This window comes from Rhinichthys klamathensis, unplaced genomic scaffold (assembly GCF_029890125.1).
Source record: "Rhinichthys klamathensis goyatoka isolate OS25496 unplaced genomic scaffold, OSU_Roscu_1.1 h1tg000030l_1, whole genome shotgun sequence".
NCBI classification, from domain to species: Eukaryota; Metazoa; Chordata; class Actinopteri; order Cypriniformes; family Leuciscidae; genus Rhinichthys; species Rhinichthys klamathensis.
The window spans coordinates 1,848,309-1,920,397 of NW_026606580.1; the positions used below are offsets into that span (position 1 = coordinate 1,848,309).

A 72,089-nucleotide genomic window follows, 5' to 3' on the forward strand; every position below is an offset into this window, starting at 1 on the left:
AAGGAAAAGGCCAAATTATGAGAGACGGAAATGATTCATTAATTTATTTGGGTCTTCAGGCTATGCAGTCTGTTAGTTACCTCACCTCCCGATCTAAGCCGTTCGTTCATCCTGTGACATCCTCATAAACTTAACTTTGCAGTCTGTAGTACCGGATACGTACACGTTTCGAGTCTATCGACTTCGGGTTCAAGTCATTCGTTCATCACGTGGCAGCCCCATTGAGCTATGCAGTCTGTAGTACCGGATACGTACACGTTTCGAGTCTATCGACTTCGGGTTCAAGTCATTCGTTCATCACGTGGCAGCCCCATTGAGCTATGCAGTCAATACTGGATGCAGAATTGATTAGTTCATATTTTGAGTCTTCGAGGACTTGAGAGGTGAACTAATCATTTATCTTTCCAGTACTGACAGCATAGCCTCAATGGGACTGATGGGAAGAACGAAGGACCCAAAGACTCGAGTGATTTAACTAATCATTTCTGTTTCCAGTACAGAACCTATAGGATGTTGTGTGTGCGCAGTCAACACAAAATTAAAGAATCACTCTCTGAGACAACTCAGTAGTCACGAGTCATTAAAGATTGTTCAAAATGTCTATCACACAAACAAGCCCCCCCGTTGGACCCCATTGAAGTCACTATATGGAGAAACACCTGGAGTGTGTTCCTCAAAAACCTTCATTTCTTTTACACTGAAGAAAGAAAGACATGAACATCTTAGATGGTGTGATGATGGCGAGTAAATTATCAGGAAATTTTAATTCTGAAGTGAACTAATCATTTAAGTAGTTATTGGTTCAGAGTTTTAATGTCTGAACCAGTGTAACTATTAATTTGACTATTGTCACAATTTTGTTGTTTTTTATTTTATTAATGATCTTTGCTTTGAAGTGTGCAAAACACGTTTCTTTATTTTTTGTTTACCCCTACAGTGTGTTTGTTTTGTTTTATATGGGTGCCACAGTTTTCAATATTTTTAATGTCATTTTATTCTTGTTTAAGCTAAATATCTCTTTATATATCTGCAGAAGCGGTTTCAATCAAGACTGTTACAGTCATCCTCAGTCGCATCCATATCTGGTGCACCCTCTTCATCAGCACCCTGTGCTGTGTCCACCTCTATAATGGCCTCATCAACCTCATGCCCTCCTGCCCTGTCCTCATCAACATCAACACCTCCCACGTCACCTTCATCATCCTCGCCTGTGCAGCCTTCATCATCCTCGCCTGTGCAGCCTTCATCATCCTCGCCTGTGCAGCCTTCATCATCCTCGCCTGTGCAGCCTTCATCATCCTCGCCTGTGCAGCCTTCATCATCCTCGCCTGGGCAGCCTTCATCAGCCTCGCCTGGGCAGCCTTCATCATCCTCGCCTGTGCAGCCTTCATCAGCCTCGCCTGGGCAGCCTTCATCAGCCTTGCCTGGGCAGCCTTCATCATCCTCGCCTGGGCAGCCTTCATCAGCCTCGCCTGGGCAGCCTTCATCAGCCTCGCCTGGGCAGCCTTCATCATCCTCGCCTGGGCAGCCTTCATCAGCCTCGCCTGGGCAGCCTTCATCAGCCTCGCCTGGGCAGCCTTCATCAGCCTCGCCTGGGCAGCCTTCATCATCCTCGCCTGTGCAGCCTTCATCAGCCTCGCCTGGGCAGCCTTCATCAGCCTGGCCTGGGCAGCCTTCATCATCCTCGCCTGGGCAGCCTTCATCAGCCTCGCCTGTGCAGCCTTCATCAGCCTCGCCTGGGCAGCCTTCATCATCCTCGCCTGTGAAGCCTTCATCAGCCTCGTCTGTGCAGCCTTCATCAGCCTCGCCTGGGCAGCCTTCATCATCCTCGCCTAGGCAGCCTTCATCAGCCTCGCCTGTGCAGCCTTCATCAGCCTCACCTGGGCAGCCTTCATCAGCCTCGCCTGGGCAGCCTTCATCAGCCTCGCCTGGGCAGCCTTCATCATCCTCGCCTGTGCAGCCTTCATCAGCCTCGCCTGGGCAGCCTTCATCAGCCTCGCCTGGGCAGCCTTCATCAGCCTCGCCTGGGCAGCCTTCATCATCCTCGCCTGTGCAGCCTTCATCAGCCTCGCCTGGGCAGCCTTCATCATCCTCGCCTGGGCAGCCTTCATCAGCCTCGTCTGTGCAGCCTTCATCAGCCTCGCCTGGGCAGCCTTCATCAGCCTCGCCTGTGCAGCCTTCATCAGCCTCGCCTGTGCAGCCTTCATCAGCCTCGCCTGGGCAGCCTTCATCATCCTCGCCTGTGCAGCCTTCATCAGCCTCGTCTGTGCAGCCTTCATCAGCCTCGCCTGGGCAGCCTTCATCAGCCTCGCCTGGGCAGCCTTCATCAGCCTCGCCTGGGCAGCCTTCATCAGCCTGGCCTGGGCAGCCTTCATCAGCCTCGCCTGTGCAGCCTTCATCAGCCTCGCCTGTGCAGCCTTCATCAGCCTCGCCTGGGCAGCCTTCATCATCCTCGCCTGGGCAGCCTTCATCAGCCTCGCCTGGGCAGCCTTCATCAGCCTCGTCTGTGCAGCCTTCATCATCCTCGCCTGGGCAGCCTTCATCATCCTCGCCTGGGCAGCCTTCATCATCCTCGCCTGGGCAGCCTTCATCATCCTCGCCTGGGCAGCCTTCATCATCCTCGCCTGTGCAGCCTTCATCAGCCTCGCCTGGGCAGCCTTCATCATCCTCGCCTGGGCAGCCTTCATCAGCCTGGCCTGGGCAGCCTTCATCAGCCTGGCCTGGGCAGCCTTCATCATCCTCGCCTGTGCAGCCTTCATCATCCTCACCTGGGCAGCCTTCATCAGCCTCGCCTGGGCAGCCTTCATCAGCCTCGCCTGGGCAGCCTTCATCAGCCTGGCCTGTGCAGCCTTCATCAGCCTCGCCTGTGCAGCCTTCATCAGCCTCGCCTGTGCAGCCTTCATCAGCCTCGCCTGTGCAGCCTTCATCATCCTCGCCTGTGAAGCCCTCATCGCCTTATGCGCAGCATTCATCATCCTCATCCTCGCCTGCTCCACCCTTATCTTCACCTTGTGCTGTGTCAACACCAGTGGTTCACTCATCACAGGTGTCTGAGACACTCTCATGGGAGGTGGGTAGATTCATTTGCTGAATTATTGGGATGGTCGGGGTGTATTGCACTGGTAGAACTAACAATAGATTATATGAAATTATATATCATTTATATTGGTTTGTATTCATCCTCTTCCAGATATCCTCTTTAAGGCCATCAAGAAAAAGACAGGTATGTGACTTGCCATGTGATACTTTATATGCAATTTTTTTTTGCATAATTATGAATTGGCTTGCATAATAGTATCCGCAATATGATGAAACGTAATGTTACAGCAACCACTGCCTTGAGTAAGTGTTAAATTCTCTCATTCAGTATTCCGGAAGTTCCGTCTGTGACACAGACTACAGCGATGTCACAGACTACAGCGATGTTGACTACATACCAAAAATCAGCTCCGATGAATCGGATGGTAGTTCTTCTGGACATGACATGGTCAAAAGTGCTTTGATACATCCAACATCTCCCAACGAGGCAGGTAGTTCATCTGATCAATTTATGACCGCACCATCACCAAAAAAGATGAAATGCCAATCTAAAGAGACAAACACTTTGTCTGGTGAAAAGACTTTTATTCAGTCAATGCCATCACCAAAGCAGGAACGCAAGGCGTACAACAAGAAGCAGTATTGCCTTTATTGCTCTAAGCCATATTCAAAAATGGCAAGACACCTTGAATTTGTCCATCGCAACGAAGTGGGGGTTGTAAAGGCAATAGCATTTCCAAAACATTCCAAAGAAAGACAAGTCCAGTTAAACCTCCTTAGAAAAAGGGGCAACTTTGCCCACAACACAGATGTGGTGAGACAAGGACATGGGGAGATGATTGCCTGCTACCGTCCAAAAAATAGACAAAGAGCCAAAGAATTTATTCACTGCATTTACTGCCAAGGGCTTTACAACAAGCATAGCCTTTGGAAGCATATCAAAAACTGTCCCCTTAAACCTAAAGAGGATGATGCCCAGGGCAGGAAAAGAGTTCGATCTCTGTGTGCTTTAAACACACCAGTTGGCTTAGAAGTGAGCAAAGGTTTCAAGAAAATACTGTCCTTTATGAACTATGATGAAGTTTCGCGTGTAGTTCATACTGACAGATGCATCATGCAGCTGGGGGAGCACATGTTCAACAGGATGGGGTCTGATGTGACCAAACATGACTACATCAGACAGAAGATGAGAGAAGTAGGCAGACTTCTTCTTGAAGCAAGGAAGATTACCCCACTGAGAACAATGGTAGACTTCTTCATACCAGCAAACTTCAAACATGTCATAGCAGCTGTTAAAGTTTTATGTGGCTACAATGAAGAGAAAAACTCCTACCGCATTCCTTCTTTAGCTCTCAAACTTGGGCATTCTTTAAACAAGGTCTGTAGCATTGTTGAGAGCAATGCCATGATGTATGGAGATCATGATCGTGCTGAATGCGCCCGAGACTTCAGGAAAATACACCAGGCAAGGTGGAATGAGTACATTTCTGCTGGTGCTATAACTACATTGAAAGAAGCCAAGTGGAACACACCACAGATCATTCCTTTCACTCAGGATGTCAAAGTCCTGCACACACATCTTGAAAAGAAACACGATGGGCTCCTAAGTAAGCTCAGAACTTGCCCTTCTGCTGACAGCTACTCTGCTCTAGCCAAGGTCACACTGTCCCAGGTCATCCTGTTCAACCGAAGGAGAGAAGGTGAGGTATCCCGGATGCTTTTGTCAGCTTTTAAAAGTAGGGATTCTTCTGAGCTACACAAAGACATTGCCATCTGTCTGTCTGAGTTTGAGAGGAAGCTGTGTCTGCACTTCACAAGAGTTGAGATCCGGGGTAAACGAGGCAGAAAGGTTCCTGTGCTCCTCAAGCCTTCCATGGTTTCTGCCATGGAGCTGCTCGTTGAAACGCGGGAGCTTTGTGGTGTTCCAGCAGAGAATCCCTTTATGTTTGCCAGATGTGGAGCAATGTCAGCCTACAGAGGTGGAGAGTGCATCAACAAAGCTGCTTGCGAATGTGGCATAAAGAACCCTGAAGCACTGTCATCAACTAGGCTCAGGAAACACATAGCAACCATGTCTAAAATTCTTAACCTTGATGAGAATGAAGCAGACCAACTGGCTGATTTCCTTGGTCACGATATCAGAATCCACAGACAGTATTACCGGTTACCAGAGGGAACACTGCAGCTGGCAAAAATGAGTAAAGTCCTAATGGCCATGGAGAAAGGAACACTGTCTGACTACAAAGGAAAGAAACTTGATGACATTGAAATTGACCCAAATGGTATGAGTATATTTAGTCTGTGTGTATCTGTGCTGTACTTATTTGCAAAACACATCATGTCACAGATACTAAGTATAAGCAATATAGTGTTAATTTTATTGTCATTTAATTATTTAGAGCAACTTGAGGCCCAAGGTGATTCCATGTCAAGTGATGAGGAGGACTACAGTGACCTATCTCAGACAACAGCACCAGCAGAGACTGATCGACCTGTTCAACCTGTTCAATCTGATCAACCTGTTCAACCTGTTCAATCTGATCAATCTGTTTCACAGGTGGATCAATGTAAGAAAAATCTCTAAACTGCACAAACAACAATAATCAAATAAACATGAATTAGCTCCAAGCAGCAATATCCAGCCAAATTCAAATAATCAACACATGAGGACACAATCTTGATTTGGTCTTTACTCACCGATTTAGTTGTAATGAGAATTTACTTTTTAACTATTTCATAGGTTCTTCACACGCTCCAAAAAAGAAATGGGAGGACAGTGAGGTAAAAGCAGTAGAGAGACACATGATGAAGTTCATCAAGACATGCAAAGTTCCTGGTAAGCAAGACTGTGAAAGATGCATTCACGCAGAGCCAGAAGCTTTGAAGCAGCGAACATGGACTGGTGTGAAAAATTATGTGCGGAACAGGATCACGACTCTTAAAAGAAAGGGTGGTTTGTAGGGAGCCATCAACACTTCAACACTTTGCATATTATGCTCTTTTTGTAAGAAATTGAGCTTAATTAAAAGAAATGAGGATAAAGGTGTAGAAATATTCTGAGGATGGAATGAAACAGAATATAAAGTGAAAAGTTAGAGTATAAGAAAGCTAATGAAGAAGTAGAGGATAGTAATATAGTCTAATTTCATTTATTCAGTTTTCTTTGTTCAGTTGCAATGAAGTTGGATGGAATGTCATGTTAAACTTTTTGATATTTCTGTTATAGAGGGAGGAGAGAATGTAAAGATGATAAAGTGAAGAGTGATTAGCTGTGTTGGACATGGGCTGTGGCTGGATGTAACCGATCGGTGAGAGTTGCCGTGTGGAGGCGGGAGGAGCTGAAAACTGAGACGTGAGTTTGACACTTTCTGCTTCCCGTAGTGACGCTTGCGCTGTGTTTGCATACTTTACCACAGCTGAAGTGGAATAAATGCATTATTTGCCAAATACACCGATATTTCAGAGACATTTTGATTCAATACATGTACTGCTTAATACAGCGTCTGTTTGTACAAGAATATAGTTCAACATAAGCCTAAATCCCAATGAAGTGGGGTCTACATTGTATCAGTTTTATTTTGATAACCATGACAATATAACATCGCGACTACATGAAAAGAGCTTTCACTGTTATAAAAAACAGATTTGTGCGGTGGATTCGGCAAATCGTGGATCAGTTGTGTCGTCATCAGAGCTCGTGAGTCGCTCTGGAGAAAGTGCTCTGGCTGAGTCCTGCTCTCGAATCGCTCTCGCCGTACTCTGAGACCATACGTCACAGTCACGGGGCGTCGCTGTCTGAAGCCGTACACAAGCTCTAACCGTCATGCACTGCTCAAGTCAGCCGTCTGTGCAGCGCTGTCCAACAAGTTCAACAAGCATAAAGCTCTCCTCCCTCTTTACATCATCTTTATATTCTCCTCCCTCTTTACATCCCCTTTACATTCTCCTCCCTCTTTACATCTGTAAAGTAAAGGGGATGTAAAGAGAAGGAGTGAATGTAAAGAGGAGAGAATGTAAAGAGGATGTAAAGAGGGAGGAGAGAATGTAAAGAGGATGTAAAGAGGGAGGAGAGAATGTAAAGAGGATGTAAAGAGGGAGGAGAGAATGTAAAGGGGATGTAAAGAGGGAGGAGAGAATGTAAAGGGGGTGTAAAGAGGGAGGAGAGAATGTAAAGAGGAGAGAATGTAAAGAGGATGTAAAGAGGGAGGAGAGAATGTAAAGAGGGAGGAGAGAATGTAAAGGGGATGTAAAGAGGAGGAGTGAATGTAAAGAGAGAATGTAAAGAGGATGTAAAGAGGGAGGAGAGAATGTAAAGAGGATGTAAAGAGGGAGGAGAGAATGTAAAGAGGATGTAAAGAGGGAGGAGAGAATGTAAAGGGGGTGTAAAGAGGAGGAGTGAATGTAAAGAGGAGAGAATGTAAAGAGGATGTAAAGAGGGAGGAGAGAATGTAAAGAGGATGTAAAGAGGGAGGAGAGAATGTAAAGAGGATGTAAAGAGGGAGGAGAGAATGTAAAGGGGATGTAAAGAGGGAGGAGAGAATGTAAAGGGGGTGTAAAGAGGGAGGAGAGAATGTAAAGAGGGAGGAGAGAATGTAAAGGGAATGTAAAGAGGGAGGAGATAATGTAAAGGATGTAAAGAGGGAGGAGAGAATGTAAAGGGAATGTAAAGAGGGAGGAGATAATGTAAAGGATGTAAAGAGGGAGGAGAGAATGTAAAGGGAATGTAAAGAGGGAGGAGATAATGTAAAGGATGTAAAGAGGGAGGAGAGAATGTAAAGGGAATGTAAAGAGGGAGGAGAGAATGTAATGGATGTAAAGAGGGAGGAGAGAATGTAAAGAGGAAGGAGAGAATGTAAAGAGGGAGGAGATAATGTAAAGGATGTAAAGAGGGAGGAGAGAATGTAAAGAGGGAGGAGAGAATGTAAAGAGGGAGGAGATAATGTAAAGGATGTAAAGAGGGAGGAGAGACTGTAAAGAGGGAGGAGAGAATGTAAAGAGCATGTAAAGAGGGAGGAGAGAATGTAAAGGGGATGTAAAGAGGGAGGAGAGAATGTAAAGAGGGAGGAGAGAAGAGAATGTAAAGAGGGAGGAGAGAATGTAAAGGGGATGTAAAGAGGGAGGAGAGAATGTAAAGAGGGAGGAGAGAATGTAAAGGGGATGTAAAGAGGGAGGAGAGAATGTAAAGAGGGAGGAGAGAATGTAAAGGATGTAAAGAGGGAGGAGAGAATGTAAAGGATGTAAAGAGGGAGGAGAGAATGTAAAGGATGTAAAGAGGGAGGAGAGAATGTAAAGGGGATGTAAAGAGGGAGGAGAGAATGTAAAGAGGGAGAAGAGAATGTAAAGAGGGAGGAGAGAATGTAAAGAGGGAGGAGATAATGTAAAGGGGATGTAAAGAGGGAGGAGAGAATGTAAAGGGGATGTAAAGAGGGAGGAGAGAATGTAAAGAGGGAGGAGAGATTGTAAAGAGGGAGGAGAGAATGTAAAGGATGTAAAGAGGGAGGAGAGAATGTAAAGAGGGAGGAGAGAATGTAAAGAGGATGTAAAGAGGGAGGAGAGAATGTAAAGAGGATGTAAAGAGGGAGGAGAGGATGTGAAGAGGGAGGAGAGAATGTAAAGAGGGAGAAGAGAATGTAAAGAGGGAGGAGAGAATGTAAAGGGGATGTAAAGAGGGAGGAGAGAATGTAAAGAGGGAGAAGAGGATGTAAAGAGGGATGAGAATGTAAAGGGGATGTAAAGAGGGAGGAGAGAATGTAAAGAGGGAGGAGAGAATGTAAAGAGGGAGGAGAGAATGTAAAGAGGGAGAAGAGAATGTAAAGCGGGAGGAGAGAATGTAAAGAGGGAGGAGATAATATAAAGAGGATGTAAAGAGGGAGGAGAGAATGTAAAGAGGGAGGAGGGAACGTAAAGAGGGAGGAGAGAATGTAAAGAGGATGTAAAGAGGGAGGAGAGAATGTAAAGAGGATGTAAAGAGGGAGGAGAGAATGTAAAGAGGGAGGAGAGAATGTAAAGAGGGAGAAGAGAATGTAAAGAGGGAGGAGAGAATGTAAAGGGGATGTAAAGAGGGAGGAGAGAATGTAAAGAGGGAGGAGAGAATGTAAAGAGGGAGGAGAGAATGTAAAGAGGGAGGAGAGAATGTAAAGAGGGGGGAGAGAATGTAAAGAGGGAGAAGAGAATGTAAAGAGGGAGGAGAGAATGTAAAGAGGGAGGAGATAATGTAAAGAGGATGTAAAGAGGGAGGAGAGAATGAATGTAAAGAGGGAGGAGAGAATGTAAAGAGGGAGGAGAGAATGTAAAGGGGGATGAGAATGTAAAGGGGATGTAAAGAGGGAGGAGAGAATGTAAAGAGGGAGGAGAGAATGTAAAGAGGGAGGAGAGAATGTAAAGAGGGAGGAGAGAATGTAAAGAGGGAGGAGAGAATGTAAAGAGGGAGAAGAGAATGTAAAGAGGGAGGAGAGAATGTAAAGAGGGAGGAGATAATATAAAGAGAATGTAAAGAGGGAGGAGAGAATGTAAAGAGGGAGGAGAGAATATAAAGAGAATGTAAAGAGGGAGGAGAGGATGTAAAGAGGGAGGAGAGAATGTAAAGGGGATGTAAAGAGGGAGGAGAGAATGTAAAGAGGGAGAAGAGGATGTAAAGAGGGATGAGAATGTAAAGGGGATGTAAAGAGGGAGGAGAGAATGTAAAGAGGGAGGAGAGAATGTAAAGAGGGAGGAGAGAATGTAAAGAGGGAGGAGAGAATGTAAAGAGGGAGAAGAGAATGTAAAGAGGGAGGAGAGAATATAAAGAGGATGTAAAGAGGGAGGAGAGAATGTAAAGAGGGAGGAGAGAATGTAAAGAGGATGTAAAGAGGGAGGAGAGAATGAATGTAAAGAGGGAGGAGAGAATGTAAAGAGGGAGGAGAGAATGTAAAGAGGGAGGAGAGAATGTAAAGAGGGAGGAGAGAATGTAAAGAGGGAGGAGAGAATGTAAAGAGGGAGAAGAGAATGTAAAGAGGGAGGAGAGAATGTAAAGAGGGAGGAGATAATATAAAGAGGATGTAAAGAGGGAGGAGAGAATTTAAAGAGGGAGGAGAGAATGTAAAGAGGATGTAAAGAGGGAGGAGAGAATGTAAAGAGGGGGGAAAGAATGTAAAGAGGGAGGAGAGAATGTAAAGGGGATGTGAAGAGGGAGGAGAGAATGTAAAGGGGATGTAAAGAGGGAGGAGAGAATGTAAAGGGGATGTGAAGAGGGAGGAGAGAATGTAAAGGGGATGTAAAGAGGGAGGAGAGAATGTAAAAGATGTAAAGAGGGAGGAGAATGTAAAGGGGATGTAAAGAGGGAGGAGAATATAAAGATGATGTAAAGAGGGAGGAGAGCTTTATGCTTGTTGAACTTGTTGGACAGCGCTGCACAGACGGCTGACTTGAGCAGTGCATGACGGTTAGAGCTTGTGTACGGCTTCAGACAGCGACGCCCCGTGACTGTGACGTATGGTCTCAGAGTACGGCGAGAGCGATTCGAGAGCAGGACTCAGCCAGAGCAGTTTCTCCAGAGCGACTCACGAGCTCTGATGACGACACAACTGATCCACGATTTGCCGAATCCACCGCACAAATCTGTTTTTTATAACAGTGAAAGCTCTTTTCATGTAGTCGCGATGTTATATTGTCATGGTTATCAAAATAAAACTGATACAATGTAGACCCCACTTCATTGGGATTTAGGCTTATGTTGAACTATATTCTTGTACAAACAGACGCTGTATTAAGCAGTACATGTATTGAATCAAAATGTCTCTGAAATATCGGTGTATTTGGCAAATAATGCATTTATTCCACTTCAGCTGTGGTAAAGTATGCAAACACAGCGCAAGCGTCACTACGGGAAGCAGAAAGAGTCAAACTCACGTCTCAGTTTTCAGCTCCTCCCGCCTCCACACGGCAACTCTCACCGATCGGTTACATCCAGCCACAGCCCATGTCCAACACAGCTAATGTAAAGGATGAAAGAGGGAGGAGTGAAGGTAAAGAGGGAGAAAATGGGGAGGAGTGAAGGTAAAGAGGATGGAAAAGAGGGAGGAGTGAAGGTAAACAGGTTGAAAAGAGGGAGGAGTGAAGGTAAACAGGTTGAAAAGAGGGAGGAGTAAAGGTAAAGAGGATGGAAAAGAGGGAGGATTGAAGGTAAAGAGGGAGAAAATGGGGGAGGAGTGAAGGTAAAGAGGATGGAAAAGAGGGAGGAGTGAAGGTAAAGAGGGAGAAAAGAGGGAGGAGTGAAGGTAAAGAGGATGGAAAAGAGGGAGGAGTGAAGGTAAAGAGGGAGAAAATGGGGGAGGAGTGAAGGTAAAGAGGATGGAAAAGAGGGAGGAGTGAAGGTAAAGAGGGAGAAAAGAGGGAGGAGTGAAGGTAAAGAGGATGGAAAAGAGGGAGGAGTGAAGGTAAAGAGGGAGAAAATGGGGGAGGAGTGAAGGTAAAGAGGATGGAAAAGAGGGAGGAGTGAAGGTAAAGAGGGAGAAAATGGGGAGGAGTGAAGGTAAAGAGGATGGAAAAGAGGGAGGAGTGAAGGTAAAGAGGTTGAAAAGAGGGAGGAGTGAAGGTAAAGAGGGAGGAGTGAAGGTAAAGGAGGAGGTAGAGATTTTGATGGGTGGATGGAGGAAATATCGAGGATGGTTGTGCACTGAGAATCATTCCCACCTCCAAGTTAATTGATTTTTCATTGTTCTTTTTTTTTTTTTTTATGTTTTTGAATTTCTGTCATTAACTGCAATGTGTACTTTCAACACAATGTGTTCAAGACTGTTAATATTAAAGAGTCATTTAATTGGAGTGTGTGTCACTCGAGTCCCCAAAGAGTCATTTAATCGGAGTGTGTGTGTCTCTCAAGTCCCCAAAGAGTCATTTACTTGGAGTGTGTGTCTCTCAAGTCCCGAAAGAGTCATTTAATCGGAGTGTGTGTGTCTCTCAAGTCCCCAAAGAGTCATTTAATCGGAGTGTGTGTGTCTCTCAAGTCCCCAAAGAGTCATTTAATCGGAGTGTGTGTGTGTGTGTGTGTGTCTCTCAAGTCCCCAAAGAGTCATTTAATCGGAGTGTGTGTGTCTCTCAAGTCCCCAAAGAATCATTTAATCAGAGTGTGTGTGTGTGTCTCTCAAGTCCCCAAAGAGTCATTTAATCGGAGTGTGTGTGTGTGTCTCTCAAGTCCCCAAAGAGTCATTTAATCGGAGTGTGTGTGTCTCTCAAGTCCCCAAAGAGTCATTTAATCGGAGTGTGTGTGTGTCTCTCAAGTCCCCAAAGAGTCATTTAATCGGAGTGTGTGTGTCTCTCAAGTCCCCAAAGAGTCATTTAATCGGAGTGTGTGTGTGTCTCTCAAGTCCCCAAAGAATCATTTAATCGGAGTGTGTGTGTCTCTCAAGTCCCCAAAGAGTCATTTAATCGGAGTGTGTGTGTCTCTCAAGTCCCCAAAGAGTCATTTAATCGGAGTGTGTGTGTCTCTCAAGTCCCCAAAGAGTCATTTAATCGGAGTGTGTGTGTGTCTATCAAGTCCCCAAAGAGTCATTTAATTGAAGTGTGTGTTTTTTTTGTTTGTTTTTTGGACAATTACTACACTTTACAGAAGAACATGACTAATGTGTTAAAGCCCCAGTGAGTTAGCCTGGCTCCGCCCTCCTACGCACTTCCGCTCAATTTTATTTTCCTTCAGTACTACGTCTGGGATTGTGCTGTAGACTTTGGTTTCCAGAAATAATTTTTTTACCGGTCCAATCAGCGAACAGAGGGAGTGGCTGAGAACGATGACGTTGATGTAGCGCGTCAGTTTGAGTTGGAGTTCAGTAATGGCAGCGGAGAAAGACGTGAGAAAATCTATTCGGTCCGTTGTTGCAAAACTGCCGAATATCCAGAAGTTAAAGCCGGAGCAAGATCAATGTTTGCTAAGTGTTGTTGGTGGCCATGATGTTGTGGCCCTCCTCCCCAAGGGGTTCGGGAAAAGTTTAATTTTCCAGCTCACTCCGCTAGTGGTGAATGAGTTAGCTAAGGCGAACGATAGGATGCAAAGCCGATAGTTGTTGTCGTCTCCTCTTGTTGCACTAATGGAGGACCAAGTGAGGGAGGCAGAAAGGTTAGGAGTTGGTGCTGGGCAGCTCGGCGTGCACGATGATCACTGTACAGCATTTGCGGCAGATCCGAAACGACCGCAGCGGCGTATTGTTAATGATTACACCCAGCTTCGACAGTTGACTGAATACATCACTGTCCTTAGTGTCAAATAAACATTTAGAATTTAGAATTGTTCCTTGAACTCTTAAATTCGATGAACAAAACATGCAGCTCTCGTTGACAGACATCTTATTCTAAACATAATCCTCTGATCATTCGGACTTGTTTTTTTATTGCTTAAAACAATACACAAGTAATAACAGAAAACATAATACAAAAACAAACAAAAAATAATAATAAAAACAAAACAAAAATAAAACAGTAGGAGGATAATATAAAATAAACATGAACAAGTTAAGAGAATTACATGACACTGAAAAAGGAAAATAATTACAAACAGTTAATGTTTTTAAGGCTTTTTTTGTTCTCAGACAACTTAATTGAAAAGAGGTATTTTTAAAATTCTTTCACAAATATAAGAAAGAGAGGTTTAGCATTTAGATATTTAGATTTATGAATATGGAATTCGGACTTGTTGTTTCCAGCCGGTTACGGCGCATGACATACGTCACGACCACACGTTAGCGATTGGCTATGGCAGATCCTGAGTGACGCTGGGCAGATCCAATAGTTTTGAACTTTAACAGAGAACCCGCCTACAAGGAAGTAAACGTTTCTCAATGGAGCGAGGCCAGACTCTCTGTACAAATGAAATGTACGAGAGTCTGGTAGAACCAGGCTACCAGTGAGTAGCCAAAGACTCAAGATGTTTTTGTGATAATGATTATTTTGCAGTCGATGCTAAATTAACTAGAGGGATGCAGGCCGTGGTCTTAGAAAAACTATTTAGGCTATATATATATATATTAGTTTGCGTGCCGTGTGCTCGGCTGCTTGCTGTGTTGTGATCGTAATTATACGATCACGCGAGAGAGAAAGTAGATGTGTGCAGTTTCAGCCGTCCTCCTCTGATTGTGATGTGATCGAAATAACAAACAAAACAATTTTGTAAAATGATATATGAATCATTTTTATTTTATCATATATCATTTTACAAAACTTTTTTGTGCATGTGCTCCCGCACACACAATTTCAGTCACAACACGCAGTCAGAGGATGCGCTGAAACATCAGCTCGCGATGCTGTTCCCTTCATTCATAACTCGGACTGAGAAGGATAGGCTATATTTGTGTAAATAGTTGTGCAACTGCGCAAACTTTATGAAGTTTAATGTTTGGGTTCCAGGGGAATTTATGACTGTTTCACCTTTTCAACCTCATCAAAGTTTCGTAATTAGTAAGTTCTGTGCTTTTTCTCTTTTTTTTCTTGTGTGCTGACTGATGAGGGGCCGATGTGCCTTGGTGAAACGGTGTTTGTACATGTAGCTTATTTTTTTAATTATCGTGGCAAGCAATCATAAAATACAGCATATTGCACAAAAAAAAAGCAATTTACTGAGAAACGGACCTCGGGTTTGGGTCGGGCTCAGGCTTAAAATATAACCGTAATGTTCGGGTCAGGTTAAATGATTTCGGGTACGGGCCGGGTTTGGGCTTAAGTTTAAAGCCTGTGCTGACCTCTACTTCAGGCACATAACTTGTAAAATTTCAGCAATTATTAAATGACTTCTGTAGAGCTGTTTTACAGTTGAAATAGAATTGAGCTGAATAATGACACTATTGTCTTCAGTTCCATCTTTGGTTCTCTCTGATAGTCAATCAATCAAATACAGTCAAATGAATAATATTTCTGAATGTTAATTGTCATTCCCCAACTGAGCAGTGAAGGACACTTCATCTCAAGCTACAAATCAGACAAAAATGTTGGCTACCCATTTTCTGTGATCTTGACGAAATAAAAATAAAAATAAAAAACTGTTTACTCACTAAATATATACCATCTCAACAAAGTCCTGATATTATACCTTTACCAGAATCTGTGTATCACCATGGTCCTCAAAGTATGACTTAACCAGAGTCTGTGTATCACCATGGTCCTCAAAGTATGACTTGATCAGAGTTTGTGTTTAATGTCCCCAAAATGGACATAAAAAATACTGTCCCTAAAGTGAAGGCAAAATGTCAGGTCTTTAAGGAAGACTTTTATTAATAAAATCAAGTGATAAGTGTGATGACAGCTTCTCCAGAAGTGCAGTCATGTCTTTCTTTTGTCTCTAGACCCTTCAGAAAGGGGTGTCCCTAAAGGTAGGGTTCCCAGTCATACGTCCTCACATTGTGGTTAAGTAGGTATGTGTGTGTGTGTGTGTGTGTGTGTGTGTGTGTGTGTGTGAATTCAACACTAACACTACTGCCATGGATATACTTCCACTCTCTACTCAAGACTTCTACAAACATTGGCATATATGGGACTGCATGCCGTGGTACCTGGAAAAATACTCAAAGATCCAGTAACGGTTACTATCCCTGTACACCTTAATGCTCTTCTATAAGCATTGTGTCACATGATGTACTTACAGCGTATATTTGTGAAAATCATAGTTTTTTAGTGAATGGAATTTTGGATTGGGAAAATGTCTGTTATGGGCGAATGCCAACATAATGGATGCAGCATTTTTCACATAATGGAAATGCATCTCCAAAGTACGTCTGTTCTAATATTGGAGATATTGGTCTGGCAAACAAACAGAATGGAAGCCATTAAATTAAATATATGGGTTGTCTACTAAGGTTAATGGCATTTGACCAAAATGTCCTAATTTGTCTTATGATTACTAATTCAATAATATGTAACCATTTTTATGCATTTAGTTTTATGCACACTAAATAAAATAAAATAAATGACTTAAACTTAACCAAAACACTAACTGATGACTGATGGTAAAAGTGAAGTTGAAAACTGACATGAGGAATAACAGCCATCTGGGGAAATTATAATGCAATATTGCAGCTGAATTAAACTAAATTTCAAAAAAGGAATTTATTTATTTACAAAAAGTGCACATTTTTATAAATACAAATGCAAAGTTTTGAACATTACAGTTAAAATCCCAGCGGTCCTCTTTGATTGAGCAAAGGAAAGTCAGATATAATGAAAGACACAAGGCCCCGTTTACACTCATGTCAAGCTTGCATTCCCCATGTTATCTCTAGTTTGTGTAACTGGAACGCCAGAACATTCCATAGTACCACAGGGATTATTGCTACTTGCTCGAGTCAATGGGTGATAAGCAAAAACAACAAGCCACTGTCACGCTGCTAGCAAAAAAAAAAAGAAAAAAAAGTGTGGACTCTCACAGATGCAACAATGCAGCATTTTGATCAGTTCAGTTACCATCCTCATATTCCATGGCCTGAACTTACCGAACAATCAACATTACATCTGTCATCTGTATTTGCTATGTATCTGTATGGGTAGATAAACTCCTCGGGTACACAAAATGTTTTCCACATCATGTCAACTATTAAAATAGCATGTAAACTCTAGGTAAATATATGTAAACCAGAAGAGGTACTGTATGATGCCTTACGAACACCATAAAGAGCATCAGACAACACAATTGACCTCTGATAAGACTGAAGTATGAGCCACAAATCATGTAGTCGTTTAAACCCGACAAAGCAGTGAAAGAAAACCACCTATACCACACAAAAAGGGTTTAAATAATTCTCAGTTGTCCATGGATTCCCAGATTATCTGAACTATCTCATATCAGGAATAGCACTCAACACTCTTTCTGCATCTCTCTGCCCTCCCTCTTTTTATTGACTTCCTATTTGATGACTGATGAGAGAGGGGGAGGGAGGGGAATCTCTTGTAGAGGAATTCTGCACATTCCTGGAGGCCAGCTAATGGGCATATACTCATTTTCACACAGGGAGAACTGAGAGTGACCATTTAACAAGTTTGTATCGCTCATTCCTATAGCAACAACCGGAGAAAAAGAATATTCTGCAACTTCCCAATGAGCCAAGAAAAAAAGCCTTGAAACTGTTTTTGTTAGTTTATGTGAATAGCCACTTCTGAAAACATACAGTACAGAGAGTGGATACGTTTATCTCTTTACTACCACCAGCTCGATTGCCTTATAAACAATAGTTCAAAGTCAAACTGCAGTGATTATGTTATAAAAGTTTGTTAACCCATGGGTTTAACCATGACTACAAAAAAAGGATAAAGAGATTATTCCAGTTTAAAGTGATAGTCATATTCATAGGCTATATATAACTATAGCGCACTGTATAGGCTATTTTCTTCATCCACGTTGGTAGCCATGAGAACCAAACACAGCTCTCGTGAGTGTGTATGACTAAGAGCCTGGTGGTTTTCCTGCGCTCTAACGTACAGTGTGTGCTGTGCCGTGGAGCTGTTACAGGGGCGCGCCCTGACGTAGCAACGCAGAAAAGGGCGTAGTACTTCCATAATGAGACTCTTTAAAGCTGCTGTTCCATAAAGGATATTAATCTAGTCGCGGGGATCTGGACTTTGGAAATACGCAGTACTTTTGAAACGAGTGGCGCGACTGCATTTCGGCGTTTTCATCCATTTTTGTGGACTTATTGTATCTTTGCTCGCAGTAAGTTGGATTTATATTGCAGTGCAAAAGTACGATGACTGTTTATGAGTGTAAAAGACCGGAGCGGATCAGAAGAAGACAGTTGCCTAATTCTTGCCTTCGAGATAGATTAAGTCACTTTGGCGCTCTGGCTCATCCATAAGCTGATATCTAACTTTGTAGAGGGACACTGTGGTTGCTTTATTATTTACAGCCACTAAAACAATCCGTTTTGCTCTTGTCAAATTCGTTGTAACACTCTTTTGTGGCAAAATTGATGGTAAACTTCAATTTTCAAGCTCAGAATTGAGCGTTCTGAGTAACTACTATTGTCGGTCGATCAGCTACATTCTAGTTCATAAATAGCCTGTATAAAGTTTGGTTACTTTATTTTAAGTTGACGTAGTTACATACGTTACATCCATGTAGTAATATGAATTAACTACATGTATTTACTATAGAGTTGCGGTTAGTGTTTGGTTTAGTTACTTGTAATTATGCATAATTTACTTTTCTATAATAAGAACATGTAGTAACGTGTGACTACGTCACCTTAAGTTGACGTAGGCTAGTTACATTCTTACATGCGTGATATTAATTAACTACATGCATTTACAATAGAGTTGCGGTTAGGGTTTGGTTTAGGGTTAGTCACTTGTAATTATGCATAATTTACTATTTCTATAGTAAGAACATGTAGTACTGGTAACTACGTCACCTTAAAATAAAGTGTTACCGAAAGTTTGAATAAATTAGACAATAAAAATACAAGGTTACATTAACCTTGTATTTTTATTACAAGACGTGGTCATGTAACAATCAGCTTTTGATGCACTGGTTAAAACCAACTGGTTTTGATAAAAAAGTTCTGAATATTATATTATATTATCAACTCAAACTCCAATGACACATACAATAATATAACTTATTAATATTTTATTAATACATTTTTTACATATTTATTTATTTATAATACCAACCTAAATTCACTAACAAAAATAATTTTGGAGGACTATAATATTATAACTTTTAACTGGTCATTGATGCACTTTATCAATAAAATGTTCCGGTGTTTGTACAGAACCATAAGGAAACATCATGCTGCTCCTCTTACTGGGAATCGTCATCTTGCATGTGGCAGCACTGGTTCTGCTCTTCGTGTCCACTATAGTTAGTGTAAGTATCTATTCTGCAGTTTCTTTTATTTGATTAATAAAGATCTATCTATTTATCTATCTATCTATCTATCTGATATTAAAATGACAAATTATGTGATAGCTATTAATTATGCAACTCATTTGATGTAGCCTAATTATTAAAGTCGAAGTCTGCCAATCACAGAATAAAAGCAGCTGTAAGAGAATATTGTGGATGTTTAATCCCTGCTAATGCGTATTCTTGCATCCTCTAACAGGCATGGGTTGTTAACCCCGAAAGCAGTTCAGACCTCTGGACAAACTGCACAACAATCAATAATGTGTACAAATGTGACCCTGCTGACACTGGAGGTAGGATCCTGCTAAATTTTAATATTTAAGAATGAATGTATGATGAAACCAAACATTTAAGGTGCAATAATATTAATACTCTGTCAAGGGTTAAAGAGACACTGTTGGTATGTTACACATAGCAGGTTATTCACAGAGGGCTTGATCCTGGCATTACTGTCAAAGCCCCTTTGCCTGTTTATCACTCTTTATGGTGGGTGTGCCCACTCTGCCTCAAACCTCGGTACTGCCATCTAGGGGTGAGAATGCAAGCATGCAGTTTCAACCCACAACAGACCCCTCTTAAACATCAGCTCAGGCAGACTGTATAAATAGTCTGGTTGCCAGTGCTGAGCTCGGGCCCCTTGTTTGGGAGTGGAGAGTGCTGGGTTGCAAGGTTTGAGAGATTTTGGGGTGGGGCAGAGGTAGAGCATTTGAAGCAGCTTAGATTTAGACTGATCCGTGTGATGGCGTAGCATCAGAGAGCCGTAGGCCGAACATAGTGTGATTTGAGTCACTCACGCCCACGAATCAAAATGCAAGTGACGGGGTGTTTAACAATAAAGGAATGAAGGCAATTTGAAAGAGAGAGAGTATAAACCAAGTTTTCAGTTAAAAATACAAACTAAAGTTGCCATTTTTGAGTTAATCTTGCCATAAAACGTATATAAATCATAAAAAAGTACTGTAAATTCCCAATCAATTCACTGTTACACTGTTGGCTGTTCTCGGAGGGTGAGATGATGTCATAGTTTTCGAGCGAGAAACGCCTCTCTGTGCACTTTGGAAATGAGGCGGGACCAGAATGCTTTGCTGTGTTATTTCATAGCTCTCAGTCAGTTGGCGTAGCACCTATAATGTGCTGTGTTTGTTTAGGGTGTGGTGCGGGGTGGGCACATACTGAAGGGCTTTTCTGTCCTGCTCTCCTGCATGCGCTCGCTCACGTGCCGTTGCTACGGTGCTGGAAAAAATTCAGTTTTTATTTCAAAGTTTGCACTTTGTAGTTACTTCTTATCTCTAGGCTGTAAATAGGGTCTTAGGGGTTTTATTGGTGCATGACTAGCAATGTCTTTTAATTAGATGACATTTAACTTGCACACAAACAACAGCATTTAAAATGTGAACATTTATGTACTGTATGCTTTGAATTGATCAAGAGTGACAAAGACTTTAACATTGTTACAAAAGGATGTTTCTATTTCAAATAAATGCTGTTCTTTTGAACTTTCCATTTATCAAAGAATTCTGAAAACATGTATCACAGTTTCAACAAAAAATGTTAAGCAGCTAACTGTTTTCAACATTGATAATAATAAAAAAAATTTCTTGAGCAGCAAATCAGCATATTAGAATGATTTCTGAAGGATCATGTGACACTGAACGATGCTGAAAATTCAGCTACGTCATCACAGGAAATGCAACAAATGCTAAAATATATTAAAATAGAATACAGATATTTTAAATTATATTAATATTTCACAGTATTACTGTTTTTGCTGTATTTTTGATCAAATAAATGCAGTATTGCTGAGCTTAAGAGACTTATTTTAAAAACATTTTTTTTAATCTTACTGACCTTTTGAACAGTTGTGTATGTCAGTCACTGTAATATTTATATTCATAAATGTTTTAACACATTTAATAAGGTACATGCCAACATTAGGTAACAGAATAGTTAGCATGGAAAATATTTATACAGGATTTATTAATCTAAAAATGTTAAAATATAAATATGGTAAAAACATTTTTAATATTAAAAGTTGTATATTGCATTAGGGGGAAAAAATGAGCTAACATAAACAAAAAACCTGTTGATTTCTAATACATTAACCCAAACCTACTTTTCTTTGCTCAAATTCTTCACATCTCTAGTAATTAAGACAAAAACAATTGCCCCTCTTTATGTACTGTATAAGATGTTGGTGGTGAATCAAAATGGAAAATGTTCTTCTTAATATTACATAGGAACATACAGTGCTTCAGTACTAAAACTGTAATGCAAAACAATCCCTGCAGGGTCAGGGACAAATCAATGGGGTTAAATTGAACCTGAGGACAAAACAAGCCATCAAACCAAGCGCGAAACCATCCTAATATTACCTGAATGGATGTATTTTACACCGGGAGTGATGCGGAACAGCTGGCATGGCGAAGCTACTCAACACTGGCAGCTAAAGCATGCGTGAAATCCTATTCATCATCCTGATATAGAGAACTGTTTCATGGACCAAACCGGGGTTAAGGCAGTCTAGTATTAGCGCACATACTCGCACCCCTGTGTTATGTTTCCCCGGTGCATATTTATCATCTGTTAAGCCACATTCTTCACACCCAGGACCATACGTACCCCTCTAAATGCAAACACAAGGCCTCCGCTTTCCAAAAACGATACCTTCTGTCCTGAAATACACATCCCTGCATGACTGCTGACAGAAATACATAGGGTGTTGTCAAGCACAAAATGAGTACAGCCGCACCTTTTTTCAGGAAACTGCAAATGTTTACTTCATGTGAGGATAGATAAACTGAGGATAAACTTAGTAACAGTGAGTAAATGGACTGTATGAGGGGATGTGTTTCTATGTTGAGAGATAATTGAGAGATTTATTGTATCATTTGTATTGTGTGGGTGCAGAACCTTGTATTATTTATGGATGCAAACTAGAATAGTCTCCTCGTATGGCCTCTGATGTTCTAAAAACAAATGCCATTTCCACAATTGTTTCCATTCTGAGATATTTACAAGTTAAAAAACGTTTTACGATTGAGCAGTTAATGAGATCATTTTGAAGCATTCATATGGCCAAGTCTTCCCAACAAAAGTGAAAAGATGATGATCTTGTTTATGATTTTGAGTAGTCCAGATTTTCCAGGACTTGATCAAATTATTCTATATTCTTTTCCTGGATGTAATCAATGTGATATTGTAAATTGTGTGTCTGAGGGACTCGGTATACGTTTACACCATAGGGTTTACTCTAGTGCTCAATTCCGATTTATTGCTCAGATTCGTTTTTTTGTATAGCTGTTCACATTGTTGTTTTAACTGTGGCCAATAACAGATTCCAGTGTGAACAGATCATGGTCCTGAACTGTCCCGCATGCGCAAAAGAACGATAAAAAGACGTCACACAGCACGCTGTCATATGGATGTAAACACGGAGGACATTAAAGTAAGCGGTTACGCGATTATTTATAGTGTGATCTGCCGCCAAAGCCAGCGAATTTATACGTAGGTAATATAAAAAACAAAGACGAGGATGTGAAAAAAGAGAGCAGATTTTTTAACATTTATGATCCTTCGTGCTTTGCTTGTATGTGCTGTCACTGCAATACTTATGAGCTCTGACACATCACTGTCCTTCACTGACTACCTTTCTTGATAACTTCGGATAAGTCAAATCTTTGAAGTGACTCCCCAGTTGTGACGAATGTTGCTATGTGTTCCGATACGACTGTTCAGACTGAGGTCGCATTGCAAAACATCTGACCTGTATCGGATTTAGGACCTCATATGGAAGTGGCCCAAAAAAGAATTGAAAAGATCAGATTCCATGTGGTTTGTGCCATTCACACTGTCATGACAAAAACAGATCTGAGTCACATATGAGCAAAATCAGATCAGATTAGGGTCTTAAAATTAGTATTATTTTCCTGCAGTCTGCATTAGGCTCTAGTAGAGGATCTGTTGTTCTCGAGGCTATAGTATTATTGGCTCTGATTTTGTTTTAATGTGTAGTAGGCTGATCTGCTTTAGGGGCTTGACAGTTCTAGTGGCTATAAGGGGAGCGGTAGACACAGCTGAACATGAGAGAGAGAGAGAGAGAGAGAGAGAGAGAGAGAGAGAGAGAGAGAGAGAGAGAGAGAGAGAGAGAGAGAGAGAGAGAGAGAGAGAGGAGAGAGAGAGAGAGAGAGAGAGAGAGAGAGAGAGAGAGAGAGAGAGAGAGAGAGAGAGAGAGAGAGAGGAGAGAGAGAGAGAGAGAGAGAGAGAGAGAGAGAGAGAAACATGATGCTACAGGAATGACCCTTGGATAAGAAATAGACATGTTGGACAACCCATGCATTCCACTTATTACTGCTTGGGCTCAGAAGAGGTAGAGACTGAGATAGAAAAAGATCAACTACGCATCTCCTACATTATCAGAGTAATGCCATAGAAGAACCATTTTTGGTTCCTCAAACACCCTTTTAGTGATTTTTTTATAAAAACAACCATGTTTTTATTGTCAAGAGCATTTTAATAATTCAAAATATCTTCATGTTCAGCAGAAGTCATGCAGGTTTGAAATTAAACTGACGTAAATACTGCGTAAATACTGACAGATTTTGCATGTTAGATGAACTATCCCTTTAAAACTCGATTTGAGGATAACAATTCTAAAACAGAAACAATTGTTTGTACATAATGGGACATTCCAAAGCCAGAAATACACGCTAATCATTAAACTAAAACATCTGCCACAGCATTCTTCATCAAAGTCTCAAACTCACACAAACCGGTCTCAAAGCTTGCTAAGAACTTAATGTCCAAAGCTTTTGTCTTGCAAATCAGTCCTTTTAAAAGTTTGAGGTCAGTAAGGTTTTATTTTTAAAGAAAGAAAGAAATGTTTCCGGCTATTCTGCAAATACTAATGCAAACATTTACCTTCTGCTGTCCACACATATAAAAGGGTGGAATGGCTCTAATGCAGGATAAAAATGACATTCAGGAGGCTTTTAAAGCCATCAAATGTAGGTAATATAGAGTTAATGGAGCTCCTTGTGAGCTGCCGTGTTTTGGCCCAGCATGGGACGTCAAGAAAGGATCGATATTAGGTCCTGGTAACCTGCTAAGAGCTTTTAGGAACAGAAACCTCATTATGTTTTTGCACAATGCATTAAGGGTTCCTGGATTCGCCAATGCTCTTGAAACAACCATCAAAACCTAAATGTATCATATTGGCAACAAGAAGAATTCATTATGAACTGATATTTGGTGTTGTTTTATTGCCGACTCACCTCTGTCGTTATCAATAATACATATCTCCAGTTGCACGCCAATGTAAAAGTGCAACTCTGCTGTGATCGATCGAGAATAGCAGATGAGAAAAGAGATAACGACCCGCTTAATGCCCATTCGTGTTCATTTTAAATGACCATCTCCTTCTCAAGAGCGAATGTTTTTTATTTCTGCAAAGCTCAATCTGGCCTAAGTGGATTAATCAGGAATAAGTAAACGCACTAATGTTTTGAAATGCTTTCTGTTTTTCAGTTTGGATCCAGGCAGTCCAAGCCCTCATGATCCTGTCAATCATCTTCAGCTTCCTGTCTCTCTTCCTGTTCTTCTGCCAGCTCTTTACACTTCAGAAGGGTGGACGCTTCTTCCTCACCGGAGCATTCCAGATCTTTGCTAGTGAGTATCGAGACGTCATGTGAACAATGCAATGGATCGACTTGGTTGTTTGCAGATGCTAATGAGGTTGACATAGCATGCTGACACACTCATGCAGTGTTAATGGACCCAAGGTGCTCGCAGTAGAAACAAAGGAGAATTCATATTTGTATAGGCTTTCGAGCTAGTTGGCTCAGGTGATCTGAGATCAATTAGCATTTATTAATAATAAAAGATCATCTATATGACATCGATTGATCTCCTCTGTTCCTATGGAGGTGTATCTGCTTTCATTCGGCTAGATGAAAAGACCTTTGGCCTTAGTCTCGTTACTCTAATGAGTCCTGTCAACTCTCATTAAGCCACAGACGGCACAGGAAACCCTTTAATGCGCTCAGCCGCGGTTACAGGCAAACTTCCTGCAGATAATTTAGTTATGATTTCTTGAGATTAAATAATGCAGCACGTGGAGTTAAAAATAGGCAAGGCCACCAAAACAAAGCGTTTCTCTTCATTTATGGTAAATAATACGCATAAAAGAAAAGATACGGGAAGATGCATTTTACGGTCATTTACTGCAGCTAATGTAAAATGATAGCTCTCCTTAGGAATGGCTCTTTGAGATGTAATGAAGATGGAATATTATTAGAAATCTCTACTGTTCCTGGATACTGAATAGCTCTGTAGGCGCGAGATGAATGCTTGATCTTTCAGTACGTACTGAAACCGAGGGCTTTTAAAGTTCATATCTGCGACTCTCATCAGAGAGGATGGACACTAATTGAAAGCTAAATGTCAGAGGGGAGCCGAGGGTGTAAACAGCACAAAGCCAGACAGTTACAGGTGCCCACTGAGTTGGCACAGGACACACAGCCTCTGCCACAAGATGAAATGTCAAGACTGGCACTCTGAAGGTGGTCTGTGCCCGACATAAAAGAACGTGCTGAAAGTGCCTTGTCATGTGTTCTCCCTCTCCTGCAGACTTCATAGTCAAGACTAGGCCAACATTAGTTGGAGGACTGTTACTTAGTAAATATTTTGGGAGTTTCTTTTGTTGTTAATTGTTAGTATACAAAGACGTCATTCTCAATTACAACCACTGCCGTACACAGAGGCCGAAATACAGAGGTCCAAAAAATGCATTCACAATATGCACATGATCATTGCATAATGTGCTTAAAAACGGCTTTGGATATTATTAATGTCAGTAGTTTAACATTTCTATAGTAAAGAAGTCAAATGTTAAATGTTAAGCTACTTGCAACTCTTTTTTTTTTTTTTTGACCAGTTAAAATGAAGAGTCGTGTTTTCCGTTAATTAAAAAGTAACGGTATTTCCCAGCTTCGTTGATTTGATTGGCCATCTCAGTCATTTTCACATTGATCAGCTCAGATGAGAAAGTTGCTTATCTTGGCGTTGTACATAATCTTTGCAGCACCAAAATACAGATATTATTAGGCAATTATTTCACTACTTTTATTATACACCTTGGAAAACATACAGAGGTACTGAGGGACCTCAGTGGTGACCATGATTACAATACACATTATTGGATATTCATAAAAGGCTTAAAAACATCATTTTTCTAATGTAAAAAAAATAAATAAATGAAAAAAGCTTTAAAAATTTGAAAGGTTTGGAGTTAGCATGTTTTTTTTTAAAGAAATACTTACATTTTCGAAAGATGCATTAAATTGATCAAATGTGACAGTAAAAACAATAAGCAGCACCACTGTTTTCAACATTGATAATAATCAGGAAATGTTTCTTGAGCTGCAAATCAGCATATTATAATGATTTCTGAAGGATCACGTGACACTGAAGACTACAGTAATGATGCTGAAAATTCACTTTTAAATCACAGGAATAAATTGCTTTTTAAAATGTATAAAAAATAGTTATTTTATTTTGTAATAATATTTCACAATATTTTTGATCAAACGAATGTCTTTCAAAAACATAAAAAAAAGTTACAAAGCCAAAACTTTGCAAATATTCTTTATTATTGCTATTTTCTACACTTTGTAGTGAAGTCATAAAAAAATGGCATGAACGGAAGTCTGAAAATTCTGAAATGACCACAAAAAAAAATCATGTTAAACAACCTTGGAGTTCCCAAATATAGGATTTTTATAGGGTAACAACAGTCATTTTGTTGAATTTCCAGACAGTTCATTTTTCTTGTCTTCCTCCCTCCCCAGGTCTTTTCGTTATGAGTGGAGCTATCATTTATACGGTAATGAACACCACGTGGATCACTGGGCCAGTGTCCTATGGCTTTTCCTACATCTTGGCCTGGGTAGCCTTCCCTCTGGCATTCATAAGCGGGTTAATCTACGTCATCTTGAGAAAGCGAGAGTGAGGTGGCACTGCCCTCTCATGGCCGCTACCTGGAAATACAGCTTTGAAGCCAAAGTATCACACTGCATCCACAGAGAAGTGAAATCACACAGTATCTTCACCCGGGGGGTCAGTCAAAATCAACCCCACTGCCACCCCGAAAAGACATATTCAATACTGTCATCATTTGAAGATGTATATAGTATATATGGTTTAAAACCTATTTATAACACTTTTTACATATATGTACATAGTATTATGTTTGCTCTGTTGACAAAGTACCTCTTTTAGCTAATAAGTGCCTAGAGCGTGTTTGTCACAGAAACGTGCATCATTAGCCATAATGTGTGTTTGTGTCATTTTTTGTTTCTTTCCTTATACGGCCAAAAAATACTTATAAAAAGGTTTTTGATGTATTTTAACCAAAGTGCATGTATTAAATTATAGGGACAGTGTTTTCAATGAAGATGCATTGAGAATTCATAGATGAAGTAACTAAAATACCATGGTTAGATCGGCAGTTTTGAAAGCTTTTTTTAAAAAAATAGTTTTTCTTTGTTTTCCAACAAAAAAATGGTGCTATGTATTTACCATTCCTTTAACTAATAGCCATTTAGCCTTTATTTAGAAGGACATAACATGAATGAAAGTCAAAATCAAAATGCCATTGAATATATTGTGCTTGTGCCTATAACACAATGCTGTATATACAGTACTCACCAAAAAGGTTCATTTTATAATAAAACAAAGAAAATGTGTTCTGAGTAACACTGGGTTATTAGTTTAGTTTTGGGAGATTGTGATGGAGGAAGTGTAGTAAAAACAGAGACTAGGAACTATTGATTTTAGTTGGATTTAGTTACTTTTAAGAGCAGTATTAGCAGCAGGATTTGAGAAAGGCAGTAATTCATTTAAACAGTTTAATAAATGTTGCTTATTTGTTACATTCAAATCCAAATACTATTCAGATGTATAACGTTTGATGGGTTTGATCACGTTATCTGTTATTACAATCGTCGCATACATGATTAAACAGTTGAGGTAAACGCCTTTCATATTCAAATCAGATGAGCATAAAAATATCAAATGAAATGAAGGAACATTAAATAATCCAAGCATCAGAATGACAGCTCACAGTCCTCTTGTATATTACGCAATGTATCCGGAAAAACATTTAAAAGCATCGAAGTGGCAGTTTTGTTAGGTAAAAATGTGTTATGGGCTGACCACTGATAACATGATGGTGGACACATCGTAACACCTGCATGCATTGGAAACATTTTTCAATACTTGAAATATAACAAGCTGCATTGTCTACCATCTTGAGATGCTTTGTTTCTACTCACAGTAATTCTCAACGTACTGTAATAGCATGTGATTGTATTTAACAACTCATTACTTACAATTAAGGGGCCTATTCTGAGGACCATGTATTAGATTACTTCTCCTGCAACAACGAAAACAATAAATGTTTTGTTATGATGAACGGAACATGTTGCCTGTTTTCATGGTTGTAGTGAATATTGTTTATCTGATGAATGTCTAACTAAATCCCATTTTGATTTTTTTTTTCTGTGACTGAACAAACAACCTTTATGCTGCAGTAGCCTAGAATAATTTATTTTAGCAGCAATAAAACTTGTGTGTAAAGGGATTTCTGTATACAGTGATTGATAATCCCCTTAAAAATATCCATATATAATCAATATGTGGTCTGTTCTGACATGGGACCAGCACTAGAAAAATGTTGCATGTGCTCATTTCCCAACATTAACACATTTTAGACTGCAATTGTTACTTGACATTGTAAGACTAAAACCTGAAGAAAAAAAACTGAATAGTGTTGAATTAATTTGATCTGGCTAAAGAGTGTAATATTTTTTTGTATTTCATTTAATTTCTGAAAACACCTGTACTGTAAGTTGTCTGAAGGAGTGTGAGCTCTGATGAAGACTGTTCATTCACAAGAACCCAACTCTGTGCCTCTGACTCGCATCTCTTATCAAAGCTTGTGTTTGTGTGTTTATTAAAAGCTATTAAAAAGAAATACTGCTTGAAAAAAACCTGTCTCTCTTTTTACTTAATTCCTGCAAAAATGCAAATTAATTTAAAAAAAAAAGTAGGAATTTGTATGAGAAGCAGTGGTGGGTTGTGACCCAGAAATGGCTCTGATAGCACAATGGCAAAAACGAAAATAATAAAATAAAACGAAAATAATAATATATAAAATTTATATATATATGCATTATTGTGCATTATATGCATTATTGTGCATACAATTTGTATTATTTGCAAGTTAATGCATATATAAAAAGCCTATATAGGCTTTTCAGCCTATATATATATATATATATAGCCTTTTCAGCCTATGTATATCAACTTAATAGTTAAGCATATTTCATGGCATTGTCATCTTGTAAATTCTGGGCAACCAGCTGAGAACCACTGATGTTAAAAAAAGTCAGGAAATAGTGCCACATAGTGGTGCAATTTAAATAGTGCATGTTAATATGTGACAAAATATGAAGACTGCAATCCATTAATTTAATTCCCTTTTAAGCAGCATGGCAGTTAATACATGCTATGTTTGACATTGATTTATTTCTAAGCGCATATTTTAAGCTCTATGACTGCACTTTTTTTTTTTACAAACCTATTTGTACGTGCCACATTTAAACTTTTTAAGCCACATTCAAATTCTGAGACACATTTCAGCTACAGGTCACAAACACTAATCACTAGATAGAACAGAATATTATGAACTAAGTCAAATGTTAAACCAAATAAGTTAGGAATTGAGGATATTTTTCATCAGATTGTGAATATGTTTTTCTTCTCCAAAGCACTGCTGCCCTCTAGTGAAATTCAGGATAACTTTGTAAGATAACTTGCAATAAACTTCTAACACAAATAGATCTAACAAAAAGAGTTAAAGACTAAAAGAGTTTAAGAACAAAACAGATTAAGGAAAAGAGGCAGGAGAAAGAAAATGTTACAGACCATTTCACAAGGTGTCACAGTCCATTTAATCCAATTATACTGTTCATGAAATCATCAGCAATGGAATCATCAGTCTTCATTTAGCTGGGCTTTGTTTGCTGGGTGAGTTTTTTCACGCGTTTTATCCGCCTTATTCCAACGCGGAAGTAAGTTAAGCTGTTTTCTGTGAATGTGCTAGACTTTCGATTCATAGCCGATAGGGAAATAACGATAATAACATCAAAGTGATAGCTAAACTGTAAAACTGTTTGCGCTACAAACCAGTGTGCTTATAATTAAGCCAATACATTAAAATGATATGGTAAGAAATACTAGTTTGCAATATTAAGCAGGAAAGCAGCATGACGAATTCTTTACAGCCAGAGAATGTCTAATTGAAGAGAATTGGCACTGTCTGGTTACTTCCGGTTTCTGGATTGGCTGCAGTAACACGTCTCTGTCCATGCGGGGGCGCTCGCAGGCGAGTGCAGAATGAATGGGAGTCTATGGGGTTTCACCCCCAGACATCCACTTTTCTCAGGATGTAATTTTTTGTCAAGTAATTTGAAAGTTGCATTCAAAAGGGAGGGCTAAGATATAACACGGCAGCTGAAAATTGCATTTTTAAGTTCACTTATCTGTTCTAAAAATCCGTTCAAAAATGTGATGACGTCACATAATAGCAGAATGCTAGCGTGTTCCGGCCAACAACGGCCTAAGCTGTAAGAAATCGAAAAGACATAAGTACTCGTTCATTCGACTTTTGGCATATAATCTATATTGAACTTGCGGAATCAACAATCAAATCTATGTTGATTCAACGACAAGCAGGAGAAAGAGATACATTTAGCCGTTTAGCTCCATAGACGAGATATATCCAGCTGCAGACCCGCAGCACCACCAGTTTCAGAACCCCAGTGCCAGAACCCCAGCGCCAGAACCGGAAGTGAGGGAGGGGCGGAATTATTTACAATGACACATTTTTGCAAGTAGGCCTATTTAAAAATATTTAAAATTGTTGCACCTTTTAAATAATATTTAGGGTATGTTTTTATTACACAGTGAGTCACTGCTCGTTGTATGAACTATAACTGGTATGTGACAAATAAAGAGCAAGACAGCGCTCGTGTTGTTCGAAGACGTCAGAGTGTGCGCGCGCGGCCAGGGCTCTCTGCTCGTTAAGCGCCCTGTCACGCGCAGCAGTCATTCTATTCTACATCACTCACCGATCAAAATAGGCTTTGGCGGGACAAAAATTTGCTTTGGCAGCCGCCAAAAAGCGGACGATCTGACGGGTTTTAGAAGATTGAATACAACCTGAAACTAAAAAACAGACCCGACCTCTATTTGAGACCGGCCTTATATTTACCCAGACCTGCAGCCACACCAGGCATGTAAAGAGACAATCGTTTATTTGGGACTCGGCTATTATTTGAAGTACGGTACATTTTTATTGTTTCTTTTAAAACAATCAATGCCGGATTTTCTCTATCTTTTTAGATTTTTGACATTATTTTACATAAAGAAAAATGCATGCTGCACATGTTCTTGTGAAATAAAGTAAATTTTATATAAAATGACCATAAGTTTCAAGCATTATTTTTCATGATCAGGAAGTAACTCTCATAATAACGGATAACTATATAGAATTATATTACACAAAATCAACGTTTTAAAATGCTTATTGTACTATACCTTAATGTATCATTAGCTATAATATGTATAAAGTATGACGTTTCGTGTGTAATAATTCCGTTTCGTGTCTAAGCAAACTACGCTCCAAAACGTTAGGTGTCGTTACTCGGTTTAGAACGTAAGCTCGGCCCCTCACTTCCGGTCCTGGCGCTGGTGTTAGAACGTAAGCTCCGCCCATTACTTCCGGTTCTGGCGCTGGGGTTCTGAAAGTGGTGGTGCTGCGGGTCTGCAGCTGGATACTATTGCCATAGACTCCCATTCATTCTGCACTCGCCCGCGATCACCTCCAGTGGAATTCTAATGGAACTGCAACCAATATGATACACAATGGGGCTAATAGGAAGTGCCAAGGCTCTCCATTAGACGGGCTCTGTTACAGCTAAGAATAACTGAAAGCCAATGACACCGGAAGCCAGACACGTTCAATTTACAAATGGCCACGCCCACTCTGACGTGAGAAATAAGGTGGATAAAATCATTAAACAAATCTGAGGTGAATGTCCTGTTTACGTTATAATAAAATGATTCAGCAATGTGTATTGAGAGATTTACATAGCGCTTTACATAGCGCTTGAGATTTAGCGCTTTGGGTTTAAGAAAAGCGCATTACAAATAAAATGTATTATTATTATTATTATTATTTTTATTATTACATAAAAATTATACAAATATAAATATATAATAGGCCTATTTATAAATATAGGCTAACTATTGAACTTTTACAACTTAATTTTATATTATTTGATTATACCATACCATACCATCTTCTTCCGCTTATCCGGGGCCGGGTTGCAGGGGCAGCAGTCTAAGTAGAGACACCCAGACTTCCCTCTCCCTAGACACTTCCTCCAGCTCTTCTGGGGGGATACCGAGGCGTTCCCAGACCAGCCGGGAGACATAATCCCTCCAGCGTGTCCTAGGTCTTCCCTGGGGTCTCCTCCCGGTGGGACGCGCCCGGAACACCTCCCCGGGAAGGCGTCCAGGAGGCATCCGGAACAGATGCCCGAGCCACCTCAGCTGGCTCCTCTCGATGTGGAAGCGCCTAGCCACCTTGCGGAGAAAGTTTTTTTTGGCCGCCTGTATCCAGAATCTTGTCCTTCCGGTCATGAAAGAACAATTCCTACTCTCACCACCATAGGTGAGAGTAGGAATGTATATTGACCGGTAAATCGAGAGCTTCGCCTTGCAGCCCAGGTCCTCACCACGACAGATCGGTACATCGACTGCGTTACTGCAGAAGCTGCACCGATCCGTCTGTCAATCACCCGTTCCATCCTTCCCTCACTCATGAACAAGACCCCAAGATACTTGAACTCCTCCACTTGAGGCAGGAACTCTCCACCAACCTGAAGCCAACCTGGTCGTACAGGGACTGGACAGCCCGTAGCAAAGGGCCCCGGACCCCATACTCCCAGAGCACCCTCCACAGGACACCGCGAGAAACACAGTCGAAACACAGATCCCCCTGTAGTTGGAACTAGGGATGTCCCGATCCGATCACGCGATCGGAAATCGGGCCCGATCACGTGGTTTCAGACTCGATCGGAATCGGACGTTACCTCCCGATCAGGACTCGGATATATGTAAATTAGGGGTGTAACGGTACATGTATTCGTAATTATTGAACCGTTTCGGTACGAGGCTTCCGGTTCGGTACGCATATACCGAACGATTCCTAGGACCATTTTTCCTGCAGACAAAATCCGCGCTGGCGCGATCACCACAACGTTGTGCAACATCAAATGGCAAACGTAATGAAAGCAGAACGAAACTGCGCTTCTCATTATATTGTGCTTAACGGACCATTATCAGTTCGGACCAGCAACATCTGTGCAGCGCGAGATCAAGCAAAGAGATCCAGTGAAGAAAACATTTGAATTCGCCACTGAAGTAATAACATCGCTGCGAGATCTAGTGAGAACTGAGAAGCATTCAAATTTCTCCGTTATTAACCGTAGATCTCTATTAGATCAAACAGCGCTGACGTGGGAACCAGGAGAAACATTGTGCCGTGAATGAACATGGATTTAATGTTGCACTTCAAAACTCAAATATTATATAAATATATATTTAAATGTTATTTTTAATGTGATTACGAAAACATTATTTGTTCATCCTTCAAAGATTACCCCCATTTATAAACCTGAAAGTTTCAAGATGTAGGAAAACTACAAAAATAGTTTTTCTTTCAATAAATAGGAAATTTCTCTGGCATTTCTTTCTTTTTGCTGTATCCTATCGAACCGAACCGCAAATTTTGTGAACTGTTACACCCCTAATGTAGGCCTATATTATATTCTCATTATTTTTTTATACACTTTTAAAACATTTTTATTTTTTGTTTACATGCCTGCCGGGTATTTTAAGTTGAGGTGCTATTTGTTTTTATATTAGACTTTTTCTATATTTACTGTTGCACTAAAGTCCAAAAGTGAAGATTTTATGTTATTTATTACTTGATTGTTCAAGCTACCTCACAGAAGTGCTCTGTTTGTTAACAGAGTTGTTGAATGTTAAAATAAGGTGAATTAAATAAAAAAATAAGGAACATCCTGGATCTGTTTTTTCTCTCTTCTTTATTTTTTTTTTTATGTATTATATAAGTATCGGATCGGGACTCGGTATCGGTAGATACTCAAAATCAAATGACTCGGACTCGGACTCCAGGGCAAAAAAACCTGATCGGGACATCCCTAGTTGGAACACATCCTCCGGTCCCCCTTGTTAAAAAGAGGGACCACCACCCCAGTCTGCCGGCCCAAAGGTACTGTCCCCGACATGTGGCATCCCTTACTTCTGGTGTCCACCACCGGGTTCGGGGATTACCACCTTGACAGGCACCGGAGACCTTACTCCCACAGCTCCGAGCGGCCGTGTCGACAATGGAGGTGGAAGTTGAAGATCTCTCTGACAGGGGACTCAGCTTCCTCCCCCCCCCCATCGGATCCGATCAGTTGACAGCTCCGCCCCTCTCTTCACCCGAGTGTCCAAGACATATGGCCGGAGGTCAGATGAAACGACCACAAAGTCGATCATCGACCTCCGGCTTAGGGTGTCCTGGTGCCACGTGCACTGATGGACACCCTTATGCTTGAACATGGTGTTCGTTATGGACAAGCTGTTACTAGCAAAGAAGTCCAATAACAGAACACCACTCAGGTTCAGATCAGGGGGGGCGTTCCTCCCAATCACGCCCCTCCAGGTGTCACTGTCGCTGCCCACGTGGGTGTCGAAGTCCCACGACGGAGTCCTCAGTCGGAGCACTTTCCAGTACCCCTCCCAGAGACCCCAAGAGGGGCAGGTACTCTGCACTGCCGTTCGGCCAGTAGGCACACACGACAGTGAGAGACCTGTTCCTGACCCGAAGGCGCAGGGAAGCGACCCTCTTGTTCACCAGGGTGAACTCCAACACATGGCGGCTGAGCTGGGGGGCTATAAGCAAACCCACATCAGCCCGACGCCTCTCATCGTGGGCAACTCCAGAGTTGTAAAGAGTCCAGCCTCTCTCAAGGAGTGTGGTTCCAGAGCCCAAGCCGTGCATGGAGGTGATCCCAACTATCTCTAGTCGGTACCTCTCAACCTCCCGCACAAGCTCAGGCTCCTTCCCCGCCAGCGAGGTGATGTTTCCCGTACCTAAAGCTAGTTTCTGTGACCAGAGATTGGGTCATCGGGGCCCCCGCCTTCGACTGCCGCCCGATCCACTATGCACCGGCCCCTTATGGTCCCTCCTGCAGGTGGTGAGCCCACGGGAGGGCGACCCCACGTCACTCCTTCGAGCTGAGGCCCGGCCACCAGGCGCTCGCACGCGAGCCCCAACCCAGGGCCTGGCTCCTAGGTGGGGCCCCTGCTGCGCCATGCCGGGCAACATCTCAGTCCTTGGTTGTATCTGCTTCATAATGGGCTTATGAACCGCTCTTAGTCTGACCCGTCACCTAGGAACTGTTTGCCTTGGGAGACCCTACCAGGGGCATATAGCCCCGTACCAAACCCCTCCACCACGATAAGGTGGCAGTTCAAGGAGGGGCCCTAATTATTTATATTTTATAAATATTAATACATGTTAAAAATATATATATATTTATATTTAAACTGGATACTTTAATTAAATTTCATGATTTAAAAAAACGCTCAAATGACATGCTCTATTTAATCATAAATTATAGATCTAAACACTCAAAATGACTATTTAAGGGAATCATATGATGTTGGGCTCTCTTGGGAATGTCTGTGTAAGGCAGACAAATTAATATTACCCATGTGTCTTATCTTATAATGATGGTAATTAATGTATGTGACCACAAAACCCTGCAACTTAAGTCTGTCAGAATGATTTGCTGCACCCCGTCCTGTTTCCAAAAGCCCAAATCCCTATGAAGATCTGGAGATGTATGTTACAGAAAAAATACTACAAAAAAAAAAGGTAATGAAACCACATGATATGCATATGTCCACATTTAACTGTTGTAAGAAGCCTTAAAAGGAGGGAAGAAACAAGTTGTAAACCTAGTTGAAAAGGTCTCACACACTCAAAACAGTAGGATTAAAAAAACAGGATAGTAAACACACCCTGTCAGCTTTAGACAGCACAAGCTTTGTTTATGCCCCATATACCCCTCCTCTGTCGCCACCGTAATTGTTTACGTCCTCCGGGTCAAGAACGAGACTACAAAATAATGACATTATCCATCGTGTCCCTCTCAGTCTCCTCTGCCCCCCGCCCATGTCTCAACACTTTAACTCTACCCACCCAATGTCATTAACGCCTCCGCTATCCATTCTCCAGTCTTCAGGGAGATAATATTCCTTAATTTCTGGAACACAATGGGAAAGGACGCAAACAGAAGGTCCACCTTAATCTATCAGGCCTCCTTCATGGCTCTGAAGCGCTCTCTGACAGGCATAGCATCGCTGGACCATGGACTGGGGGAAAGGAGACACAATTAAACCTCATGAAATGCAAATGGGGCCTTTTTTAAGGCAAAGGATGGGGGTTATTTTCTGCCTGAAACCACCATCTGCTGGCTATCACCTGCACAAAGCATCATCAGGTCGGAAAATTTGTAGCTTTAATATTTTTTTTCATGTAAATTAAAAAAAGAGAGATAGTGGAGAGGGGGAAATGGCTTACGAGAACACAGCTGGTTTCGATCAGAAGGAACGTTCAGCGGTTTGACTCCTTTTACACACATGCAATGTCCAAAATTCACTTTTTGCCATACTGGAGAAAATGTACTGGCCATAAATATTTAATATAATAATACATAAATAATATAAAATATATAATATCTAAATATTATTATTTATCAATAAATCATACTTTTATATGTTAACATGTATATGTGTGTGTGTGTGTGTGTGTGTATATATATATATATATATATATATATAATTTGCAATAATTGTAAAAAGGTAACTCAATTTTATTATCAGAATTTTGTCTGTATTCCACCTCTTTCTCGAGATTTCTTTATATATATGAAATATACCGTTTTCTAATTTAACTTTTTGCCATACAGGAGACAATTTAATGGCCATAAATATTTAGTATTTTCATTTTAAATTGATATAACAATACAAATATAAAATATATAATATTTAAATATTTTATTACTTATCAAGAAATTATATATATATATATATATATATATATATATATATATATCTTATGGAGAAAGAGGAATAGACAACATTTACAATGAGGTAAAAATTTATCATCAAAGAAACAACAGATGATTTATTTAGTCTGCCAGGAAACGCCTCATTTACTTGCCAAAAAGCCTATTTATACTCACATTTTGGAATCTGCATGTTAACTCGAGCCAAGAAAAACCGAACCAAAACAAACACAAACATATACAAGCACACGCCAGTGCATAAACACATGTATATACTTACAAACAATCTGGAACAACACCCCCTTGACCCTTCACAAATGCACAAACATGGCCTTTCACTCACACAAACACACACACCACCTCCTATCAAAGGTGACCCTCGCACCATTGCCCCAGTCCCCCAGCGGCTTCATAAATCCCGTAATATGCGTGTGCTTGTTTAGAACCTGATCCCTCCTCACCCAGAGGTCATCCACGAGCTGTACCCTAGAAACACGTCTGGACGCAAGCCTTCCCCGGGGCAGCGTTCCACCAGGGTCAGAACAGACCTGCTGTTTTATTTTCTCTCCTCCTCCGTCCGTCATTCTTCAGTGTCACAAAAGGCCTTTCGCTCCAGAGGAACCAGATTTGCCCCCCAGTGGCCCGATCGCAGAGGTTTCAAGGTCAAGACCAGGCTGAAGGTCATCAAAGCCAGATCTGCCCTCTGCACTGGAGTCTGTCCATCATGGTGTCCAGATGAAGGAAACACTCGCCGCTTATGGAGTTTCAGACTAAATCGAACCCATTCAGTCCCATCTATCATACTCAATCATGCTAATGCTTGAGAACAGGCGATCTGGTCATAATAAAGGCTTTGAAAGGAAAGCATTCAGGGGTGATGAGACAGACAATATATTTCCTCAGTTTAACACTCAAACTATGATGAATTAGGCAAAGTGACAAAGACTCTCTCTTAAAGGAATAGTTCAACCAAAAATGAACTTTATTTTTTCAAGCAGAATATCCAAGCTGCTCAATCAAGATTTTAATGAACAACAACTTAAATTTCATCACATAAAGCAAAACAGCTTTAATACATCAATGTTATTGTCTTTAAAGACAACTAAAACGAATAAATGAAAACATTTCTGTTGACTGAATACTGGGAAAAACTGAAACTAAAATATATTTTCATGATTTAGCAAACATTATAAAATAAAATTAGTTTTAGTCTAAATAAAAAATGTAATTTTTTAAACTTTGGGAGCTTTAAAATGCTAAAACATCTGCAGCCTCTAATTGGCCACTTTATTAGGTACACCCAGAGCCGTTGAAAAACAGAGTTATTAAGACATTCCCATAGACTTCTATAGGAAGTCGTATTTAACGGCTCTGGGTACACCTTGCTAGCACCGAGTTTTGGACCCCATTTTGCCTTCAGAACTGCCTTAATTCTTTGTGGCATAGATTCAACAATGTGCTGGAAACCTTCCTCAGAGTTGACATAATATAGCATCACACAAATGAATCTCCGTGAATCTCCCGTTCCACCACATCCCAAAGCTGCTCTATTGGATTGAGATCTGGTGACTATATATATGTGGAGGCCATTTGAGTATAGTGAACTCACTGTCATGTTTAATGATTTGAGCTTTGTGACATGGTGCATTATCATGCTGGAAGTAGCAATCAGAAGATGGTATACTATGGTCATAAAAAGACAGACATGGTCAGCAACAATATTCAGGTGGGCTGTGGCATTTTTGATGCTCAATTGGTAATAAGGGGCTCAAAGTGTGCTAAAATAATCCCCACCATTACACCACCAGCCTGTACCGTTGATGCAAGGGAGGATAGATCCATGCTTTCATGTTGGTTACGCCAAATTCTGACCCTACATCTGAATGTCGCAGCAGACATCGAGAATCATCAGACCAGAAACTGTTTTTCCAATCTTCTATTGTCCAATTTTGCTGAGCCCGTGTGAATTGTAGCCTCAGTTTCCAGGTCTTATCTGACAGCAGTGGCACCGCTGTGATCTTCTGCTCCTGTTGCTCTTCTGCTTCAAGATTCAACGTGTTGAGCGTTCAGAGATGCTCTTCTGCAGAGATCGGTTGTAACCAGTGGTTATTTGAGATACTGTTGCCTTTCTATCAGCTCGAACCAGTCGAGCCATTCTCCTCTGACCTCTGGCATCAACAAGGCATTTTCACCCACAGAACTGCAGCTCAGTGGATATTTTCCCTTTTTCTGACAATTCTCTGATGGTTGTGCATGAAAATCCCAGTAGATCAGCAGTTTCTGAAATTCTCAGACCAGCTCTTCTGGCACCAACAACCATGCCACGTTCAAAGTCACTTCAATCACCTTTCTTTCCCATTCTGATGCTCAGCACATCGTCTAAAACTAAAACTAGCTAAACACTAACAAAAGATTATAGATTTTTCATTCACATTTATTTTATTATGTAAAACTGCCCGAGGAAACTTTAATGCGAAAAATAATGTGAACTCTTTTGTTCCTTGCAACAACATTTTTATGATTTATGACCACATACTCACATATACTGTACCAAAAATGTAGCCCAGCATCTCCATTATATATCTTGTTTTCTGCGAGTGAAGGATTGTGGGTCGGAGTCTCTGTCCTGATACATTGTTCTCTGAGGTGTGAATAATGCCAGCCTGAACACACACACGCCGTTGGGCACATGCCACTGAATCAGGCCAAAACATACCTCCACTATTGCTCTTGGATTTCAAAGCAAGCCACATTGTGCCGGGAGAGATAGGAATCTCACACTGCCATATGGAGCAAATCACACTGGAGCCGTGCCAGCAGAATTACAACCAACCAGAGACAAAACACAGGGTATCATGAGGACGATTGAATTAATAGTCACACACAAGAGATCATCTTGAAAACATTCACATATTCAAGATATTCCACAAGCTATGGAACATTGAGTGATCATCAACAAACATGTAACTGTTGTACACAACAGGATATTACAAGCATTTTTTACTCGATTGGAAGCCCATTCATATGATTATTGGGTGAGTCTTTGCAACAAACACCCAAAAACGGAAGTAATGAGATACATGACTGAAAGTTTTTAAAAACCCTCATGTGGTGTTCGGGTCAATTTGACCCGGAGAAGATTTTCTTTTTCCCGAAAATACTAGTTAATGTTATCGCTTTGGACTGAAACTTAGTGACTTTGTTCCCAAACGGTATAACTAAATCTCAGTGTTTTTTTGAAAATTTTCTTATTTTTTTGTGGGAGTATTGTTAACTTGTTACACTTGTGGTGTTCCCGGTCAAAAATGACCGGCCTATAAAAAATAGCTTATAAGTCACTCATTATACCATATTTTCACCCAATCTTGGATTCAATCTTTTTGTCAACTTGTTCTCTTTCAATTAGGACTGGTTTTATATTTCTGTTTGAATCTGATTAATCGTGGGCCTCATTTGTCTGAGAGTAGGCATCTCATTTTTTGAGTAAAAAACAAATAATTTATGAGTAAATTTGGAAATTTGAAAAAAAAAATATGAAAAAAATGGCTACGGTTGATCACACTAGTCTACTCTAATGTTTCACCAGGAATTTTGTTTTGAAACTTTTGTTTTGTGAAAAAATATGGCACATAGTCACACTTGTGGTGTTCCCGGTCAAAAATGACCGGCCTATAAAAAATAGCTTATAAATCATTCATTATACCATATTTTCACCCAATCTTGGATTCAATCTTTTTGTCAACTTGTTCTCTTTCAATTAGGACTGGTTTTATATTTCTGTTTGGATCTGATTAATCGTGGGCCTCATTTATCTGAGAGTGGGCATCTAATTTTTTGACTAAAAAACAAATAATTTATGAGTAAATTTGGAAATATGAAAAAAAAAATATGAAAAAAATGGCTACTGTTAATCACACTAGTCTACTCTAATGTTTCACCAGGAATTTTGTTTTAAAACTTTTGTTTTGTAAAAAATATGGCACATAGTCACACTTGTGGTGTTCCCGGTCAAAAATGACCGGCCTATAAAAAATAGCTTATAAATCACTCATAATACCATATTTTCACCCAATCTTGGATTCAATCTTTTTGTCAACTTGTTCTCTTTCAATTAGGACTGGTTTTATATTTCTGTTTGCATCTGATTAATCGTGGGCCTCATTTATCTGAGAGTAGGCATGGTCAAAAATGGTCACAATGGCCGACCATTGAAAGTGAATGGGAGAGACTGAAAATAACAGAACAATTTAGTTTTCAGGAGCATGTTCATTATTTTCATGTACACATATGAGCATGTGTGCTTGCAAACATTGAGCCCTTGGACCTGTGCATGTATCGATACATTTATACACACGCTACCCAGACACACACACACGTTAAAACACACAAACTTTTTTGAGTATTACACACATTCTTTTCCACAGAGAGAAATTTGATCCTACCCTAACCTGCATCTAATATACATTTATCCATCTGACATTACCACACAAATGGTAATCACTGCTAGGCCTGTTTTAAAAGGTTGCACTGTACATAAATATGTAAATAAAAATAAATGCTTATTTCTAAAAATCCATGAGATACATTTACTTGAGATACATTTACTTGAGAAGTTACACTGCAGCCAAAACTTGTTTTCACAGACTGCATCTTAAATATTGTATCTTCAATAAAAGTGTATTTTCCCCAAGAAGATTATCTCTCTTTTTATATACTGACAATACATTTAAAAAATCTGCTAGTAGGCTTTTAAATACTGATTCTCTAAAAACAAATCCTAATCTCTCCTGCAGTGTTTTTTTTTTTTTTTTTTTTTTTTAGCAAACAGCTCTTATTTCAAAGGTTTTTAAATATTTTAACTGAAAAATAAGACATTAATACTTGCTAAGAATACCATTTTTGGGGGGTCTCCAATTGAGAACATAAGGTGCACCGCCCCCTACTGATCAGCTCAGTGAACTTCAACTCAACTACATTGTTCTATACTGTAATTTATTATGAACAACCTTGCATAAATGACTTAGAAATAGCTTCCATATCCACAGGCCTACTGAAAGATATCTCTCTGATTTATTCATGGCATTAAATGCCCATATGCGTAAATAATTATGATAATTTTCGTTTGAAAAAAAGAACTAGGGACTTAGATAAGAAAAATGACAGGTTCAGACTCAATGGGAAGATGATGTGAGAGAGAGGGAGAAAAAGAAAAGGAGGAGGTGAAAGGTCAGGGCTAATGCAAGCATGATTAGTAAACCTAATTATCAGACCACAGTTTGAGCTCTTATGGCCCTGAAAAAGCCAATCACCATTAATCTAGAATCCACAGAGAGCAATCGTAGCAGCAGAGATTAATGCAGTAATCGGACCACGAAACCTCCTATTCATCATACTGGTCCTGCCAGCACTTAACACTCTGCGTGAGGGGCGTAATCAGAACACAAATGCCAACAAACATACTTCAAGTAAGTGTATGGCACATATTTAAGACAAAGCACATTGTGTCTGTAACATGGATTGCATTTTCATATAATTACATATTATTAATATTATTTGCAATAATAATTAGAACTATTACAATGTTTGAATTACTGTATTATTATTATTACATCTAAAATAAACAAGTACAATATTAAATCATATTTTTATAAATATTAGGTTAGGTTAATATTAGGCCTATTAGGTTTTATGTTACTGTAATTATACAGAAAAATAAAACTTAAATGTAAAGTGTGACCAATTCCTTTAAAAATTTTTTGGTAAAGGTCAATGTTCAAGCCAACATTTACACACACAAACACACACTTCTCACTCCTATGTCTGGATAATGTTCACACTGTCGGTATTCTCACACTTCAGGGCGTTCTTGGAGAACTCTGTGTGTCCTTTCTCTGCCCTCTGACCCCAGCTCAGTTTTTTTCTCTAACATTCAAAGGCCATATGGTAAACATATTTCCCTGCTTCATTGGGTTTTACTGCACTTGCTACAAGAATGAAGGAGGTTGTGTCAGGTTCATGAGGGTAAACGATACAGTCAGCCATTAAAGAGCTTTTATTTCTGTTAGTGCAGGCGGAACAGCTCTCAGGGACCATTCAAACCCGGCCGTCAAATTACAACATGAACACCGAGCACTTCTCCTACGGGCCGGCCAGACTTTTAGGCCAGTGGCTGGCCGTATTCTCAACCTAGAATTAGCAGTAAGAGCTCATATAGCAACCCTTCTGAAATTGTTTAATGAAATGTTTGTTTGCTTCAGGTTGCTTCACACACATTTGGTGTTGCATGAAAGCAGCATGAAATTAATATTCCGGTTTCAGTATAAAATTAAGCTCAGTCTACAGCATTTGTGGCATAATACTGATTACAACAAAAATACATTTTTACTTGTACCTGATTTTCCACAAAAAACAAAACAAAACAAAAATCAAGATTCCAGTGACAAGATGTACAATAAATATGCATGTTAATATGATTTTAGTATGGAAATAATCACTTATTTTACTTCTGTGTAAAGTTGCATCCAACTCTGTTCCCATGACTGACTATTTTCTTTAACTTTCTAAAATGACTGTTTAAACAGGTTTAGACCTCAAATACAAGTAGGCCTATTACTACAGGTTTTAACAGAATAATTAAAATGCTTGTATACAATTATAAGCTTCACATTTCTGCTTTTAACTCATCCCAAAATTGTCCTTATTGACTTCCATTGTAAGTGCCTCACTGATTTTATTTTATTTTATTATTATTTTTAAGAAAACGAGGAATGAGTCGACATGATTTTTGTGGCAATCAACAATCAATTTAAGTAGGAATTTTCAATTAAGGTCACGATTCAATTCATGAAACACTCACACTGATAACTCATCCTGAATGTATCCTAAGCCGCTTTGGATAAAAGTGCCAGTCGATTGAATAAATCAAATGAAATTGCTTATTACATTCATGACTGTTTCCAATTACATTTTGATAATATTGATTATTCTACTATCAAGAGAACCTTTCCCTTTTTTAAGTGGGTTAGACATCAAATAGCCATTATGTGTCTGGTAAACAACATTAGAGTTTAATTATATTACTCTGAGAGCAGTTAATGTTTTGAGTGCCAGAATATTGGCAACTTGCTCCCCTGCGGCTTTCTTTCTATGTATTTCTGTCCGGTTTTTGGTCAGTATACATCCCTCACTGGTCAGGGCAAGGAAAGGAACTTGCAATTCAATCCTCCAGCAATGTCATGCCATATAGTTCAGTCTGTTATATGGAGTCTTGGTTTGGCCCGTTCAGTTTCAGTTCATAACGCTGAGCTATAACTCACACGGACAGAACCCTGCACACATGCACTGACCAGCATCTGGACAGCATCTGGGGTCGGAGCGGTCAACAAGTGCTGAACCATCTGTGCTGGTTCCCGCTCGGACTCTAAACCTAAAGTACAGGTCAAGTAAAATGGAGGGAAGAAAGGCATATAAAGGAATAGAGCATGCAGAGAGATGTGAGAAGAGCAGAGTGGGTTTATAAATGACCAAAGTGTTTATTTGCACTATTTATATTTTAAATGGCACAATTTCTCATTGTAGCTACGCTACAAATGGTTTGGCTATACAGATGTCAATACAGATTCTGAGATGCAAATATTTTAACATTTTGTTTATTTTACAATGAACATTAAGTGGCTCGATTTATTTATTTATTTGACTTTTCTGAGGCATTTTGAAAAAGTAAAAAACATCTTGCAGACAAAGTGTACAATTATTTAAAGGAGCAGGAAAAAACAGGCAAGGACAGTTGCAGAACCGGGTCCTGCATGGGCTCTGAAATCTATGCACAGGATGAAGCCGATCACTACAGGAAGTAAACAACCACATGGCACCAGAGGGAAATGTTTAACTATGAAGTGGGGGATGAAAGAGAGGGCATGAAAAGAACGAGAGGCGTTAATCAAAAGACAAGGATGTTTGGCCGAGCACCCATGATAGGAGGAGGATAGAAGAACTTGGGAAGAGATAATTGATAACAGATCAGCCCAGGGGCGGACTCAGGTGCGGATAGGATGTTACTTCCCATGCTATTCAGAGGAAGGCATACATACAATTTTACAGATGGTATTGTCTCCAGAAGGACTTTTAATTATTCTAATGTAAATTTAATGACCGACAACTCACTACAATTTATAATAAAATTAAGTCATCTGTTAAAGTCAGCAGGGGGGTAAAAGCCAAGAAATTGGTGCATGCAAATGCTTTTTCATTTTCATATTCAATGCTTTACGACGGAAGATTAATGTGTTGCTATGCATAAACGCTAGCGTACACAAATAAGAACTAAATTACTCTCATACAGAATGAATTTGTAATGTAAATTAAATGACCAGACGACACTACAACTAATAATAAAACTCAGTAATCAAAACTCAGTAAAACCGTCAGCGAGGGGGATAAAAAGGCAGAAATTAGTGCAAATGCGTTTCATTTTCATTTTCAATGGAGTATAATTAAAGGTAAATGTGTTCTGCTTTTTATAAACAATTATTTGCATACACAAAAAAGCATGAACTAAGTTATACTCATGAGCTTGTAATGTATATGTAATGACTAGACAACACGTTAAATACTACAATAAATTCATGAAATTTAGCAGGGGGTTAATAGGCTGAAATTAGTGAAAATGCTTTTCATTTTCATAATTATTGTATGCTGCAAGGTAAACATTATATGCTATTCATTTAACTGCTACTTTACATAAAATAACATCTGGGAAAATTATATATGATACATTTTTGCATTTAAACTATATAGAGTTGCTATGCACAAACACTTACTTTAGTAAACACACATTTAATAACTAAATTTTATGAATCGTTACAGAAAACAAATAAACATACACACACCTCCCATCTGTCAGTGCAGTGACTTAGCAAGTGCAGTTAGCGGCCCATCAATGTGGCTCTCCATCAGAGACCAGCAGCTGTACGCAGCAACAGAGAAACACTGACGAACCGAAAAAGGAGGAGGAGGAGGAGGAGGAATTGACGAAGAACACTATCGCTCTTCTTAACGGGATGTAACAGAAGAGGCAAGCCGCTGGAGACAGCTGGAAGGGAGCGTGTCTGGCATGCAGAATGAATATCTCTGGAGATTGTCCTGGGGTTTAAATCACACTACAGGGTCCTACAGCCTTTCAGACGAGTCATTCCGTGCAGTGAGGAGCTGATGACTGATATTATCAGGGTCATGAACCATAGAGAAATAAGTGAGTCTGTAAACTCAAGGACAGCAGGAAGACCTCACATCGTTAAAAGAACGTTTGATTGAGCACCTGGAGCTGTACGGATGCTTCATTCCCTCCCTCGACTCATCCAGAATCACGTGAAGAGCGGTCCCGTTAATGTGTAACCTATACTATTGACTGTATTCATGTGAACTCACTGTCAATCTGGCAACATCTCATTGACTCATGATATCCCATTGAGTTTAAACTGATGATGTAACAGGATTGATCTATTGACAGGCCATCCATTACATGTTTAGTGACCTTTATATGGCATGAGGGGCTCATTGCAAATCACTTATTTGGAACTGGACAGATTTCAGATTTTGTGTTTATACTAGGGCTGTTAATCACTATATCTATATCTCTATTGATCCATATCTCTATCTTTCCATATATACATCCATCCATCCATCCATCCACAAACGTGCATACACACACACACAATATATACACAAAAAGTTATGCCATGCGAATGACGGGTGATTGGGCAGATATTGTATTTTGCGGTAGGTGGTAAGCCATACGGAACCGTTGCCACTGAAACTGCCTATTAACGCACCAGTGGGGCTCGACAGCCTTAGTCAAACGGGTTGGCGCGTATGGTCGGGTTGCGGAGAGATTGTGAGATTGTGGTTAGGTCTCAGCAGCAGGAGGGATGTAGAGGTCAGTAAGGTGGGCTGAGATGAGTGGGGGATGGAGGGGGGTGACTCTGGGACGCCAGAGTCACTGTCGAGCCCTCTTGAGGTGTCGTGGGCTAGTCGACGAAACACTGAGGACGGAAGGTGCCCACTTGAAGACCCTAGAGATGTCCCCTACTCGGCTCAATCCAGACGGTTGTCGTGCTGGTCCTGTAGTTGCAGCCGTCGCGTGCGCTGACGCGCCAAGTACACTGCAGCCGTTAACGCCGGACAGAAGGGGAGTCACACTACCTTATGGAAAGAAGCGTAAATGGATGGAAAAGCATAGTTTACTGTAAAGCTACGTCTTAGTTCTTATCTTGGCGAAAGCCGAGTACAATCAGCATGAAGTTTTAACATCTACTCTCGTGTAATGGAAATCATGCCATATACATACACACGAAGTGGAAAAATGCAATTAATCTCTAAATAAACATGTTAAACTGACAACCTTAAACTGACAACAATTTTTTTTAATCTCATATATAGTATAAGGAAATAAAAAAAAAACAAGCGGAAAGAAGAATGATGAATAGAAAAGAAACAAATAGGAACGAAGGAAAAGAAAAATAAAGAAAGAATATATGAAAGGCAAGGCAAGGCAAGTTTATTTATATAGCACATTTCTTACACTATGGCAATTCAAAGCGCTTTACAGAAAGGAATTAAAATAATCACAAAATAAAAGCAAGGGAAATTTAAACAGTTATAAAAGAAGTTTAAAAGAGATATATGATACAGTTATAAAATTAATTAAAAGAGTACAAAGATGATAGATAGATAAACTTCTCATCTGGCAAAACACCGGTGTATCATATTTTATATAAAAACCAACAGTTTTACTCTGAGATTTTCCGCATGGTGATTAAACTGTGTCTGTGGTGTCATTTCGGCACCTAAGAAGTCATTTGGACATCTCCGATGGACCCGATTTTCCCCTAAAACCGGACAGGAGGAGCTCTAGGACTGACTCACGGGGTAACCTCGGGTTCACTGCCCCATCAGTCCGCACCCCAAAAACCCATTTGTTCGGAAGCTCTAGGAATGGAATCGATCCAGTCCGCACCCCACATATCCTCGAGTTTAATCACATCAAACTCACTACTCCAACACAGACCCAGGCCATCAGCATGGTTTTATCTCTCTTACCCAATTCTCAGTGCTATTTGAGTTCAGTTTAGAATAAAAAGGAGGATGCAAAATAAAATAAAGTGTAATCAGTCGGACGTACAGTGGCACAGTGCTCATTCAGTAAATGCACAGCTAAACAGATGTGTTGAGTCTGGATTTGAATGTGACTACTGTAGGAGCACATCTGATCTCCTCTGGAAGCTGGTTCCAGCTGCGGCTGGCATAATAGCTAAAAGCGAACTCCCCATGCTTAGAGTGAACCCTTGGTATTTCTAGCTGATGTGATCCTAATGATCTGAGTGATCTGTTGGGTTTATATTCAGTGAGCATATCTGCAATGTATTGAGGTCCTAGGCCATTGAGTGATTTATTTACCAGTAATATACTTTAAAATCAATCCTAAATGTAACTGGGAGCCAATGTAAAGACCTGAGGTGTGATATGTTCATAATGTCTGGTTCTGCTCAGAATCCTGGCGGCTGCGTTCTGTATGAGCTGCAACTGTCTTATGGTCTTTTTGGGAAGGCCAGTGAGGAGTCCAGTACAGTAATCCACCCTGCTGGTGATGAAAGCATGCACAAGTTTCTCTAAGTCTTGACTGGAAACAAAGCATCTAATTCTTGCAATATTTTTCAGATGATAGTATGCTGATTTAGTTATTGCTTTGACATGACTACTGAAACTAATGCCGAGTTCAGACTGCACGATTTTCAAAATAATCGGGTCACTGTTGTTTTCACACTGCATGACTATCTGGGGTAACATTCAGTTGCTGCTGTGTTCACACTGCACGATGGATCGGCGACAGAAGGTTTCACACTGCATGACTTTACAAAAGAAAGAATCGCCGACAACTTCTGCCTGGTCCGCAAACTACGTTTCACAACCAAACAAACGCGAGAAGTGATAGGAAATAACGGAAGATCACGCGTGCGTGAGACCGGAGTTCTCGCGCGACACAGAATTTGTTATTAAAAATGATAGCCTACAAATTGTCTGTGCACTGATTTGTAGCGAAAATGAAAAAAATAATAAACAGTTTATGCAGGAAATGGTTGGGAAGACGAGGGGAGCAAGGACTCTGTTTTGCAAAGAGAGTTGGGGGCAAATAATTAATTTTGCAAATGTCCTGCTGTTGCTGCTGGCATGTTTGTGCTTTGTTTCTGTTTGATATAATTGTAAATATAGGCCTAAAATACTGATATTCTGGTCTATAACTCCTCCTCCTCCCTGTATCTTGCTCTCTCATTGGATGTCGGTCATCGCCGATGTAGTTTTCAGTCAGAACACATTCACACAGCAGGATTGTGAATCGCCGACAGGTCCAGATATTTAGCATGCCAAATATCTCACGGGCGTCGGCGACTCGTCGGCGATTCTCTCAGATCGCGTCTTTGCTCATTCACACTGCATGATTGTCACTCGCGTGAACGAGCACCGATTTGCCTGTGATTTCGGGCATTTGTCGGCGATTTCTCAAAACCTGTCGGCGAGCCAAAATCGGGGCTAAAATCGCGCAGTCTGAACTCGGCATAAGGTCTGACTCAAGAGACACACCAAGATTCCTGACTTAATTTTTAGTTGTTAGACCCCTAGCGTCAAGGTATGCATTCACCTTGAGAACTTCATCTTTGTTTCCAAACGCAATGACTTCAGTTTTGTCTTTGAATAAATGAAGAAAGTTTTGCCACATCCAACTGTTGACTTCATCAATGCATTGGCACAGGGAGTCAATGGTGCTGTAATCGTTTGGCGATAGGGCTGAGTAGATCTGTGTGTCATCTGAATAGCTCTGGTAAGCGATTTGGTTCTTTCTCATTATTTGGCTCATTGGGAGCATGTACAGGTTGAACCGGAGAGGCGCAAGAATTGAGCCTTGAGGGACTCCGCTACCATTAATTTCTTCGAAAGCAGACATAGTAACTTTCTCAGGATGTGGTCTGATCTGTCTTACCTCAGTGCCACACGAGGATATGCTGATCGCCTTTCTGATATTATTGATTTTCTCAGAGGAGGAGGAAGCAAACTCACTGCATTTGCTGGGAGCATTTCACTGGGAATCTGGCTTGGGGGGTTTGTTAGACTCTCTACAGAAGCAAAAAGAGTGCGTGTGTTATTTATGTTTCTTTTTATAATATTTGAGAAGAACGTCTGTCTAGCTTTTCCTAGTTCCACATTGAAAGCATGAAGGCTGTCTTTATAGACGTTATAATGGACTACAAGTTTTGTTTTCTGCCACTTGCGCTCAGAACAAAGGGACAAAAAAAGTAATGAAAGGACACTGAATCAAAGCTCCCGACGCACACACAAACACAATCCATCAGATAACGACAAGGACTCTCCTCTGCCTGAGGCCATGAGACCCAGGTGACATCCGTACACACACTTTCTCTTCCTCTCTGCGTTAATTGTGCTCTGGGACGCTGGCGAGCCCTTATCGGCCATTTAAGAGTGCCAGGGGGTCTGATGAACTGGCATTTCCCCCCTCTTTATATGCTAATGCTCCTGTTTATGAAGTTGTCCTCTCCCTGATTCGTAACAGCTTGCTGTAGCCATGGGGGAAGCTTTGTTCGCTCTGTGTTTGTCTGTGGGGTCTTCCTGATGGGATGGAGATGGTCTCCAGAAGGCAGGTGGAATGTGGGTCATTTGAGCAGCTCTGGGCTGGACCTCAGCACTGGCTACCAGCTGTTCTTCCCTCAACTGAGGTGTCATGACCCCTTGATAATGACTATAAAGTAATGAGCTCTCCCTGTAATTACAGCCACTTTCACTGCATGACCTGTCTGGGGACAGTGTAAAACCTGCAGAGCTTTTCGGGAATAAGTTGGGCTTTATTTGTGGCAAGAGTGTACATTCATAATAATAATTACATAATCACAATAAATTATAATAAAACATCATGATACTACAGAAAAAAATGTAATCAGAGTAGACATTTAAAGGCATTATGAAAATTGTCATTTGCATTAATTTGCACTTCAGTCTTCTGACTAATATAACAGCATATGCAGTTTCTATAAATAATGAAGAGTTTTGTTAGGTATATGGCTAAAGGCTAAAAATATATAACAAATGTGTTGCAATGAACCAAACAAATAAATCCAAAACAAAATCTACAACTCGCATTTAGATGGATGGATGCCGAGTCCCTTCCCTAGCTGGCCATTAACTTTATTTTCAGCACCTTTACGCAAAAGATCTCAGAAAGGCCAATTGTTTATGGTTGAAAAACGTTTAGATTAATCTTCTAAAAGGATCTCACATTGAGTAAAATGTATAGAACTTCATTTAAGAATGAAGACATTCAAATGTTAATGAAAGACTCTTGAAAAGAGAAAGGAATCCTTTTCTTTGAGTGTTCTTATACTGTAATCTTAGACGGCCTCTTGAGATTGAGCTAACTTTCCATTGTACGACACTGAACAATGAGCTAAATCTCTTTTTAAGGTCTAGTCGAGTTACTCATTAACTGAGCAATGACTTGCTGTAAAAGCTCATTGTCTCAAAGACTATATGAAGAAAAGATTCAGAGGCAGAGGAGAGGAAGGAGGAGGCTGATTAATTTCAATAGAGCCCTTCCGAAAGAGAGAATTACCTTCATATGGTGAAGGAGGACTTCCCATTGGCCTACTTATGCACTGCAAACCTCAGCCCTTCATTAGAGCTGGCAACAGTGAGAAGAGAGAACAAACGGCCTGATAGCCAATTCTGGAGGAAGAAAGGCCCATTCTTCCGGCCTGGACCTGCATGGTGTGAACACTGCACTGGTTATTGCAGGGCGAGGGCACTACGGACACAATGAAATTTACTATCGTCAGTCACAGAAGCCGTCAGGACCCTTTGCAGGCCCAATTACAAGAAAATAGAAGATAATGGAGGATTGATTGGTGCTAATGGATTTATTATTTGGCTAATGTGCCTCAATAACTGTTTTTTATAACCTAAATCCAATCAAGTCTGGTTTGCACCTCTCTTCGTGAAACAGGACGAATGAGTTCTTTTGTATGTCATAAATCAAACATCATCGAGCTTGTTGACTCTCTCCAACACACTGTCCATTGTGGTCTGGTGCGCAATACACTTTTGTTTCACTGGGATGTTGCATTAATATTTCAAAATGGATCTAGAACCGCAACTTCCCCCTCGCTGCTCACTGACCTCCTAGAAGCAGAGCTAAATTAGACCTCACTGAGAGGTAACAGATGTCTGCAGCGGTTGAAGCACCTATGAACTATTTGCGCAATGTGTGTGTTGGATGCTAACGGTCATTACCATTAGCCACAGGAAACAGCAGCAGTCCGGATCACATAGGATATGCGTCCACATCCCTGCTTGGAACTGCATCAGTTGTAACAATGGCACACTATGACATGTTCATTAAAATGCTGGAAACTTGGCACGATGAGAAACAGGAACAATAAGTGTCTCTCTCAGAGAACTGAAAGTCATGGCAAAAAATAAAACACGCCACCTGCACTTGCAAGTGGATTTCAGTACAGAAAGGAAGTATTCGGTCCTTGAATAACTTTTTGAAAGTCTTAGATCTAAACTGTAAAATTCGTTCCATATAAAGCATCTGTGGATCCATGTTCCAGTTTCATTCAGAAGATTTAGAAATTAACACAAAAAAAATGCATAGGTCAATAGCTCAGGCCAATTTTAAAAAAAAAATTTATTTAAAGAACATTTTACTTTTGTACAGTTGTTGGCACACTTTATGATAATCCATTTCCTGAGTAAAAACTAAAAGTGAGACGAGTTTAAAAGAAAGTAACATTGTTAGATATAGTCTCACTGTGAGGTGAAGTCAATAAATAATTGCATGAATAAACCAAGCATGCATAACTTTACAAGAAATAATGTAGCAATATTTTGTTTTACTTATAGTTTTTGGTTGCTGCTTGACGTTCAATGTAAATTCTGTGTCTCTAATTAAAATAAATCACTGCATTAACCAGAAAAATATAAGATGAGAACACAGTGAACCTTTACGTTGAATGCATAAAACAAACTACAATCATTTAAGGCTTCAATAGAAATTAGATTTTCAACACGAGAGAGTGAGGGAGACACAGAGCTAATAAACGACCCTGTGGAACTGAGACAAACCCCATTATAAAATGTTATTGAGGCTGGAAAATGCAACTTAATCCTTTTTTGAAGAGGTGGATCAGGTCCCCCACCCCCATATATGTCTATCCCCTCCTTGCATCCTGAATCCTACTTTGAAACAATCCTCCATAAACCTGGTGCAGTTTTACACTCCAGTGCACTTGAAAACCCAGCGCCGCCTCTGTGTTGCAGAACCCAGCTTAACCTGGGGACAATGACAACAATACCCACCAGACTTCCACCTATACCACCGCCACAGAGGAAGGGATGGCCCTGCATTCACGCCGCTGTGAACTCTGTTTCTTATTCGAGAGCTCAAAGAGTGACGGGGCTCTCACCGCACCCCCAAAACTCTCAGTTCCTCCCCCCTCTAACGCCCATCAAGAGCTTGGCTACCATTGTCCTATTGTCTCCCGAGTGATGGATTCAATAGGTCCATACTGGAGGAGAAAAGTTGCAGGGAAAGGAACCTTAGAAGAACGCTAGTCTTGATTGGCAAGTTCACTCTCCTACCTGTCAAAAGAGTATGGATAAACGACAAGACTAGTTTTAAATGGGATAGTGCTGAAAGAGAGAGCGTAATACTTAAAGGAAAAGTTTACTCCATGAAATGCATAATTACAATTAAAAATAACTGTTTTATTTTAATATATTGTAAAATGTCATTTATTCCTGTGATAGCAAAGCTGAATTTCAGCTGCCATAGACCTTAATTAGGGTAGCACCATATTTAAAGGGATACTTCAGGATTTAGCATTAAGCTTTGAATTAGTAGAAAACCTGTAGTATTTTCAAATTACCGTGCTTTCCACCCTCATATCCCCCTGAGACGAGAGATTTATGTATTTTTTGTCTGGAAAAAATCGTCCGATGATGCAAAAATTGTCATTTTGCGTCATCGGAGGATTTTTTGGCCAGAGGCTAAAGACTACAGCCAGTAGAAGGAGCTGTTCCGCATGTTTTCAACCCGCCCATAGAGGGTGGGATCTCACTCACAGAATGTACACATAGTGTCAGCCATCTTTTTTTGGAAGCTAAGCTAGCAGGCTCTTGTTCTGTGGAGCAAGCTGAGTAACTTAGTAGGAGAAAGCTGAGTAGTAGGGGTTACCATTCATCCTCTTTTTCCCGGACATGTCCGGCCGTCGAGATCGTACAAAATGTCCTGGATTCAGCTTTTGCTTTCTGCAGTCGCCATTCATTGTTTACATGCACACCTTTTGTTTCAATCTAACTGAATTGATTCCGATTGGTGAATCTGAATGTAGTGTTTACATGAACGCTTAACAAGTGATCGGTTGATGTGCGTTTTAACATTGCTAAGAAAATTCCCACTCCTCCGTGAGAGATGCGAGACGGTGCGTCTCACAGGTGTCTCTCATCGGTGATCACGCCCTCGGCCTCGTCCTGCTCGCCACAGTAAACATGATGAATGGCGACTGTAGAACGCAAAAGCCGAATCCCGGACATTTTGGGCGATCTCGAAATCCCGGGCAGACTCACTAGTAGCCTAGACTTGTTGTTTAACTACTGCGCTCTGTTACCGGTAGGCGTGGCCTCCTAGGGCAGCGAAGCAAGTGCATTCTGGGAGTTGTTGTCTTTCATCCACATAAGCCAAAAGTACATTTTCTGCCTTTTCTCAGTCTAGAAAGCTCCAAATTCAAAAATATTTTCACATTTCTTCTACATAAATGACCCATTTTAAATACACATTCATCTTTCCAGAGGTGAAGTATCCCTTTAAGTTTTGACAGGAATGAAAACGAGTCTGTGAGGGATAGAACAGTGCATTCAATTGATTGTACTGTTGTTTAATAATAAAAAAAGGTTCAGTATAGACTCTGCCTCGTTTCACAGCCTCGTTTTCATCCACATTAAATTCAATATTGTGTATAAACTGACTAATGTCTACTTAATGTGTCTTCAGTGTCACAGGATCCTTCCCTCCAAAATTTTGACCAGTAGTGTGTACTTAGTACTTTGGTGTACGTGGCCATTGGTCCTCTTAGCAGCTTGTTACAATGTGATGAGCTTGCAAAACTCAGCACTGAACAAACTCCGGCATTTTGAGCAGTGAGGGGCATCTGACTAACCTAAACACCTCTGATTGGCCATTGAGTTCAAGAAATCAACAGACATGTCTGTGATTGGCTACAATACTTAATGCTGCAAAAACACATTGTAAATAGAAACCTTTGAAGCTCTCCTGAGCGCAAACACAAATACTCACTTGAGCATTTGCCAAATCTGTTTCGCTAATATCCTATTTTTACCGCCTCAACTTAGGGTGCTCTTGCTTTCGTCTGAGGGTGCTTAACACACTCTAGCACCACTGTAGAAGCGGGCCTGAGCTGACTGCGCTCTCTGCAGCCATCATGAAGAAATTTTATTTAATAACAAAATAAATAATAGGGATCATGACAAAAATATTCTACACTACTACATTTATCCCTGTTTTGGACAAGCAGCATCAATTAGGCCTACTTGTCTCAGCAGTGGCTAATTAGCAAATGCAGAGAGGAGTTAATATTTACCCTGGCTAATGAATCCCTGTAGCAGTGGCGAGGTGGAGCGCGGTCTGTGATTCTGTGCTAATTCTGTAACAGTGAGTGCATTTGTCCTCCATTAGACGCTGTTGAAACATTAGGGCTCATTAGAGCTCGCAGGCAAGTGTACTAAAGATACGCTCAGACTGATAAGATATTAGCATTGCACTCTCTGGCTGCAATACACAATGGGCGCAAATGTGGTTTGGAAAAACGCCAGAAGCCACATTACTTTCCAATGCAATCTAGCTGATGAACACTCTACTTCACCCCATGGTGCAGTGAGAATGATACTAAAGCCCTTTAAAAGCAAGTCAGTCCACTTTGGTGGCCACATGATTTTCACTCAGAAATTGCTAGTAAATTTGACAAACAATTACAAAGAAACAGCAAGTAACACACTGAGTTAAACGTGAACTTTTGAAGTAGAAAAAAAGAAATAGTACTTCTTGTGCAACCTAAATAATCTTGGTTTTATTTTATTTTTTACAGTGCATCTAATAGGCACACAAGTACAGCTCCAACTTGAATAGAGAAACAATGAAATTTTCAATATTTGAAACAAAATGCCATTATATTAAAAAGGTAATTGGCTCTTTAAATGTAAAACGGAATTTATTTTTATACAACTGCCATACTACAATTTCTCCAGGTCCATCTCCTCCACCTTATATAGCCTAGTCTCTGAACAGTGTATACAATGAATGAACTAAATAGTTTTTACCAAGTAATATCTATTACCGTAACTCTTAGTCACAATGACATCCCAAAGGATGTTGTCTGAACACAAAATGTCTCCTTCCAATTAATCGCTGTCTATTTAATTAGGTCAATATTTAATTCAGAATTTTAACTACACACTGAATTAAGCTCCGTGTTAATGAGAATCTTGGATTACACAAATTTAATGAGCCAACTATTCAAAGCTATAATTAGGGCATCATTTTTACAAATAGAAAAATTATCACGCTCAAAACCTGACAATTACACCTTCTACAAGCATCACTTTTTTTCTCATTTAAATACAAACTAATTTCTATAGAAAACATTAGAAATTAACACAGCATAATGTCTTCTTTACGCAAAAAAAATATATGCTCTCTCCTCTCATCTAAAAAACTGGGGGAGAGATGCTCCTAACATGTGTGGTTGAATTATAATGACTGTGTAAGAGTGTTCTAAATCATTTATCTATTGCAAGGGGAAATAGCATGAAATATGATAATAGCAACAAGATACTTTGCCTATTCAGTTCCAATTACAAAGACAGCCTTTTAAACCTTTCCAATACAGATTAAATCCCCTGTCATGTTTGAGTAAAGTGTGATATGGTTCATGAATTTAATCTAAAGCGATATGTAGTATTTGACATAATAGAGTAGATCTGATTAGCCTCAGCATCCCAGTGTGAGTGAAATTAGCCCTCCGCTCCGCATCATTCTCGCTACATACTGTTTCAATGAAAGCCAGCATTTACACTAAATAATAACACTCTCACCTGAAGAGAGTGTTTGCCAATTTTAGGAATATCTGAGCCGAGAGCTTGATTTGAAAATATTTGTATGTCTTTTTTTATGCAGTGATGCTGATGAAACTTTGCTTCGAATTGAAAAAACAACCACAAAATCAACGACACACCAGAGATTCCTGCTTGAAAGAGATAGAAAGAGGGATCAAGAGAAGTAACTTAATAAAATAAAATAAAGAACTTAATTAGGGTAGACAGCATATTTAATATGAAAATGAATGAAGTGATTGAAAGAAAGTGGGGAGAGATAAACGCACAGTTGGTACAATGAATTGTATTGTCTTTAAGTCCCACCTTATTTTCCAAAGTTTTTTTTTTGTACACTGGAAATGCTTGGAAAAACATTATGTTGACTGAATCGACACAAAGGTACACAACCGTACCTACTCAACAGTATACTTCTATCCTTCACCGGTTCATTTTAAATTGAAAAATAGCATTTACTCAGACTTTGATGTCCATGCAACGTCTATGACATCTTCAACATGCATGCACACACTGTGTGATAAAGCAACCTTCACAGAAAGAACTGATAACAAACCCAATTTTTACACTGATGACTATGTGGGTGTATCACCCGACAGGACCAGCAAACAGCGAGTGACCTTTGTAAAAGGTTTTTTTTAGGGTCAGGGGTCATCTATGCTACACCATGACTACTAATAGGCCAGTGACTCCCGAGATATTTGGAGCCACCGTCACCCCACATTCCCTCGTCCCCGGTCACACACCCCAGTTATCTCCTGAATGCCTGATGCATCTGGGTCTGTCGGGCTCAGGCCAGTTTGAAGGGATTTGAGAGGACAGATTGCTAATCCGAACTTTGAACATGAGGCGAAGGCTTTGAGGGGAGGTCTCCGGCGTTGTGGGCTTTCGGGTCTTTTCTTATGGAAATGCCGCCTGTGCAGCCAGAACAGTGATGAAAATGCCACAGGGCTTATCACAACACGACAGCCCCACCGACAGAGACCGCGGGAAGAGACTGACAAATCAGCCGGCGCTAAGGACATCGCTATGTGACGTGTATCATCTTTATAATGATGTGTGCTCGTGACCAGGTGTGTAAGGAAGGGAGAGAAAGAGATGAAAGAAATGTTACCGTAAAGCGCTCTGTCAGTTATAAGGAAAAGAGACACGTTTCTGTAATGAGGGTCGTCTCCTTCGATTCAAAGTAAATGGGTAGCTCATCCCACTAATCTTTGAGCGAAGCTCATAAATGTCAGAACTTCTAAAATCAATGACATTAAGACTTAAATGTTTTCTTCAAATAATCTTTGAAAGAGTGGATCAATGCCTGCAATGGATACCCAATGGGTTAGACGATGCCATTTCTTTTCAGACCATCCAGATAGTTACCTGCTACATTTTTATTCAGCACATATTTACAGCTTTACTCAATCATTTGCACTAATTTCTCCAAACTAACTTGGATTGTTTCCCCAAAAATGAAAATTGTCATATTTTACTCACCCTCATGATGTTCCAAACCTGTATGCATCACAAAAGAAGATATTTTGAAAAAATAATCAGAGTTGTTTGGACCATAAAGTGGGGATCAACATTGTTGAGACCCTATTGACTTTCATTGTATGGACAGAAATAGTTAAACCAATTTTTAAAAAAATCTTCTTCTGCTGCATTATTCGTTTTGAAAAATCGATCGAGAAAAACTCTAAACACAACAGAAACCTATGCCTTAAAGTGTCATTAAAGAATATGTGTCAGAGCACATGTGCATGTGTATATCAGCTGGTATGGACATATGGACTGAGTGTCTGTTAGAAGTATGAGAGTAAAATATGTGTGCTAAACCCATCTGGTTAGAGACATATGTGGATGGGTGCTACACGTATGTTTGATGTCAAGTACACAGAAGGACCATAGGAAAAAGCCTGGATAATGAGCTAATTTTGAATTAACAATATGTGACTCTACGAGAGCACAAACTTCTTTAAAAAGTCCTAATCTCAAATATTAGGGAATTTAGAGGATAAATAGACAAAAAGTCAAACCAAGGAATTACCAATTTAGCCTCAAATAAAGAAAGATTAAGATTTTCTAAATTGTTGACATTACCACCCTCATGTTGTTCCAAACACACACACACACACACACACACACACAAACACACACACACACAAAGATATAGAAAAAATATTTTTGTCCATAAAACAATTTTGTTTTGGAATCCAACATTCTTTCTTTAAAATACAAAATATTGTTTGGAGAAGTCATACAGTTTCGAACAACATGAGGGAGAGTAAATGATGACTGTTCCTTCCATTACTGAGTTCATGTCTATTGCTCACACTAATGTTCAATAAACAGACCAAATTTGGTAATCAAAGAGCAAAGGCATGTCAGAACTAGAGATATTGGGTTGCTGTGGATGGCACGGGGCCAGATAAGTCCTTTTCGCAATCAGCAATAGACGTGCACAGAGCCAACAAGGCAAACGTTCGCATGTATGATTTCCATTACACTGGATTGAGTCTGGATTGAGCAGAGTAGGGGACATCTCTAGGGTCTTCAAGTGGGCACCTTCCGTCCTCAGTGTTTCGTCGACTAGCCCACGACACCTCAAGAGGGCTCGACAGTGACTCTGGCGTCCCAGAGCCACCCCCCTCCATCCCCCACTCAACTCAGTCCAGCTTACTGACCTCTACATCCCTCCTGCTGCTGAGACGTAACCACAATCACAATCTCTCCGCAACCCGACCATATGCGCCAACCCGTTTGACTAAGGCTGTCGAGCCCCACTGGTGCGTTAATATGCAGTTTCAGTGGACAACGGTTCCGTATGGCATACCACCTACCGCAAAACACAATATCTGCCCAACCACCCGTCATTCACGCAATATCCACAGGAACGTATACAAATAAACCAACAGACTCTTCAAGTTTTCAAGAATTCTACGAAACTGTAGCGTGGCGGCCTGCACACAGCCAGCTAGAATCTTTCCGTCTCAACCACAGCCAGTTGCTGCTCCTTTCTGCTGCTTCAGATAAGTTCTTTACTGTGCGACGCAACTCTTGGCCGCTGAATCCGATGTCTCTGAGGAACCGGGTTGAAGAGTGTGCCACAAAACCTCGACAACCCACTTCCACTGGGTAAACCTGGACTCTCCATCCTCGCTGTTCTGCTTCAGTGGCCAGATGAGCATACCGCAGTTTCTTCCTCTCATATGCCTCATCTACCGCATCCTCCCATGGCACTGTTAACTCTATCAGTTGAACAATGCGTGCTGATCCTAACCACAAAACAATATCTGGTCGTAGGTTAGTGGTGGCAATCTCAGGTGGAAAAATAAGCCGTTGATCAAGATCAGCCAGCATCTTCCAGTCCCTAGCAGCTTCCAGTTGTCCTGGGCGAGAATTGGTGTTAACACCTTTTCTTGGTGGTTGCTCGCCTGGGCAGAGGAATATTGTCTTCTGCGTGTAATGTCTTGCTAGAACAGGTGGCAACTTATTGGTCATGTTACGCTTGCCTTCTAATGCTAAAGCCAAACATCGCAGTACTTGGTCATGGCACCAAGTAAACCGACCTTGGCTAAGAGCCACCTTACATCCTGTCAAAATGTGCCTTAATGTGGCAGGTGATGAACACAAAGGACAAGATGGATCCTCTCCTACCCAGAGGTTTAGGTTCTGCGGTGATGGGAGAACATCATATGTTGACCTAATAAGGAAACTGATCCTACTCTCTTCCATTGACCAAAGGTCTTGCCAGACCATCTTACGTTGTTCCACACTCTCCCATCTTATCCACTCTCCCTGCTTGGCCTGGGAAATGGCCTTTATACACCTCATCCTCTCCTCCTGCTTACGCACCTCGTTGACAACCAGCTTCCTCCTTTGAGCTGGGCCTGCCTTGTGCCATTTAGGAGGAGCTAAACTGAGCCCAAAACCCCCTCTTCCATGCTGTACCTGTCCCACGATATACCCAATTTGAAGGGCAGCCTTTGCCTCTACTACAGATTTCTTTGCTGACCACTTTCTACCAGTTTTTAACACAGGGGCTGCCTCCCTTACACATTTGTCGCGTGACTCTACTAAGGTCATTTCCAGTCTGACCTTGGCACACTTAAACTCCTCGGTTAACGCAGAGACTGGCAGCTGCAATATTCCTTTACTATAAAGTCCCACTCTGCTGAGGCAGCGTGGAACTCCCAACCATTTCCTGATGTATGAACTTATCAACGCTTCCAGCTTATCCACTGTTGTCAAAGAAACGTCGTACACGGTCAGTGGCCACAGCAACCTCGGCAGTAGACCAAACTGAAAGCACCAGAGTTTTAGTTTGCCAGGTAGAGCACAGCTGTTTATGCTCTTCAACCCTTCCACTGCTTGTCATCTAACTTCTCCCACCCGAACTGTGTCCTTTAGATCCCCATCGTACCATCTCCCAAGACTCTTCACTGGCTTCTCAGAAACTGTTGGTATTGCCTCACCATTAATGAAGAATGTTTTATCTACTACCTTTCCTTTAACTATCGAGATGCTCCTTGATTTAGAGGGCTTAAATTGCATTCGTGCCCATTCAATATTATCTGTTAACTTCCCCAATAACCGATTAGTGCAGGCTACTGTTGTAGTCATGGTTGTCATGTCATCCATGTATGCTCTGATTGGTGGTAGTCGCATCCCAGAAGCCAAGCGCTCTCCTCCTACTACCCATCTTGATGCCCTAATGATTATAAGTGTTACACAACATCCATTGGTGCCATTTTGAGCTGTCCAGTGTCTTTAAGATTTTGTAAGATTGCATGCAAACTTTTGAAAATGGGTTTCAAAGTGCAAGTTTTTGAAAACAATATACCATTATTGTGTCCAAGTACAAAAACGCAAATTTGTCACAACGGTGACATCATAAGCGTGAGTATTATGTATTCATTCTATAAGCGCATAGTTTTTCTTTACAAAGTGACATAGCCAACTACTGGCCTGGCATGCATAATACAGCATTTGTAATCATTTTAAAGGATCCGTGTGAAAGGGGATCGTTTTGACAATGTTGTCGTCTGTAAGTGAAAAATGTTTCTGTTTTTAGTACTAAGTCGCTACTTGCTAGCCAGTTTTGCCAACTATTTTCAATGAAAAGTAGCAAAATGTCGCTAGATGACGTACTGTACCAACCATTTAAGATGTTTTCTCTACTAATCCATGCTCACATACTGAAAAGTCACTAATCTAGCGCCAAAGTCGCTAAGTTGGCAACACTGCAGGAGTTCAACTTCGACTCCAACAGTATCAGTAGACCGATCACAAGAGCATCACAAGGGCCTCAAATTGCAGAGACGACTTGACAAACCAATAATAAATGGATAAATGAATAAATTAAGAAAGAAAGAAAGATAGAGAGAAAGAAAGAAAGAAAGAATTGCACTTTTGATTCCGTAGTATTCTAGTTGACACATTGCAAACTTGCAGTGTGCATGTTTTTTATGGCATTCAAAGTACATTTCATATTACATTGTGTCTTTTCCTTTTACAGTTTAGATTCGTCGTTCCTACCAAATGTGGTGATGCTGGTTTGACTAAACCTCCTCCCACTGTACCACATGCCTCAGCCTTAATGACAGACCATTATCAGCCTGAGATTGCAGCAGGGGAAATAAGCTTCATACTGCCTCAGCATCCAAGAATAACTACTCGACGCAGGATATCTCGAAGAGCGAGAGAGTGAGAGATTAGGCATCCTATAACTGGAGCGAGCGCTCATGACTGTGGAATGGTATGTCAGTGCCAGCGTGACTAAGTCTATGCAGTCATGGCTATATTTATATGAATAAAGGCGTACAATGAAGTATGACAGATAATTTATGACAGATTATTCATAAACATGGATGAATAATGATCTGAAATGCAGTCAAGCCTTTTGATGCTTTTATTATTGTACTGACGTCAACCGAGGTTAACTATACATGTTTCTATATCATGTTGAAGTCCATATAATCCCCTTTTCAGTATTAATTACGAATCGGATCGGCAACAGTTATTTTACTTTGAAAAATAATGGAAAGGAACAGCACGGTAACAAAACTTAGTTATCTACAGATGCCTACAACAAGACAGATGTTAGAGGCAATGTGAAAGCACTGGGTTGTAAACTCAAGTAAAAGAACCATGATGTGAAAAACCGGAGCCATTTCTACTTCAATTCTGAACACTGATGTTCAATGTCTGAGTGCTTTCTTCCTCTCTTTTGGTTGTTCTCCAATTTGCTAACAAAAAAGCCACTTTCTAGCACAGTCTGTAGATTCTTTAATTCTATGCAAGTTTTTCCTCAACCCCTTAATTCATTACGGTGCAGAAATTTTCCTATGAAACGATTATTTGCTCTGAGAGTGTTTCCTTTGCCAATTTGCATTGCCACTGAGTGAACAAGAAAAAAAGATGAGGTATTTGTCTTTCATTCTTGATTTCAAATACCAATCAAAAGGCACATACATTATTTTGAAACTTACTAAATCCATTACTGACGTAAATGACTAGAACTAGACATAATACGGTTTATGAATGTATTGCCCACACACAATAACAACCAAAAAAGGGAAAAGTTTGAGGAATATTGCTCTATTGTTCCCCAGTAAATCAATTATATGCTAATTTAAATGCCTGGCTGCAAGTGCAATCTCTCTTTGACTGCATGCATTATGAAATTAGGAAACAGATTCCTAAGTTCTGATGTTATTACGCAGAAATGTCAGCAATCCAAAGCTGTAGACTTTAACAAGGAAAACAGGTGTCGCTGTCAAGACGAGTTTCAGCGAAGAAAACCCTGAGCATCCCGTTTATGTGTGCGACGCAGAAAAATTGATTGAGATTTACTTTTTATTTGTCACAGCTCCAATGCCTGTCTGTATGCATCTGTAGACTCATTAATCATCATGTCCCAAACACACAAACACACTGAGGAAGAAGTTGACGCAGAAACGCATTCTGGTGCCACTTAGTATGACAAACTCTCACACACACTGGCACCAGTGACTCAAAAAGGCTCAATGTGTTTGCCAAATATGCCCACCATGCCATATTCACCCCAGACCAGCTGCCATATGGGCTTCCAGAAACTTCTGCATCCCCCACAGTTCTATTAGGCCACCAGCCACCAAATTTACAGTGGCATCTGGGGTCCAGGGGGATTCATTAACTCCAGGAAAGACCACCTCCACACTCACGAGCTCCTGACTATCCCTATCGGCATCTTAGGATCCTTTTTGACTGACCCACCCGGATCTGTGTAATACTGCTGGCCCATCAATCATCAACTGACCGACGTCTTTCATCTCCGCCGTGTAACATAAACATGGGTGCAATTTGCTTCGCTGTTCTTGTGGGTGCCCCTTTCCTGTTTCATTAGAGTTGATTTTCTATGGTGCCACCTCCTATAGATATCATGCAGATGAACGGAAGAAGAGAGAGAGGGTGACATAGAAAGGCAAGAAAAAGGGGTCCAGGGTGACTGGCAAGCAGGTGTGACAATATGCAACTGGGTTGGGTAACGGGTTATAGAGAGATGATCTGGGACATTGCCCCATGTCCCAATGAGACTCCAGTTGTGGGGTCCCTTTATGCATTAGTACTCCATTAATCAATGTCACAGCTTCCACGGACCTAATACGCCCATAATGGCCATAAACGTTTGAAATAAAACAATGTTTTACAATGATGCATTTTGAATATCATTAGTGCAACAAATTATCTCTAAATTACATATGTGTGTAGCCATATTTGAGCACAGTGGGTACTATATTTTAGTATGTTTTTTAACTGGTTAAAATAATTTGCAAATCATCTAAACATCCCTAAAACTAGAAGCAAAAATGTGTGAGATTTGTTTCAGATAATATTGGGAATTACTGAAAAATGATTACCCCACTGTAAGATATACCCAACTCATAATGTCTTATTTTGAGCACAAACCTCATTTTATTAGATTTATGTTTAGAAAAAATTGTGACATCAAAACTATTTTGCATGTATTTATTTTAGAATTTTTTTTTCAAAAGATTTAATTTTTTATATACAAATATTTATTTTGCTGAGCGACGCACATAACTTTGGCCTAACTGTATTTTTCATGTTCATCAAAACCACAAGGTTTCCACCAAATCAACGTTTGTCATGCAATGATGGACATTTCACAAGGCATCTAATAATAGCAATAAATCAACTTTGTGAGACCTAAAAACATATTTTGCCATCACAAAAACAAATCAGAACATAAAGCAATGTTCAGCTACCCATACAGTTTACATCTACTAAATCTGACTAAACCGGCTAAGATCAAATCAGCCAGCATCATACAAATTACAACAGTAAATATAAATATTACCACCTTACAGGTTCTATACTTTAACATTAGTTAATGCATTAAGTACCGTATCATAAATTAACAATGGATGTGTGTTAATGCATTAATGTTTAACATTAAATGTTGTACTATATTGAAACTAACATTAACCATGAACTACAACTATTGGGTTGTCTAATGTCAACACAATTTTATTGTAAAGTGTTACCATATAAACTTTGCGAGGACACAAAGAACAATTGGTGCCATCACTGAGACAGATCAGAACCTGCTGCAAAGAAGGTTCACTTAAGAACTTCTTGTTCAATTAGACTGGACAAAGCTGGCCTGCTTTCTAGAAATCTGGTTGCTGTTTTGACGAGGTTCTTTTGGAAAACATTTTCCATGCATGTATTGGTTGAGTGGGTTGTGATGCTCATTTCGGTGAAATTTGAGTGGGTTGATGAGGGTGAGACGAGTGTGGTCAAATACTTGAATGTTCTTGAATGATTTTAATTATGCATTCACTCAATGAACGGATGGAATGGTTAAAACTGGGGTTTCTTAAAATGATCCAGAATCATTTTGTGCAATGCAAATGTCCCAGCACAGCCTGTAGGGAATTTAAAGCAGGAATTCAATAAAAAAAAATAAGAAAAAAAAAATTCACCCAGCCAATCTCTAACCATTTGAACAACCTTTTGAGTTGGGTATTGTGTTTTATTTAACGTCAGTGATTGCATGAAGTCAGTTTCGGTAAATGTCACCAAATCGCTTTGAAATGAGGACCAAGATATGAACACACAAATACAATTACTCTTCCACATGATTGATCAAGCAGAAGGCCGTGCACCTTTGCAAATACAAGATCAAATCACACCAGCAGGAACGGCTCCATGTCTATAATTTACACCCCATTTGTTATGATACGAGTTCAAAGTCTGGTGGGGGTTGGTTAGGGGCTTTGGGAACCCCCGCGAGGACAGCACCCCGAGACCTCGCAATCCACTCCCCGAGGCTCTCTTTGACCCGTCCCAGGGGCTAGTAAATCAGACAGCACCCAGGCTTGGACCCACCAGCCCGACCGCCTGGCAGACATAGTGGAGATCAGTCACACCCGTCCCCTGTGGCTATCTGTGATCCGAGTCTTAACCCTGATCTCTTAGTTTATCAGCTCTTATATCCCTTAATAATGGCAATTGCACTAGTGCCTTTGTACCACTAGGGGGAGTCTATCCCACAGGGTTTTTCTTTTCCTACAGCCATCTCCTGCTTCAAAATACTTGGTCTACACAAGCTGGAAAACAAGAAGTGAAGTGCAGCATGGGGTACAATTTTGAAACCATGGCACAGAAACCACATTAATCAGTGACTTGGGTTCGCATCAATTTTCATCTGGTGTGTTAAAAGCAGAACTGATAAATGTGTTCTATGGGCCTGATGACCACCCTAGTTCATCTGGACCCACTCAGTGGAAAATGGCAGCAGTTCAAGTGCTGAAACATGGAAATTTACACACACAACACAATTTGCTGAAAAAAGAGTGTTGATTGGTTCTTATTCACTATTAGCCCTGTAAACTAGATTCATGAGTGTGTATAGACTAGATTAAGGTTAGTGGATGTTCCAATGGGTGTCAACCAATACATGCAAAAGAAGATCATTATATGAAAACACAACCACAAAAATGTTTCATCAACTTTGGGCACTTTTATGTCAGGATTTTTATTGAAAGCTTTTTTTGTGATATGACGGTCACATTAAACCTACCTTGGAAACTTTATTATGTATTCATCATTTATTTTTTGCTGCTTTTAATTATTTATTACCATCAGGCAGTAATTATGTAAATTATTGAAAGTGTGATTAGTGCAGTATTTAATAATGTGTATTTATGATTACATAAAATGCTAGCCACATATGATTAGTCTTGGCAAGACAAAGAGGTCAGCCATTTTATTCCAAAAACATTTTAAAAATAATCTCTGTAGATTCAAGTTTTACAAGTCAAAGGCGCCCATAGTTTGAAGAAACACCCACATATGTAAACAAACCAGAAGTTCCCTATTTAAATATAAGCTCAAGGTTGGGTTTACAAAAAAAATGCAAATGAGCAAAACACGGTAATTTGTCTGATCTGAGCAACTCCTGCATGTCAAGTCTTGAGATCTTACAGAGAAAACGAAACGGAAGAAAAAGTCAAATGAGGCTGACTTCATCACAAAACACACCAACACATCCAGTAGAGGTTGAAGTGATGTAAACCAGCAAATGTTTGCATATAGTGTCAACGAGCAAGGACAAACTGCAGTCTTCCTCCCTGAGTACTGCTGCCAAATTTGTTTGAAATTATGTAGGGTATAAGTTTCGTTAAAAGTCTTGAGATCAGATTCATTTGTTTGAACATTAAAAGGTTACACCGGTCAGGTGAAACACTAGAAGTGTTCTTTCTTAGCACCAAATAACAAAGAGGTTAGTGATACAATAAAAGGTTTTAAATTGTTAGTTTTTTTTAAATATTACATTGGCTGAGAAAATGTGCATTAGGATTCTTCAGTGATAAATGCCTGACTTTATTAGTCTGATTCTAATCTTAAACAGATTTCTGACATTAGGGGCATCATTTCTCAAAATTATTTCACACTATTCCAACCCAGGATCATTGGAAAAATGTGAATTGGAGAAATGCGTCAACATTTCTGCAAAATGATATTACGTTGTTTCTTTCAAAGTGAAATGTTCGTTGAGTGGCGCTAAAAGTTTGAAAATAAAGTACCACCTACACCAGGGGTGTCCAATCCTGCTCCTGGAGGGCCACTGTCCTGCAAAGTTTAGCTCCAACCCCAATTAAAAACACCTGAACCAGCTAATCAAGGTATTATAGGCATGCTAGAAACCTCCAGGAAGGTGTGTTGAGGCATGTTGGAGCTAAACTCTGCAGGATAGTGGCCCTCCAGGAGAGCTTGGATAGCCCTGACCTAAACTAAACTCTACCCTAAAACTAACTAATAGTGTTAACAAAAACAAATGCAAGTTAAAAAATGTATTTGCTGAAGTAACCATGCAATTCTAGCTTGCTTCTACAAGTCTTTGAGCTCTTTAATCATGACACGTTTTTCCAAAGAGCCTAGGTTGCGTTATTCACCTGTTGTCATGGTGCATTGTGGGAACACATTGGGATGATTTCAACAACCGGACGGCCCTATAAATGGTCGACTCCCTAGAACAGGGTTCCTCAAATCCTCAAATGCCCCGCAGAGTTTAGCTCAAACCCTGATCAAACTCACCTGTGATTTTCTAGTGATCCTGAAGACCTTGATTAATTTGCTCAGGTGTGTTTCATCAGAGTTGGAGCTAAACTCTGCAGGGCAGTGGCCCTCCAGGAACCCTGCCCTAGAAAGTGCACTACACTATTGAAGTAGGGAGCTGACCCAGACAAACCCTGTACTTTTAATGCGATTTACTAGGCACTCATTTTACAGTACAGTACTGTACATGCAAAAATTCCTACACTGTTTTACTGTAGCAGCACAACATAGTCAAGTCATCTTCATTCATATAGCGCTTTTAACAATGGATTGTTTCAAAGCAGCTTTACAGAGATAAACATATAATTTAAGGTAACAGAGATTGTTTTGGCTTTATAGCGGTTCTTGAATAATGTTATTTCCAGCTAAAGTTAATTTTGATTGTTTCACCTCCGTCGAAATGATCATTTGTTATTAAATTAGGGGCCGCTAAGACGACGGCGTTCTCTCTAAACAGACTTTAAATGCGAACCTGTGATTAACGCTGATGGCGTTCACATGCGCATTAAGAATTGATTCTATAGTTATGTGCTTTTGAAAATATGTGCGCAGGTTTGTAATTCCATACAACCCATGCCTAAACAAACTACTTGTCTTGCCTATAAATTTTGATACAGAATTTTGTTTTATTTTATCACTTCGGGGTACGCGAACCGAATTCACAACGCTTTATCTGTAGAGTGGGAAAGTGATCCTCATAGGCAGAGGATAGTTGACACTTCAGCACTGCATTGTCATCGGGTCCAGGCAAAGCTCCTTCGTCAGATCTAGATACGGCCTGGATCCGGCAGGTTGCGGGAAAACCTCGGGATAAACCAAGACACTAATATTAGCGTAGATGCCATTCTTCTTATGATGTAACGAGTACATCAAGATTTAAGGGAAGTGTTCCCAGTTCCGGCTGACCTAATCTATGCAGCCTAACATTGAATTATAGAAGTCTATAATGTATTAAGTGTATGCTAGGTCAAAGAGATGTGTTTTTAGTCTAGCTTTGAACTGACAGATATTAGATATATTTTTAAGATGGAAAAATGCAGTTTTACAGATACTAGACACGTGACTTTCAAAAAAAGGTTGGTATCAAAGAGCACACCCAGGTTCCTAACCGCCATCAAGTGTTAGACAGTATTCTAGGTTATTACGTGTGGAAGTTTTTTGTCCAATAATTAGAATCTATGTCTTTTCAGAATTTAGTAGTAGGAAATTACTAGTCATCCAATTTTTTATATCAGCTATGCATTCCGTTAATTTTGTGAATTGGTAAGTTTCGTTAGGTTTTGAAGAAATATACAGCTGAGTATCATCGGCATAACAGTGAAAGCTAACTCCATGTTTCCTAATGATATCTCCTAATGGTAGCATGTACAACATACAGTATAATATAGTATGATCTAGTGTGTAACCTCTAAAAATGTCAAGATTGACCAGCAAAATTACTCCAGCTTGATTGTTTTGAATTGATCTGGAAATGCAATACTGTAGGCTGAGTATTTGCTTGGTTTTGTGTTTTAACTGAACACAGGTTTTATTATGATGAAGAGAATATGCTTGTCTAAAGTGTTGTACTGAAAAATGATATATAGCTGCAAGATAAAAAAAAAATCATTTCATGAAAAACTGTTAAAAGAAACCCTCAAAATATCTTCAAGTATCAACTCATCCTGGCTGTATATATTCACAGAAATCCGACGGCATCTCAATGCACTGCACGCCATCTGTCCGACTGCTAAGCTGTGTGAATGTTGAGGGGGGGTGTAAACTACAGTACAGTGTGATTGTACAGGGGAATCCATATAAAAACCATGCAGGGACACAGTCTGTAATTGTTCCCTACTTAAGCGAATCAAAGGCCTGATCTCCACAGAGGCCGTGCAATATGATTGAGCTGTCAGACACAATATGCTAATCGTCATTCTTAAGATGCCTGGTGGACGGCTGCATTCCAGAGCTATGCTACTGTTATATATATAAATCCTTATTGTCAGGCTGGTGAGTCGAACCTCTTGAATTGGAGTTAAGGGTGAATAATCCATTTACACAAGCGTCTGCAAGTACAATGGCAATGCCTCCATTCACAGTATGAGAACAGGGATGTTTCTATGAGGAAAAAAAGTGGTTTAAAATAAAGACAGCGAAATATTCACATTCTGATGAGTTATATCGAAACGCTTCTTTTTGAAAAGATATAGAATTTAGTGCCTGTAAAAGTTAAATCCAGAACAAGTGGTGCATTAAACAAAAAAAGTCCAAGGGCACAATTCCATTGCTTTTCAAAAGTTAATACGTGATAACTTACTTGACTAGACGTTAGAGGCTTAAAAAATCTGATTTATCTTTTTTTGCCAGTATAATATGCACAAAAGTCACCCTTAGACTGGATTATGGGAATCGGATTGGCCTGTTCCCCTTTGATCTGCTAGATTACAGTGAATCTGTCATGGCAGGCTGGAGGATGGAAAAGTTTGGTCTGCTGGCCGAGCAAGTCCTTAGCTGGGCAACATTCTTCCTCCCAAAGATCAGGCCTCTGAGATTTGTTATGGTTAGAGAACGTTAGCGCAAGCCTCTGGGAAATTTTGCAGAGCTAGTTAAAATTCAGTGCATAAGGTGACCATGAATGAGTAGTCGTGCTAATGTACCAATACGTTTATCTAGCAGAGCACAGGCTTGACAGATCTTTGCAATTCGAAGTAAACTGTTTTATACATAGACGAGATATGTCTCCCTGCATGCTGCTGTTTATTCATGAGATGTTCAGCCAATAGGAGCGGTGTGTGTCCCTTTGGGATCAGATCTTGCGATAAATTCTTGCTGTGTGGTGGTTAGATACAGTCAGTCTGAGCTAGGGAGCTGGGTGAAAACAGATTAAAGCTGCCCGTTAACCTTTGGGACGTGTCTCTTGGAAATCCAGTCTGAGTGGGATAATTGGCTTTTTTAATTAGTTATACCAGAGCTGGGACAGAGGAAAGCACTTATGTTAATCACAGCACAAATACCTTGACACTTCCCCTCATGTGCTTGACAGGACATCTGATTGGCTGAAGTGTTTAAGTGGC

At 40.3% G+C, this 72,089-nt stretch overlaps 1 protein-coding gene across 1 annotated transcript; it reads left to right on the forward strand.

Annotated features, from left to right (window-relative positions):
* Positions 1-17,547: 17,547 nt before the first annotated feature.
* On the forward strand, positions 17,548-27,635 carry pmp22b (peripheral myelin protein 22b). The gene is made up of 5 exons (XM_056245446.1): positions 17,548-17,701; positions 18,762-18,856; positions 19,095-19,188; positions 24,419-24,559; positions 26,740-27,635. Exons 2-5 carry the CDS (start codon positions 18,779-18,781, stop codon positions 26,898-26,900), a joined length of 474 nt encoding a protein of 157 aa, XP_056101421.1. The 5' UTR covers positions 17,548-17,701; positions 18,762-18,778; the 3' UTR covers positions 26,901-27,635.
* The last annotated feature ends 44,454 nt before the right edge of the window (positions 27,636-72,089 follow it).

Bases quoted from the DNA above. Each gene is read 5' to 3' on its own strand.
- pmp22b (XM_056245446.1), top strand. From the start codon at position 18,779: ATGCTGCTCCTCTTACTGGGAATCGTCATCTTGCATGTGGCAGCACTG. The intron at 18,857-19,094 runs GTAAGTATCTAT...ATCCTCTAACAG, and splicing joins TCGTGTCCACTATAGTTAGT to GCATGGGTTGTTAACCCCGA. The intron at 24,560-26,739 runs GTGAGTATCGAG...CTCCCTCCCCAG, and splicing joins AGCATTCCAGATCTTTGCTA to GTCTTTTCGTTATGAGTGGA.